At 48.7% G+C, this 70,110-nt stretch overlaps 3 protein-coding genes across 5 annotated transcripts in view; 1 reads left to right on the top strand and 2 right to left on the bottom strand.

Annotated features, from left to right (window-relative positions):
• The window catches only part of RASSF4 (Ras association (RalGDS/AF-6) domain family member 4), a 32,565-nt gene extending 12,481 nt beyond the window's left edge, over nucleotides 1-20,084 (bottom strand). Inside the window, exons 1-3 of one of the 2 annotated variants that reach the window (XM_004680641.2) lie at nucleotides 19,996-20,084; nucleotides 10,055-10,148; nucleotides 8,101-8,176 (exon numbers count right to left, since the gene is read on the bottom strand). In XM_004680641.2, the coding sequence (XP_004680698.1) occupies nucleotides 8,101-8,176; nucleotides 10,055-10,116 (138 nt within the window). In that variant the 5' untranslated portion in view covers nucleotides 10,117-10,148; nucleotides 19,996-20,084. The other variant, XM_012723801.1, reaches the window with a different exon arrangement.
• Nucleotides 1,730-3,123, top strand: LOC105853518 (chromosome unknown open reading frame, human C10orf10). The gene is made up of 2 exons (XM_012723802.1): nucleotides 1,730-1,892; nucleotides 2,440-3,123. Exon 2 carries the CDS (start codon nucleotides 2,467-2,469, stop codon nucleotides 3,091-3,093), a length of 627 nt encoding a protein of 208 aa, XP_012579256.1. The 5' UTR covers nucleotides 1,730-1,892; nucleotides 2,440-2,466; the 3' UTR covers nucleotides 3,094-3,123.
• Nucleotides 20,085-28,802: 8,718 nt separating the features above from the next.
• On the bottom strand, nucleotides 28,803-43,932 carry TMEM72 (transmembrane protein 72). 2 transcript variants are annotated; one of them, XM_012723879.1, is made up of 5 exons: nucleotides 43,683-43,932; nucleotides 36,176-36,370; nucleotides 34,819-34,890; nucleotides 33,161-33,300; nucleotides 28,803-32,267 (listed from the first exon to the last, which is right to left on the bottom strand). In XM_012723879.1, the coding sequence occupies exons 4-5, from the start codon at nucleotides 33,219-33,221 to the stop codon at nucleotides 31,786-31,788; spliced, it is 543 nt and encodes a 180-aa protein (XP_012579333.1). In that variant the 5' UTR covers nucleotides 33,222-33,300; nucleotides 34,819-34,890; nucleotides 36,176-36,370; nucleotides 43,683-43,932; the 3' UTR covers nucleotides 28,803-31,785. The 2 variants fall into 2 exon arrangements, with proteins under 2 accessions (XP_012579333.1, XP_004680697.1); XM_004680640.2 differs by having other exon boundaries at nucleotides 36,176-36,242; nucleotides 43,683-43,835.
• Between the last annotated feature and the right edge of the window lie 26,178 nt (nucleotides 43,933-70,110).

The raw sequence follows: 70,110 nt of genomic DNA, 5'->3' as shown, positions 1-70,110 counted from the left end.
CGGTGCTGGGACCAGCTGGCCTGATATGACTCAGGTCTGCTGTCCCTGAACACCCAGCACGTGTGTCCACAGCCTGACACCTGCCTCCACCGGTCCCATGGGGGTGAGGGAAAGGCCCTGTCAGCCCATGGTCAGGGCAGCGGGATCTCGGCTTTGGGGAACCCTCAGAAGGCAGTGCATGAGGGCGCAGGCAGGATGTGCGTCACAGGTGAGCCATACTGGGCCTTCTAATTCTCTGTCTCAGTCAACACTTTCCTCTTCAGATTAGCCTAGTGGCTAATTTGCTAATTGCTAATGAATTCAAAGACAGTTACAGAAATAGAAAAAGTTTCTACAGAAGTATCCAGGTAGAGGAGCTGTCGACAGGAGTCGCCACCTCTAGCTGAGGTCCTGGCTACCTGGCTCAGATGCCCTTCCTGGCTCTTGGCCTTTGCTCATGAGGAACACCCCATTTCAGATACAGGAAACAGGGGATCACCAGTCCTCCTGCTTGCTAGGGAGTCTGAATTCTGTCCAGCAATTGGGCCTTAGCCCTGGGCTGCTATCTCAGGGCCTGCTTTCTGGACCCCACTGCAGGCAAGAGACAGGCATGTTCCTTGCTAGGAGGACAATTCAGGGCCTGTGGAAGAAGTAGTGGTGCCGGCTCTTCCCGAGAGCTTTCCCACACCACCGCCTTGCCCTCAGTTACCTCTCAACGCTCCCCAGTAACTGCCTCCTTTAGTTCAGGCACAGTAGCTGTCATTCCTTCGGAAAAGAAGTCACACGGTTGCCCCCGCGTTTGAGCCCTGCACTATCCTTCTGTCCGCTCAGAGGAAAATCCAGTATCCCACCAAAGTCCGCAGGCCTCCTCCCCAGTGGGCCAGTCACGCAGCTCCTTGCTGGTGCCCGAGCAGGCCCAGCACACTCCCTTCATGGCACTTTGCACCCACTGCCCCTCACTGGGAACGTGGCTTCCATTTGCCCAGACCCCTGCCCTGTGTCCTCTCAGAGAAGACGAGCCTGACCTCTGCCCCATGGCTGTTGCAGGCGTCTCTGCAGTCGTCGCCACTCCCAGAATTGCAGCACCTCTCCCCGAGTCCTGGGTTGGCTGCCATGCTGGGAGGTGAGATCCACGGACAGGGCCTGTTTCCTGTTCTGCAATCTGTGCCTAGCTGTTACTCATGCTCAAGGGCATCAATGAGATGCCCGAGGAGCAAGCGAACTCACAAGCGCTCGCTTGCAAGTGAGGGAGAGATCGGGATGGGACGTGTCCCTCTTTGCCTCTGCCTGAGACAGACACTTCTCACCTGAGTAGGCCCAGAGAACCCCACGTGGGCCCCCTCCAGGCAGAGCCCTGCATCACCATGTCTGGCCAAGAGCCTTACATGTGCAGGCCTGGGGCTTTGCCCAACTAGCACCAGGCTGCTGGGACTGAAGTTGTAGGGGACTGGTGTAATCAGCAGCAGGAGCACTTCTAGAAGGGGATGGCAGGCCCTGGGGCTGCCTGTGGGAACCCTGTGGCCTGAAGTGGCCAGGAGCAGCCTCCCTCCCCCACCAGCAGTGTAAACATTCCCAGGGCCTCCCACAGGAGAAACACTCCAGGCTGGCAGCTGGGCCAGGCCCCGCCTGCCAAGCTGTTTTCCTCGGAGAGCCTTCCTGAATGCTGCTATTTTTGGCCCTCGTGACAGTAATTGATAGCTGATGGAAAGGTATAAAAGCAGCGGCCAGACCTCGAGTTGCTCTAGTCCGCCCAGGGAGCATCCTGCTCTGGCTGTGGCATCTGCTCACAGTTCTCCTCCGGTGCTGGGCATACAACTCTGCCTGCTGGGCCCCGCCCCTCCGCCCAGAGCTTCCTGGGGGCTTCTCACGACTGTCCTTGGTCACCCAGCACCCCTGAAGCCCCCTACATACAGGTAAGAGAGCAGTAATACTGTGGTTGGAGGTAGGAGCAAAGGTTTTGCTTCCCCTTGAGGCAGTTCTCAGCCTCCGACTTGCATTGTGGGCAGAGCCGGGGTGTGTAGTTTCACGGAGGCAATAATGACTATAAAGCGCTTTGTATTCATCAAGGGACTCGGGGGAGGTGTTAGTACATGTATTTCTCACAACAGTCCTGTATTTATAACCCGGTGTGTTGATGAGCAGTGTGGGTTTGGAGCGGTAAAGACCTCAGAGCCTGGGTTTAAATCTGGGCTTCCTCTGCCTGTGTCCGTTAGGCTGGGCTTTCCGGTTTGCCTAGGTTCCTAACCAGGCACGACAGTCTTAAACACGTGGGCTTTGGCTATTAGCTGGGGGAAGCGCCCAGCGCCTAAGCCCGGGGTCTGCATCTGGTCTTGGATTTAGAGACTTCAAACCACTTTCAGGCTCTTGACTCACATGGGCAGCCTCAGATGAGGGAAGGGGCCTAGGGGGCTGTCAGGAAGGTGTGACACGTCCTCACCCCTGTCCTCTGTCAACCAACAGGCTGCTGTATCCCTGTGCCTGGCAGCGATGAGGTCCCGGCTGCTGCTTTCTGTGGTCCATCTCCCCACCATTCGGGAGACCTCAGAGGAGATGCTGCCTGGAGGGCATGGGCGGGAACCCCCAGGTTCCCCCAGCCTGGATGACTACGTGAGGTCCATCTGTCAGCTGGCGCAGCCCACTTCAGTGCTGGAGGAGGCGTCTACCAGCATCCGACCCCACAGACCACACCGGCCAGCCAGGGCCTGTCAGAAGAGCAGCGTCCCAGGGTCTCTGCAGGACATCAGTACCTGCTTCAGTGGCCAGCAGCCCACACTGCCCGGAGCTGGCACTGCTGACCACTTGGGCTGGCTCTTTGGAGAATCTCCGGAAAAACTGCCAAGTAGCAAGGACCTGTCGAGGAGGGCTGGCCCATCTGCTGACCCCCAGGGTTCATGCAGGCAGACGGACAGCAGCAAGGCCCAGGAGGCTCCCAAAGGCAGGCTCCGTGATGCCAGGGTGCCAGGGCACTCTCTGGCGAGACTGTCTAGGGGCTGGCACCAGGGCTCCCGGGTTTCAAGACAGCCAGTCAGGGCTGCAGCCTCCCCCACCAGCTCGCACCCCAACAGTGTCCTCAGAACTCTCTATTTGCACCTCCCAGTGATCCATGAACTCTGACCCCTCCCCAATAAAGACTTCTGGAATGTGCATGCTGGTCTGTGTCAACTCCCCACCCTCCTCCCCCTAGTGGGCACCGCCCCAGGCGAGGGAAACACTTTTCTGCAGGGTGTTGGCCATTCCGAGTGAGACCCTGCTCTGAGGAGCAGTAAAGCCTATCACATGAGGAGCTGTTACTCATCCAGTCTGCACTTCTTTCTGGCTAGTCACTTGGGGCATTATTTATTTTCTCTGTGCCTTGGTTTGCCTTGGGTAAAATGGGGGTAATGACTGGGACCTGCCTTCTAGGCTGCGCTGATGAGTATACGGGATAAAAATCACACAGATCACAGGGCAAAAATCACAAACACAAACAGTTATTATGGATGTGGTTGCTTCACAGGTGTGGAAACAAGTTGGCGGGGAGTGGGGTGGAAAGAAATGAAGAAGGTCTCAGCCTTCCAGTCGGTTCAGAATGAGGCTCGCCCTCCATGCTAGTTTAGTCCCTTGGCTTTCCCCTCAGAGCCCAGATTCAGGAGGCACAAGAGAAAACGGGGGTGGGGGGACAGGGTTGTACATGTGGGAAGGGGGCTTGGCGCATGCACCTGCTGTGTTTTGGGCACCTGTCACTGAGCATCAGTTTGCAAATCCTGCACCATCAGGAGAGATTTCCCCATGCAGAGGGCTACGCCCAGCTATTCTGGCTCAGTGTGGAGGGAGACAGACGTCTGAACCAGACGGTCCTGTCCCCAACTGGCCGGTCCCCACTTGCCTCCTACCCAGGACCTCTCAGCTGTGGAGCAAAGAGCAGGCCACTGTCTGACCACACACTCCCAGGCAAATCTCTGTGCATTAAATGCTTCCTAAGGTTCCTCACAGCTTGGCAAACCCCAGGTCCTGAAGGCATCTGGCAAGCAAAGCGGTACCGGCGAGGAGCAGGAGAGAGGGTAGGATGGCCGTGGCCTTCCTCTGAGAGACAGTGTGGCCTCTGCGGACTCAGCACAGTCAGGCCTGAGGACGGTCACCCCACTTCTTTGGGCCAGACTGGAGCTGGCTGCTCCCGGTCAGGATGGAGCAGAGAGAGGCAAAGCTCCCTCGCCTGCTGCAGTTTCTTTGATTTCCCTGCTCTGTGCTCTTTCCTTTTCCTTCATTCCCCACCCCCCCACCTTCATTGGTTGTTTTTAAATTGCTTTGGACTTTTAAAATGTTTATCTGTCTTCTCTTATGTGTGTTTTTTGGGAGGCAGAATGTAAACCATATATTAAAAAAAAAAATTCAGACAAGCAATGCATTCATTTCCCTATCTGTAAAGTGGGTGCCACAACCTGTTCTTCACACCATAGAGGGGTTGGGAAACCCGGACAAATGAACTTGAGGTACAGCTATAAGAGCACAGTATACAGATGTCTGCATGGGGTACGGCCTGCTGTGTTTGACCTTGGCAAATGCAATACAGGAGGGGCGGCCTCAAACTGAACATCCTGTCCTAGGAGGTGGTGGGCGGGAGCTGGCTGGCAGGAGGGGCCTGGACTGGCTGGTTTACTAGGCCCAGCCTCACTACTACCCCTTATCAGAAACGCTGGTCAGAGGGAGACAACTAGGAGGGTGTGGCCAATTCCCCCTAAGCTCAGAAAACATATTGCAATTGGGGAGCCAGAAGGTATCAGGCTCTGGTCTTCTCTGTTCATAATTGCCCAATGTGAAGGAAATAAATGGCATCCTCAGAAGGCTCTAAGAAATAAACATAATAAAGGGCTGGAGGCTGGGCTTCTGACAGGCTCCCAAATGCCTACAGGACTGAACAGCCTAGCAGAGGGTCCTCCTGGCAGGGGGCCCCTATAGAGGGGGTCTCATTCTGCTCCCACTCACCGCTGGAGTAGGGAAAGAGCAATGTCCAACCCACAGCAGTGGGCCGGAAGCCCTCTGGGGCTCCCAGGGAAACACATTTGGGCACCAGTATGCACCTCAGAGCCAGTGGCCTGTTAGTCAACATTCATTCCTGCCTTTGGGCCTTAGAAGAAGGGAGGTCCCTTCAAGAAGGAAGGGGATCCTGGCTCTCCCCTGTCCTCGAAGGCCGACAGAGACCCTGGGCTCCAGAAGTTCCTTTCCTATCCCCTGTCCTGCGCTGTGGACCTGGGGATGGGACGGTGAGTGAGTGTCGTGTGCTCTCGGGACCACCAGGGGGCGCTGCCGGCACGCTGGGAGCTGAGCACAGGCGGGGTGGGAGGCAGGCGGTCAGGGCCGCCACACAGGCACGTGGGTGCTGAGGCTCCTACTACCTCTACCTCTCGCCGCCGTTCTCCCACCGTGTTAATACCTGTCCTCTGCCATTTCCAGGTGGCCCATTTTTTTCTCTTGAGAAGTCAACCAGACTGGGTAAGGGCTTTGCTAGCTTCGAAAGACACAGATTGCTCCTAGTAGGTTACACGTTTCATTGCAATACAAGCAATATTATCCCAGAGGCAAGGGTTACAATGAAGGGAGATGGTGCCCTGGCTTCCTGGGTGGGAGAGCCCTCCTCCCAGCCCTTTGAAAGCTGGGGCACGTTTCAGGGGGAAACGTGCCCTGTATTGACACACTCCATCTCTCCAAGTTCTACCAGCCCCAGATGGGACAATGGAGTGTGAACGTTCCCCAAACTCTAGCAGTCAGGACACAGTTGCTCCTGGGGAGGGCCAGTTATAACAGAGCGTAAGTGGTGTCTCTTTCAAGATGACAGCCCTGTCTGTGAGGGGACACTGGTGCTGAGCCCCTCTGCGGTCTGAAGGTCCAGGGTGATAAACAATTCCCTGTATCCCTGAGGTCTGCAAAGTGATATTCAAGGGAGCCCTTCAAAGACCTTGACAGCTTAAGCTGACTGTGGTGCTGCAGCATCATAAGCTCACGTGCCCAGGCCTTGACCCACCCCAGTGTCTATTACTTCTAGCAGTGTGAGGTTGGATAAGAACAAACTGAGAGCCTTGCTTTCATTATCTGAGGAATGGTGGCTTTGATGGCACCAAGCTCTTTTATTATAATAAAGAGATAGAAGCAAAAGCCTGGCACATTGGTGATACCTAGGAATGGTCAGTTGTCCAACCGTCCACCCTCATGTGCCCAAGCTGGGAGGTGCCTCCAGCAAGTGCTTGGAACTGACAGCTTCTGAGCCCAGGAATTCCCATGTCTGCAACCACGAAACTGCAGAGACTGGAAGCCGGGTGTGTGTGGGTCACCAAAGGATGTCATACCCAGGACCAGACATGCTGCTTGACAGCAATGGCCATGGCTCCCAGGCCTGCAGCCTGCCCTGGTAGTTTGTCTGTTCAATCTGCATGAATCACCTGAAAGGTACTTTCTGGCTCTAAGAAGATTAAGTCAAATCCTCACAATTTTAGGGTAGGGAACATGCAACTCTCCCCTATGGGATATTAACTTTCTACTTCTGGAAGCTGTTGAGAACAGCTCTTGCCCATTGTGGGGCCCCCGCTTCTCCATGTGCACACAGAGAGTTCAGGGTGGGGCTCTCTGGGTGGGACCTTCTCCAGATGGCTTTTCCTGCAGAGGAGGGGGAGGGGTTGGGGAATTCCAAGTGCCAAGATGGAGCTTTTAGGTGAGTGGTTCTCAAACTTGGCCATCAGAGCCCCTTGAGGGACTTGTGAAAACATGGATGGAGGGATGAGGGCTTCTAATTCAGCACGTCTGGGGGAGGAGGAAGATAAGAATTTGTACTTCTAACCAGTTCCCAGGTGATGCTGATGCTGCTGGGGAACCTCTAACAGACCAATCTCTGCATGACCCAGAGCTAAAGAGAGCAGCCCAACCAGAAGACCTCTCTGAATCCCCATGCACAAGAGCTGTCTCCTCACTGCTCAAGGATCGAAACGGCGCTGCACACTGCAGCTCAGGACTCATCTAGCATGACCCAGGCCTAGGCCTATTGGCGACCCATCCAACACCTATGTGCAGGTGCCATGCTCTGCCTGCGTGGGGCATTTGGAACCAGGCACTCAAGGAAGAAAAGAGCAGGACTGGAGACGGCAGGGCTGGGACCAGAGACCTGGCAGCTGCATAAGGGGCCAGATGAGGCCAGGCTGGTAAAAGGAGCAGGTGCAGTGCAGAGACGGTATCGAGTTGTCAGGGCTGGCCCAAGGTCCTGTGTGGGATGGGCAGGTCATGGGGAGGTGGAAGGTGAAGTTTGGTCCTCTTGAGGGATTAACCAATAGCCTAGCACCACTTCATCAGGGGTAAGCAGCTTCCCTGCTGAAATGTGTGAAGCTGGGCCTGACCTGGCTCACCAGGAACCTCAGGCCAACTGAGGCTACCCGGCAGGTAGACCCTAGCAGGCAACCGCCAGCTGCTCACCCTCTACTCTGGAGGCTCCAAAAGGAATGTGTGGCATTTGAATAAGTAAGAGAGAATGAGTAAGCAGAGTGGTATCCACCTAAATGAGGTCTCTGTAGTGGACTGTGCTTAGGGTGCCCATCCCCAAGTTTAAGAACAGGACAGGGACTCTGCCAGCCTTCTTTCTGTGTTTGCATCTGCCTGGCCCTGAGCATCCTTCCGGGAGTACTCCCCTATTGCCAGCCTTTCCTCTGATGCACACTCTGATCTACATGCACAGAGACCCTGCTCTCTTTCTTTGATTGCCTGTGAATACTGGTAAGTTGGCGCCCTGTGCTATGGGGCGGGAAGCCTGGGCTGTGCAGCCTCAAGATTTCAAACGCCAATGTCCCAGCAATTCACCTAGATAAAACCCCAGGTGCAAGGGAAAAGCCTGAAAATGGATTTCCACCTGCTCTGAACTTTCCCAGGGATGGTCCAACCCTCGGCACCTCTTAAAGGGACCTCGAAAGAGAGTACCCTGCTCTCCTGCTCAGGGAGTGCGTGACCAGGATGCCCATATAATCTGTTATCTACCTGGGGACACTTGTGAGCGTGAAGGGGGTGATCTTCGTTAACAAGGGCCCTGCAGTAACAGGTATAAGTCAGTATCTTTTGCAGATGAGGATAAAAGGTGACTCTATGAGTTAAGAGAGAAAAGGACCTTACCTCTCGGTGTCTCAACTGGAAGCTTCTGCCTTCATGGTAGCAGTTGTATGTTTTCAGCAGGCTTGAGAGCTCTGATCTAAAGTGACAAAGACACACTCACACTCAAGGGTCATGAACAAGGCCCTTGACATCACTGACTTTCGTTTTCTCACTGGTCAAATGGTCAGAACAGCTCACATCCTACCAGTGTGCACTATCAGTTGCAAGGCTGGCCTCTGCCATCACACATGTACCCTTTGGCCTTATGAGGCTTTTGTTTGCAGCCTCCTGGAAGGCATGGAGTGGGGCTGAGAAGGAAATGAAACTCACAGAAGAGCCACATCAGGACAGCTAGGGTGTTTGCGCACTTTCACTATTACAGATAAGAGTTCCCGGCAGTCTCCCTGTACTGTACCCTGAATCACTTCCTCACAATAAACCCCCTGGGCCTGCATAACTGACATTTTAAAGATTCTTGCCTTATTCCTCATATTACTTTCCAGCAGGGCCTGGGGTGGCTGCTATCGGGACACCGGAAGGGGCACCTGCCTCTTCCCCATCCTTTCTGAACTAAGGGAGAGGGGACAGCCCTGGGAATTCCCTAGGGCCCTGCTGCGCCACGCTGCCCAAAGGCTTTCTTCCTTACGTAATGGGAAAGTCACAGCGTGGGCCTGCGTGGGCATGTGGCCGAAAATGTGGACAGCTCCCTGCAGCCAGCCTGGGCCACACAGGCCAATGAGATGGGCAACCCAAGCCGCGCATGTAACTGTAAGTCGCCAAGTAGTCACATTACAACGGAAGACAAGTAAGTGCAATTAGTTTAACAACACATTGTATTGAACCCGGCACATCTAAATTATTAACAGGTCAACATGTAATCAGTATAAAAATTATTAATGCGATCTTGTTAGGTATTTTATTTTACATAATTTGTTTGCCACCTACATGCTGGCAGCCACAGGTGGCTGGCGCCCCCTGCTGGACAGTGGACACTCTTCAGCAGCACCTTCATCCACATTAGCTCAGCCCCAAGGTGTGGATGAACAAAATCTTTCCTAAGGTTCCTCTCCTGGGTTCCCCAAGTGTGATGGTCAAGGAAGGGGAAGCGATTTACAACTTCCTGGCATTAACAAAGCAAGATTCTGTATTGCACATTCACTGCATGTTAGTATGCAAAAAAAAAAAAAAAAAAAAAAACCCGGACACTATAAAATTAGTAGATCAAATATACATGAAATTAATCACAATATAGTTATGAATTTTCTCCAAACTGAATTCAATATAGTTACACATTTCTTATATAATTTAAATAATGAGCACGGTGTGGGTAGCACTGTGAAACGACAGAATGAAGCCCCTGTTTCCTCAGGGTCTCTGTAGGAGGACCCCAACTGGTTTTCAGCAAAGGGGCTCTATTTCAAGGAGGCTGTTTGTCTTTAATGCAGTGGACAGGAGTTTCTGGACAGGAATTGCCCATAGATAAAAAATATTTGGGTTCCAGACTCAAAAAAAAAATCAGATAAGGTAAAGACTTTGACATGAATTTAGAAAACCATATTAAATAATGCTTTGTGATGAGACAGAATAAACAAAATAAAAATAAGCTGAGTTAAGAATCAATGCCATGAAATACACTTTATGTCAATAAAAGCTTAAATCAGTTTTAAGGATTGTCTTGAATTAACTCTGTAAGAGTATAGTACTCTAGCTTTTGAATATTAAATGTCATTTCGGCAGAGTGACAGTCTTGTTACAAATTCCAAGAAGGTGGTGCTCAAACCTGCACCCCAAAAAGATTCTTGATCCCTGAAGGGAGGGATGTCATAAAAAAGGCACCATCATCATTATCCCTGGCCAGGAATAATGTTCTAATAGATCTAATAGTTAGATCTATAAAGATTCCAGAATCCTCCTGTGCCACTGACTGCAGGGGTGTGGCCACCGGAGAGGGCAGGTTTCTGCACAAACAGCTTACCTCAGAATGGACTTGCTATCACTGATGGGCACATGAGAACTGGGCGGACAATCGTCCTTCATCTTCTAGTCTTATCTGCAGACCTGGAAGCTACCTGTCAGGAAGAGAAGAATGGATGGACAAACAGGTGAGCTGGGAGGAGCAAGGGCCAGGAAGCAGCCAGGAGCCTCGCTGTAGAGGCCTGAAAGCTCGGCTCGCCTCCCACCTCCCCACCCTACCCTCAGCCCCCACCCAGGGCAGTCCCCATGGCTGCAGGATACTCTAGAGGACTTATGGGGCACCATGCCTGTGCACACATGTTCCCCAGTGACCCCTGGTGAGGCACAGCTGACTCAGTAGGTAGCAGCCCGGTCAGCCCCCTCCCCAAACCTTGTCATAATTCCTAGGAATCAGGATCCCTCTCCTACATATTTCAGGATACCCCAAATGATGCTGCTTACACTTTCAGAGACTTCTGAGCCTTCCTTCCCATTCGTCCCATGCCCAAGCTGGCGGCTCCAGGCTGCCCGGGACCTGCACGGCCCGGCCGGCTCTCCTCGCCGTGGCTGATTGGTACCAAGTCCACCACATGCTGAAGACTCCCAGTGACTGAGCATTTTCTATGAATCATTGTATTTACTCCTTACAACATATGAGGGATCACCCTACTTCCATTTTATGATGAGAAAAGCTAAGTATTTTCTTTACTCAAGGTTCCCAGCAAAGTCACGGACTCAACCCCTTTTCTATATTAATCTTGGACAATGACTTAACCCCCTGAACCTTATCCCAGGTTATTCTGCATCCTGCAGGTTCGCTAGTGAAGTCACACACCTGTTTATATTTCTCCCCATTCACAAACCGAGAGGTTTGAAGAACCTTCCTGGTTTCCCTCAAGGAGGGAATCATCCACGCACAGTCTTATTTCTACTGCTTCCCATTGATTCTGACTGAGGACTCTTTCTCATCAAGACCCCTGGTCCTTGGCTAAGAGTCCCAGGTTCATACACACCCTCCAATGCTGACTACCTCTACCTACGACTTCCCAGGTTGCAGCGAGGGATCTGAAGGGGAAGGTGCCCTAGAAGGTGGTCCAGATGGCCTCACAGCATGCCCTTCAGACCACAGAGGTCAGTGCTTTCATAAAACCCAGTACCTGTTCACACAAACCTGACAGTCTCACCTTCCTGGCCATGGTGTGCAAATGTTACTGGGTGGCTCGAGGTGAAGTTTCCTGTTTTACTAGGGTTCTCTGAGCCTGTCACTGCCTGCACGCTCTCCCTTGGGCACTGACCACGTCCAGTTCAGCACACCTTTTCCCTGCTCGTGTGTGCCCACCCACAAACCACGTTAACATATTTTCTGTGTTGGCATCAGCTTTGAGTGTTTGATCCAGGAGGCCAGGGGAATGTGGTTGGCATGGGAAGGGAAGTGATTTGAGGGAGATGGGCTTATAGTCCCTCAGACTCATCCTCTTAAGAACCTTCCTTCTACCTTGGTCTAGAATATGGAAAATTATGGCCTGCCAAGAGGTCAATCCCCCAACGGTGGCTTGCAGGAGGCCCCACTGCCCCCTGGCACAGGCCGAGGCATCATAAAGGCCTGTAACTAGGGCTTTCAGTAGCATTCTTATTACCGGAACAACCGAGACTTGAAAATAGGGGTTCAGTTCCTCAGCACCTCAGCTTTTCAGGGGAAGAGGTGATCAGCCAGGCTCCCTCTCTGAGTGGTTCCTCAAACACTTCAGATGCCGTTGACAGAGCCTCTATCTGGGGTTCTTCCTTAAAACTGGGCCCATGGCACGGCTATGTCGTGTTTTAATAAGTTCATATAGGGAGGGTTGGATTTTCCCCAAAATAATAGGGGGTGATTTTTTTCTCTTGTCTTCTTCTGTAGGTGCTTTTCTCCTACTTCCTGCTCTGAGCTCCAGCCTGAGTTGCTCACTGCTCCTCTAAGTGCCTCTATGCTCTTGGGCTTTTCTGGTGCTGTCATTCCTTCTGGTCCTACAGCTGGTGCTACCTCCTGCAGGAAGTCCTGTCAGAGCAGCCCTCTCTTCCAGTCTCAGGGTCCCTCTCCTGCCCCAGCACCCCTTTCCTGGGGCTTGCTGTGCTGGGCCCTGCAGGGTCTGCTGCTGCCTCAGTGCATGTGATTCAGACAGCAGTGACACTGCTTTTCTGCCTCATCATTTGTCACCAGCACTGATCACAAATCTGGTGTCTTGCAGGGGTCCACAAATGGCTGTTGAATTATGGGAATACAGTAAGTCTCACAGCTCTTCAGAAGCCAACTTTCCTGGAGTTGTGCATGCACAGCTGACCCATGTAAAAGTCCCCAGGGCCAGAGAGACACTGGTCGGTGGAGTCTATGGGGGCCGGGGGACTCAGTCTGCTCTAGAGGGGCAGCTCTGCTGGTATTTCACGAGAAGCAGAAAGCTGTATTTTGATGGGCTGTATGTCACTGCCTAAAGTTGGTGGTGGGGGCATCGACCAGCATAGCCAGCAGGATCACATGATGGCTCACACCTTTCAGCTCCTGGAGCTGTGAGGCCAGGTGACAGTTCTGCAAACGGAAGTGCTGTGTGTCACTCCACATCACTTATTTGGGTCACAGCATGACTCTGAAGCATTCCTGGTCTCTAGCTTGGTGACACACAAAGACACACATCCCAATAGGTACCACTTCTTGAGGGCCAGCCTATGGCCAGGAGTACTTCTGAGGGCCAGAGTCTTGCTAACCACACTGGATATGAGCTGGGACAAAGAAACACACCTCTCTGAGAAGCCTCTGGTGTTTCTGGGATGTTATTGCATTATAACCTGGACTATTCTGATTAATGCAGAAAGTCATTCAACAATAACAAATGTATATGTAGCGAAAAGTGAAATACAGCCAGACAAAACACACTTGCAAGATGCACTTGGTGTGCCTTTTTGATTCACCACTTGACTCTCTCTCTCTAATACTTACATTCCCACAAGCATGTGGGGAAGAGCTCATGTTGGTCTAGGTAGTAGGAATTTTTAAAAGTGGAATTCTTGTTAAGTCAAGCTGCGATAGTTATTCCTGGAGGATGCCTCCTAAAGAGCTCTGGGCTGTGACTTCACATGACTTCAGTTGTGTGCTCTTTCTTCTCTGAGCCTGAATTTTCCCAAGTGAACAATGAGAATATTGACCTCTCGTGGATTAAATGTTCTCAACCAATAGAACACTTTGTTCAAATGGAATGATTATGCAAATCAGATCATTGGGAACTGCTTTGGTTGCTAGGGAGGTAAGTGGTGGGGGTAGGGGTGCACCCTGCACCTCTCCTGAGGTTCCAGATAATGCTATCTGCAAAACACTGGGCTGAGTGACACGTGAGAGCCCCCTTACACTGGTCTGCAGAGCTTGATGCTCAGGAGGTGGCTTACTTAAGGGATAGCTACCTGTGTCTCTGGCTCAGGACATCGACTGGGGAGGTTGTTCTGAGGAAGGAACAGGAGGAAAGTGAGGGAAGGTCCTGGCTGCAGATGGCTCATAGGGTAAAGAATTTAGCTTGGCAGACACAGGAATGGGGCTCACCATCCCCAATGAAGGCAGCAGGTAAGTGAGCGAGGCTGATGGGGCGCTGAAAGGCACACTTCAGCAAAAGGGGCTCCTTCAGGTGCAGATGTAGGTCTTAATCTCATGGGGTGGGGGTCTGTGCATCATGGCAAACCACGTCTCCACTGAGAGTAGCGCATCTTCCTCTGACAGCCATCACCCACGTGGCCCTGAGCAAGCCTGTAGTTCGCACAAGCCCCCTCCCTGAGGCCGAATAGGCAAATCTTCTCCCCAAGGTTCAGTCCAGAGTGCTGGGGTCATGCACAGAACACCAGTTCAAACTTAAACTCTGTGTATTTGTGTCTCTTTTATAGACTTCAGGTTGGGAAAATTTTTATCCACTTTAATATTCCCAGTGTCAGGGAACTGCACAAGCATCTAAGAAGCATCCTACAGAACTACTGATTGAAAGAAAGAGAGAGGGGGGGAGGGGAGAGAGAGAGATAGAGAGAGGGAGAGCAAGAGGGAGAGGGAGAAAGAGAGGGAGAGAGAGAGAGAGAGAGAGAGAGAGAGAGAGAGTGCACACTTAATAAGAAAGCAGATTTCTCTCCATTTGGAGCATGGTCCAGAAACTGCCCTTGAATGCTCACTCTCCTTGCGCCTCAGGCAGGCTTTGGAGAAACTCGAATGCAGTGTTTTTCAATCTTCTATAAAAAGTATAAGCTCACCTTTAAAGAAAGCCCTAAGGGGAAGCCCAGCACAAAGGGATTAAGGCAAGGTTGGTTGACTCAGGCAAAGGGCTGGGGTTGCCTGCTGGCCACCAGGCACAGCTGAGAGCCAGTGACAGATGCGTGGGCAGGCGGAGCCCTGCTGCTCCTGGGAGTCCAGCCGCCTTTGTGCTGGCCTGCGCCCCTCCCCCAGCCCCAGGGCACACAGCCCAGGCCTCCATGTTTGCTTGCAGGCTGAAGGAAACTGTCCCCAACCAGAGGGTTGCCCTGCAGCCATGGCTGCTTGTCCCCAGAGGAGGGGCCCCAGGGTGCCCGCCAGCCTTGGTTACCTGTCCCCAGTGAAAGATAGTGAATTGTTTTTGTTTTTCACCTCAGTGGCTGCTCTGCCAGCCATCAGCGGCCACCACAGCCTGCCTGTGCTATTGTCCTGGTGTTTGGTTTGGGACAAAGGACACCGAAGCCTTTCCAACTGCTAGACTTGACCCCGCTCTCCTCTTTTGTGGGGTTAATTATCACAGATGCAGGCAGCTCTGGGGTTCTGCAAATCAGCATAACAGTCCCACTCTGATTGGCCCATGGCAAAGGATGAAAAGAAGGCGAAGGGAGCATAGCTTCCATGAGGCTAAATCGAGAACATCGTAAAGCCTTTTATCTCAAGGCTGTACAACTGAATTTTTGGTATTACCACGCCTTCTTTCTATACAATAAAAATTAATCGCGGACTGGGGGCCCTCTGAGCGCCAGCTCAATGAAGAATTTTGGCAGTGTAATACCTTCCAGTACTGGAGGAATCCCTTACCACCTCTTAATCTGGCAGACATCGAAGACATAAATGAAGATAACCTGAGGAAACCAATGCTGCAGGGCAAGAATGAAGTGGTTGAGATTGACATGGAGTCCTGACAGAAGGAACTAAGAAAATGTTTTTTTCTGAAGTGGAGAAGACAACTTTAAATTTATGTATTCTTAAGGGAGAGAGTTATTTTCCATACCTAATGTGATATTTGTTCCCAAACCTGAAAAATGAGGAAAAGTTGTTTTAAAGATAAATGCCTGCAGTCACTACTGAACTTCCCAATAGAGATTTATCAAGAATATATAGTGCAGTTATGGAGGAAGTATTGTATGTATGCATTCCTAAAGGAAAATTTTGCTCAGATTCTAACTTTGAAGAGGAATCCTGACAGTTCTAGAGATAGGGAAATACTCAAATATTCCTATCTGCACCAAAAAGTTTATGGTACATGAAGTAAATATTGTTTTATAACAATTGTTAATAAAATGCTTTCAGATACATTTTACTGACTTCTAGTTAAACTAATAGGTAATTTAAATATCTATGCAAACTTAAAATTGTGAGGCATAGTATTTCTAAGTGTAAAGAATTTCAATTTGGGTAGCATGTTTGTGTAACTTCCAATCTCTGGTGTTTGATAAACTCTACTATAATAATCAAAAGTAGTTGAGAACAATGAGAAGTGAATAGGTGCTTTTTCCCCCAGGATAAGAGGAAAGAAACTTATCACATTTCTTTCTTTATTTTGTTAGTTTTGAATTATTTTAAGGGCATGGTTTTAATTGCTCACTATTTTAAACTTTATTTTAAAGGAAAGAGCTGAAGCAATGCCTCTTAATTAGCTTTGTTTTTATTTCTCTTAATGGCTTTGTTACAACTAAATTATTGTGTTGTTACTATTTCATAAAGTATACAGTTGTGTTTGAGTAATGAGTATTGATATTAAATTAACTTTTGTACTGCAAAAAAAAAAAAAATTAATCGCATAAGTTGACAGCTGTCCTTGCTTGCAAAATGGAAAAGGTGTCAGCATCCAAATTAAAATGTTCTGAGGACAGCTGTGTAATCTAAGAGTTTGGTCATCTCTGTTCCAACGCTTCATAAAATTAAGCTTACTTTCTTATTTAGGCGTGATTGCAATAAAACATACAGAAAAAGTGAATGAGAAGCACAAGAAAGGAGGCCAGAGAAGGTGGGTCACAGCGTGGGGCCTCTCAACCATGTCTGCTCCCACTAGAAGGAGGCAGGAGGTCGGAGGGCCAGGGCAGGCTCTGGCAACACCCCCTTGCAGTCCCTGCAGTCCCGGGAGAGCTAAGCTTCTTGCTCTGCAGCCTGGTTACATGTCCACATGCCCGCCGAGGCCAGCAGGGAGGAGCTAAGACAATGAGACTTTACACAGGGAGCTTCCCTGCACCTGTTAGCCAGCAAATGACAGGGGGCTGGCCAGGACAGAAGCTACAGTGCCTATTGCTGGCAGCTGTCTCCGAGAAGGGGTCTGCCTCGACACAGGCTGCCACTGAGCAACACATTTTTATAGAGAAGGCCAGCAGTTGGGATGTGGGTGGCAGAAGCCCGCTCCCACCTGCCCTCCGTACTTTTCCTGCCCACCCCTGCCCCTGCGCCCTACCCTGACTTGGCCACGGCCTTCCCTGCCCCAGCAGGGTTTGGAGCTCTGGGAGGGCATGCGCATTCCGGATAGGGTGCTGAGAGTGGGCGAGGTGGCCAGAGCTCACAGCCGCCAAGACTTCCTCGTTGCCCTCCTCTGGACTGGCCCCTGGACTCAGCTCACTTTCCTGTGTCCTTCCAATGAGGCTGTCCTGGCTTCCGACCAACATGAGCACACTCTACCACATGGGCCTGCCTCCCTGCCACTAAGTGCCCTTCCTCTGAAGAGCCTGGGCCTCTGTACCTGTGCGACTGGTCTTTCTCACAACTTCCTGCCAGCCCAGCCCAGGGCCAATGCCTCACCCGGATCCCCGAGCCAGACTTCTGGCCTTTGACCTAATTTTTAGAGCATTGCAACGTGGGCCAAGAAAGTTGTTTCCAGTCTCCCTGTTCCTCCTTGTGCACACTCCTGGCCCTGCAAGACCTCTCTACTCCGCAAACGGACTCACCTCCTGCCTAAGGCAGAGGGGTCTATGGGAACAGAAATCTCCTCAGCTCTGGTTTTGGGGTCACACTGTTTCTCGGAATGACCGCTTGGGCCCCAGGGATAGCTCGGAGGTGGGCCTTGAGTGGAGGCTGGGCACTCTGCAGCTGCCCGATCTGTACTAACCACGGGGCCAGGCCTGTGTGCCAGTGAAGCTGCTGGGGGCGGTCTTCTGCAAGGCATGGTGAAACTTAGACTCTTCTGGTTATGGAGCCCTTTGGGATCTCTTGAAAGCTTAATGCTTTCTCCTCAGAAAAACGCACACGAGGGTGTGAATACATCTACACAGACACACTGAATTTGCACATGAATTGCAGAGAGCTCAAGAAGGCCCTGTTCATGTGCTCCTGGGTCACCCGATCTCGGGTTAAGACTTCTGCTGAAACTGTCACAGCAACAGAGAAAGCAAAGAGCATAATGGAGAGAATTCTAGTGTGAGTTTTGCTGGGGCATCAACTTGGCATGTGGCTTCTGCAATGATGTGCCACATGCCACAGATATCATTTAGCAGGAGACTATAGCAGCTGGTTTAGAGTACCCTGGGGACTCTTCCTAGCTGTATGACACCTTTGCCCTGACCCCTCACGTTCAGGCAGGGAGAGACCTCCAAATCTTTCCTTAAACAGTGTCTTCTGGGGAGGAAGTCAGACAGTCAGGAAAAGAGATTGAGCAACCTGGAAAGTTCCCCTTTGATGAGAATGAATAAAACCACAGAAACCTTGGGAGGTACAGCCACTTCCTATTTTATTTTAATTTACTTTAAAACAACTTCCAATTATTTTCATCAATAAACTTTGTGATTGGCTAACCACATAGCCTTCCCAAGGCTCCATGATGCTGAAGCTGTGTGACCTCAGGCAAGTCCCTTTTTCTCTCTGAACCTCAGGTTGCTCTTGAATTGAATCACTCACTGTTGTAAAGGTGAATGCGGACACATGTAAGATGGGTCTCACTCAGGATTCACTCCAAATAAAAAGAAGCCCCAATTATAGGTTAGGGGGCTCGGGAGAGACAACGGGGTTCTGAAAACAGAATAACAGTCCTTCCCTCAGTAACTGCTGGGATCAAGGACATAGGCTGATATTACTCTCAAAACCAGGGCCTTGGTCCCCAGAGGGCCAGTCCAGAGTACCTTCTGGTAGGTCCTGCAGCCAAGGTCTCCCCTCTGTGGCTTTGTACTCACGGGATCTGACTTCGACACATGCCAGCAGCAGTTCTGTTCATGTTGTTTGCTGTATGCCTTGGGCTGGCTGGCCTGAGCCAGGGGGAACCTGGGCCTTCAGCAGCTTTCATCCTCCAGGCCATCCACTAGTGTCTCGAGGGGGGAGCCTAGCAACCCCCTCCCAGTTTTCACACCGATACTTTAACCTGTGGCCTCAGTTCACTTTCAATGTCAAGTCTTGACCCACCAGCACTACACAAAAAGAGCACTCCAGTGAGAGAACCGTAACAAGAACTAATGAAAACAAACTTAATCAACAAAGTCCCGAAACACACCCCATTACAATTTCCAGCCAGCAATTTTTTGACAGAAGTTTAATATATTCCATCTTCTCCTTTTCCCCTTCCCCTTTTCTCCTTCCCCTTCTTCCCCTCCCCAAGGCTTCTCCTCCCACTTCCCCTCCCCAGCACCTCCCTGGTGGCAGCAGCTCAACTATTCCACAGGGGAGCGAGAGGCAGACAGGTCTGCGCCTACCTGTCCTATCAATCAGTTACAGTCACAGTTACAGTTGCTGTTTTTAAATAATGGGTTCTAGCAATCAATCTTGATTGTGCTGTGGGCACAAACCATAAAGAAGCCAGCAAGGGCGTCTCTGTTAGTGCCAGAGCCTGGCTTAGGAATCTAGCCTGATTGGGTTCAAATTCCAGAATCCCAGGCTTATTGGCTGTGAACTTATTTAACTGTCTGTGATGTGGGGTGACTAGCACTTTCCTCACAGAGCTGTAGGGAAGCACTGGCACTGAGCCTGGTGTGAGAGGAGTCCCCCACCCCCACTCCCTGCCCCCCCAGGACTGTCAGACTAATGAGAATACAGAGGCATACCGGGAGGTGGGAACTGTAGGGCTGTGAATCAGCAGTCTTAGAAGCAAGGTCTCTTGCAGAGAAAGTTCTGAGGTTGGGTGAAATAAGACCTGGCGCAACAAAATAGGGGTCCAGAGCTTGACCCCATCATTGGCTCATCTGGGTAAAACTGGTCACTACCCTGACTCTTTAAGCCTCAGTTTTCTCATCTGACAATGGGGGAAAATGAAAGTGTCAGAGCTGTGAGTTTTAGGTGGCATTCTGCTCTGGTCCTTAGCACAGGTCTTGGAAAAAGAGAAATCCTTTATAAATGGCAACTGTGAGGCAAGTCCCTCCTCTTATTATTTTCTTGGCGCTGGTTTTCCACGTATGAAACCTGAGAATTATGGCAAAGGGCTTTGAATCTGCCCCCACTGCACAAAGACAAATACTTCTAGGTTATTGGCTAAGGTGGGGGAGAAGGTGGGCAAAGTGTAGTCTGAAGCCGGCTTACCTGTCTCGCGGTTTGGGCCCTTAAAGTGTCCTCCCCTTCGAGGAGGCGCTTGGTGCAGTGCCCAGTCTAGTAATGGACCTGAGGCCCGGGCGCGCCAGACTGGCAGGGGGAGGGGCCCGTGCGCGCTGCAGCGTGGGGCACCTGTGCCCAGCCCCCAGCTCCCAGGGCTAGGGACGGGTTCGGAGCTCCAGAAAGCGGTGGGTCGGTGCTCGGAGGCCGTCCCCGAACTCCCTTGCCCATGTGTCACTCACCGTCCACTCATCGCGCTGTCCGGAAGCCGCTGCCAATGCTGTGCCCTCGCTCACGCCCAGGAGAGACGCGCAGCCTGTAGCCCAGGGCTTCGGGACTCCGCGCTTCGGGTCCGCTCCTCCCCGCCCTTCACCCCTCCCTGGCCAATAGCGTCTCCCCGTCTCTCTCTCTAGCTCCGCCCCGGGCGCGCCCCTCGCACCAGGCGGGCCAATGGCACCTCCTCGTTCGGCCCGCCCTGCTCGGGGCGTGCCGGGAAGGGTGGACTCGGATAGGTGCTGAAGGTGGCCGGAGGGTTGGAATCTAACGGGTGTCTCGGGATCGCGCTGAGAGCGGGCAGAGGTGCTAGGAGGAAGCAGCCCCGGCTCAGGCGGGAGGGTCCAAAGGGCCCACGAAGGCCAGGGGCCCAAGGGTGATGGGGGCCCTTGGGTTCCCAAGAAAGGCTGAGCCCATGCCGCAGTAGCTTGTGCGGGACGGGGAACAGGTTATGTAAAACCCTTATTTTTGCTCAAGGGGCATCTGTGTGCAGGCCTGCTGGTTGCTTACTTGGTTTTAAAGCGCCACCCTGAAAGAAATCAGATTCTACGACAAAGCAAAATAAACTTTTCCAGTTACCGCTGCTTGCTAGGACTCCTGCAATTTCTGTTTTATCTTGCCATACCCAGCCACTTCCTTCTTCCCACATACCAGGTTTGCTACAATCCCAGGCCCTTTGCACGTGCTGTTCCATCAACCTAAAAGGAATTTCTCCTAAATGTCTACAGAAGTTGCTCCACTATGTTCTTTCATTGTTTACTCACAAACCATCTTCTTTTTGAATGTCCTTTCCTGGCCCAAACCTATTCCTTTTCAGCCTGTTGTATATTTTGGAAACACTATTTAACAGTTTTAGTCACAGAAGAGTCATACAGCATAAGTTTATATTTAATTTGTAAGTGGGGAACTTCAAAGAACCGGAGAGTCTGAGAGGACACACGTGGGTCTCATTGGTCAAGGAACGCTACTGGTCATTGGGCTCTGCTTAGCTCTGGCCAGAGCCTTCTTGACAGCAGGACACTGCTCCATGATGACTAAGAAATTACTTTCTTCTTTCTGGTGCATAGAGAAGCAAGTCATGAAAATGATTGGGTAGCACCACATATTGTTAAGATGCAATTTAGATTTCTTTGAGTCTTGAAAAATAAGCCTCTGTTTTAACATAAATGACATTAACAATAAAGAACATTTTCAAGGCCATTCCCTTAAAGCAGTAAATGGGAGTTGGAGTAAAATGCCTGGTTCATTGCCTAAGGTCTTTTATGAATGACTTTAAATGATCTTCCCTCTTTACTTCTCCCAACAGATGATTCAGAACAAATGGCTTTTGAAAGCAACTTTTCAAAGTGTCCACATGATTTCAAATATACATTCTTTAGAAAACAATTGATGATTGCACTTAATTGAGATCTGTAACATACAGTTTAAAATGAGCCACTTTTCTTTTCCGTTAATAGGTTCTATTTTGCTGAACCCACCAGCAGGATGAGGGCATTTACTGAATGCTTCTTGTGCCATTTGTTTTGGGAGAATCCTTGAATACTGAGGTCACTCCATCACATGAGTGTAACATACAGAAGGATTTGATATTGGTTTTCAGATGATTTCTCAAATAATCTACATAGTGTTTACTCTTCTTTTCTCTGTTATATGGTGTTCATTAACTCCATTTGTTACCATAAAAGTAATAGCTGCAAGTTAATATATGGATATTCAACCCATACCAGAGGTAGGCTGGAATGAGAATTTGTTCTCCAAAATGGACATAAATTTCAATGACTTCTGTCATATAAATCCCTTCTCATTAAATACATACACACGTAAACACATACCCACATGTTATTTTTCTATTATGGAGATTCATGGGAAACTTTTGTATCCTACACTGTAGGACTAGTTAGTGTTTAGGCACAGACCTTTCTAGGAGGGAGGGAGCTGGCCTTGAAAGGTGATATAGCTAAAGATTGCTGCAGAAACTTCCTTTTAGGGAAAAGCATCTGCTCATCTATAGAACCGTATTCCACTTGGTCTTAAGAAAAGCGTGTGACTTATATGCGGAATTTGAAAATAAAAACAATATCACACATACACACACACAATCTCCCAAATCCAAAAAACCCTGCACTTGCCAGAGGCAGAGGAGTGAGTGGGGGAGGGGGAGGGGAGAGGTGCAGGTGAAATGTGTAGAAGTAGTCAAAAGATTTAAATTTCCAGTTATGAAATAAGTGAGTCCTGGGGATGTAACATACATATGGTGATGATAGTTAATAATACTGTATCTCATATCTCAAAGTTATTGAAGGTAGATCTTAAAAGTGCTCATAACGAGAAAAACTTTTTGTAACTGTGTATCATGATGGATGTTAAGGAGGTTATTGTGGCAATCATTATGCAATATATACAAATACTGACTCATGATGTTGTATGCCTGAAAGTAATTTGTATTACTTATACCACAATAAAATTTAAATTAAAAAAAGATGCAATTTTCCTGAGGTCTATTCCAAGAACGTAAGTGAGGACAGGTATAGCATGAATGTCTGTAAATAGAGAGCTTAAACTGAAATGTAGAAACCCTGCTTGACTTTCTAGGCGTCAGGCCTGCAAATTTCAGACTCAAAAGTGCAACATCAAGTTTGTTGATGAATCAAGTCTTCTTCTCCACCTTCTTTTCTCAATCTTTGTGACACTGGAAATTATGTGTATAGATTCATGGATCCACTATAGAGATATCTTCTCACTTCCTTAGGTTTCCCCGGCCCTCTCAAGCCTTCCCCATACCTGTGTCACTTACGTGCCACCCATGTGTTACACACCCCTCCCCTCACCTTCTGCTTGGACTGTTCTTCCAGAAGATGCTGCAACATGGGGCTGCTAGAAAGCTCGTCAGACATTGTAGTGGCCATGAGTTGCTGTGTCTCATAAACAAGGTAAAGGCACCTTTGGCAGTGCAAACACCTGTGCACACTGCATTTTCAGCATGACTACGATGTCGTCATATTAGAAAATCACTCGATGTTGAATGCTTAAGAATACAAAATGTTACTTAATGGGGAGCTGGCTGTAGAAGGGCAGTAGAGTTTACAGAAGGGCATATATTTCAAGAGAATATCTGAAATCAGGATTTCCCTCCATGAGGGGTTTGGTGTTGCTTCAGAGTCAGTATTCATATGAATGGCAAGAGACTGACTGAAATTCAAAGCTGAAAACTCAAAAGGATCAGGCCCTTCCCTCAAGCCAGGATGTTAAACTGCCAAAGGAAGTGGAGACCTTCCAGATGGAAAAGAAAGGAACCCTGAGAAAGCACAGAGCATTCGCACAAACAAGGGGTATTTGTCCAATTCCTGTGCTGTGCATTTCAAAGCAGATCATCCCCAGGGCACTCTGGGAAGACTGGCCAGCCAGAGGATGTGGCTGCTGCCTAGTCCTGGAGGGGAGAGCAGCCTCCTCTACCTCTCCTTCCAAGCATGCAGTTCCCAAGGAATGTAAAACATCCTCACTGGGCAAGGGGTGAGCCAGCCAGACTTGACCTGCTCACCCTGTGTTTAAAAAGATGTTTCAGCTGAGTTGACCTCACCTCTGAACCTGCTATCAAAGCCATCTCTGTTTAGTCCCTGGAGTGACGGGATCAGCCCATCCCCAGGTTTCTTTCCCAACCTTTGCAACTTTGAACCAAGAAACTGTGAGTTTAAATTTGCATCCATTTGAGAATCATTTCTGGCTTTTGATATTTCTGAGTTTTGACTCTGAAAACTCAGTATAACACAGAAGAGGTGATCTTACAGCTGCAAGAGAAATAGAATGATCAGTGTATTAAGGTTTTCTGGAGAAATAGAACCAAGAGGAGATGTAGTTCCTGATATAAATCAAGGGTTGTGTGTGTGTGTGTGTTCATTGTGATGTGGGGGCTGTTCACCAAACCAAAATCTTTTGTTTGGGCAGGAGGCTGGAGATGTTGAGTTTATGGAAGAGCTGACGCTGCAGTCCTGAGTCTGAAATCTGCAGACCCACAGCCGGATGCTCAGGTAGTAGCTGTATCGCAGCCTTAAGGCAGAATTGCTTCCTAGGGAAACCTCAGTCTTTTCTCCTGTGTCCTGCAGCTGATTGGATGAGACCTACCACCTCATGGAGTGTAATCTACTTTACTCATTATACCTTAAAAAAATCCCTTCATAGCAACATCTAGACTGCTGTGTTGACCAAACAACTGGGCACCATGGCTTAGTCAGGTGGTCACAGAATTACCCATTTCAACTGGTGAGTGTGGCCAATAGCTCGTACTCCCTCATGTCCCTCTCAGGACAAATCTGTGGCCTGAGACCTCTGATGTAATAGTGCCTTTCTCCAGAGATTTCATGTTTTCATGTACTTATATAATTGGGGGAAATTTTCTAAGAACTTCTGCCTCTCTCCAGCCTAATGAATCTAAATTAGCAGTTGGTCAGGTAATAAATATGTCCTTTGTGTAGACTTTACAGTGTCTTTTGCTACTACCCAAGCCAAAGCAGCCATAGATAATCTATGAGTGGTGTGGCTGTGTTCCAATAAAGCTCTACATACAAACGCAGGCAGAGGGTTCAATCTGGACTGTGGATAAAGGAAGAGTTTGGATGATGTCAGACCTTTGCTCCCTGCCACATCTGATAAAGTGTGTGGAGACGCTACATTCTGGGTTGGCTGTGTCCAGCTTTGAGGAATAAATACTTCAAACAATGGGGATTGTGTTGTCTCCCCTAGTAAAAAGCCCCAACAATGGGCAATTCCAGGAGTGGCTGAGTCAATGTCTCAGAAGCATATTCAGGGAAACAAGAGGTGCTTTCAATCTTTACATGCTATCACCTTCAGTATTGCTGTAGTTCCTCCTGGCATTTACAGATGGTTTGGGTCTTTCCAGCTGACATGAAGTGGAAGTATGCTCTAGTGAAGCTCATTTCAGCAGCAAGGAAACCTTTCCCAGCTGGGACAGGGCCAGCCTCTCTCGCTTCTAATTGCCCAGAACAAGGGTGCGGGCACCCTGAGAAGATGGACTGTGGATGGACTCAGGGGTGCACATGGCTGGCCAAGGAGGAAGGTAAATGAGCCATGGGAAAATCTGACTCTTCCAGCAAGCTAGGAAGTGACAGAGCCCCTGGGGACCCCGGCTCTGCCTGCTGTCACTGTAGAGCCCTAGTAGCTGCGGGGTGTCCTTTCCAAGGGGTCACGTCACCTCACCACCTTGGGAGGGGTGAGCGGCATCTGAAGGGGAAGAAGAGGGGAAACAGGCTGGAGAGGAAAGTTTCCTGTTGACCGCCATGTAGTGGGTGCAGGATCTTGATTACTGGAGGGGACCCTGGCTGGAGAAAAGCAGTGTGACCATGAGCACAGGAGTTATCCAAGGTGAAGAAAAGGGAAATGAAAATGCCCTTGGAGAAATGAAGAGAGGTCACAGGCGTCTGAGGTCCATCAGCCCCACCAGCTGCTGAGGGGTCTTCATCTGTGAGTTTTGGAGGGGGCAAGCGTGGCCCTGGGCAGCTGTGATGGCTACTCTTCTCTGCTCACCTTTATAAACAGCACAGAGCGAAGCACAGCACGCAGAGGCAGGAGCACCCTGGTATCTGGGAACCCACCTGGGCAGTAGCTCTGGTAGTTACACCCTGTTCCCACGTGTCAAGGTGACATTTAGTTAACCGCTTCTCACCTGCACAGGCCACGGGAGACCACCCTGTGGCCGCTGGGGTTTCTGTGCTGGGAGGCAGGCCTTGCCCATCAGCTGCCCAGGGGAAAGCCAAGGTTGATGGCAGTGTTGATGTGGGGGGCACTGTTCTGGCCCTGCGCATACTAGGGTAAGAGTGACCAGTGTTCAAATTAGAAGCCGGGAATGAGATGAACATTTACAACAAAAATGGGGAGCTGGCATTTTACCTCGTCTCACCTGAACTGCTCTCTCATTCTCCCACTCACTGTCCCTTTCCTAATCTCCCTCCACACCCCAGCATCCCACTCTCCATCTGAGAAATATTAGCATTTCAGATGACTTAGCTGAAAGAGACCTTCAAGTTATCTGGTCAGTTATTCTCATTCAAAAATATGACAGGAGAGAGGCCGGAGGAAGGCTAAGGCTGCTGCCTGTCTCAGGCTTTGTCCTGAAGGCAGGTTCTCCTGACCCAGGAGCTGGGGCTGGTTATGATACACTGCTTGAACAGGTGCGTCAGCCTGCCAGTGGCTAACTCTCCACTCTGTCGTTTCCCAGCTGCACAGTGTGATGTCAGCAGGCCCTGCCTCACACAGGGAGCGCAGAGGAGCGGGAACTTACAACCCCACCGCCCAGCACACTCAGCTCTCAGTTGTTTCCCTTGTTACTGTCACTGTCACTGTCACTGTCACTGGCGTGGCTTTTTGTCTCATACCATGTCTACTGCACAGGCATCATTTGGTGAACACATCTGCTGCCTCAGGCTGATGGACTCAGTCCCTCTTCCCTTGTCACAGGATAGACAATTTTCTGATCATATTCTAGTCTTACTTTTGAGGCTCAACTCGTATCTACCTGCCTAGGTGTCTCTCTGAATGCATCTCCCAGAGCACCCTGTTTGCAGTTTCTTTGTTATGCTTATATCTGCCTCAAGTCAGTCACACTTAGGGCCCATCTATAGAATGACACAGGCTGCTGAGCTCACCCCTCCAGTCCAGCACGCTGCAGGGTTTCTGGCCCACCCTTAGGTGCATTGAGTTAAGCTGCACATTACTCAATGGCTTAATCTCCAAATTTGTAAGTTCCAGTGCTGCTGGTTTAAGGGACGGAAACATGTTCCTCTCAGAAAAGTGGAAACTCCGACTCAGGGCCTGCAACCATCCCACTGAATTTCCTGGGAACTTGAAACCGAAGCAAGAGTGGGTCGGCGGCCCCCACTCTGGGCTGTGTGCACCCCAGACAGAAGCAGCTGCTGAAGGACAAATGAATCATCACAGGCAACGCCCCTCACTTCCCTTGTTATCTTCTCTTTGAAGAGAAATTTGATTTGACACTCACAGAGGCTTTCAATATCCATTAGGTGGTAAACATTCCACTGGGCGGTTCTTGCACCTGCCCCAGGGTATTCCCAGGGTAATTCCTATTTCTAATGTTCCCTGCTTTCCTAGATCGCTGTCCTTAGAGACTATGCAAATTTCCCAGAAGCTCATGCTATAAAAAAAGTCACATAGCCTATCTTTAGACTCAGTATTGGATTTTCCTGGGGCCTGCTCTGAAGTCTGGGCTCATTCTTGTTAATGTGCATAGCTGTCCCTGAGGCTCCCTGCTGGCAGGGCCCAGAGAAATGACCTCATTCCCTCAAAGTACATGTGACCCACAGCCCCAAATCTCAGCAGAGCTGAGTGGAGCCATGCTCCTGGCCTGTCGTTTTCACCCCTGTCATAATGTGAAACTTGGAACATAATGTTCCACTTAAACTTTGACATCTCTGATTTCAATTCTTTCCCATGCAAAGGTTTGAACTTAGCAGTGCTTCTAATACCCTAGGAGACTGAGGTGACAAGGAGGCAGGCAGATTCCCTGGGAGTAGCTCCCATCCACTCAATGGGCACAGTCTCTCTTTGTCTCCCAAGAGTGTCACCTGTACATCCCAGGTGGTTAGACAGTGACTGTACCCTGGCAGATCAGATTTCAGGGCTCCAGTTGAGTTCAGGGCTTTGAGGGAACGATGCAGGGACAGATCAGTTTGCAGGAAAAAACCTGGTAAGTTGCACAGGCAGGGGATGGAACTATAGGATTTGCTCCCTTGCAGAGACTGGTGAAATAAGGGATGAACAGAATCCCCCCAAAGTGGTTCAAGTTTGTTCTCGGGACAACACACCATTGCTTATGTTCTGGTTCCACACTAAGCTGGAAGGAGCACGTGGGACTTGATGAGAAATAACGTGCAGCTGCGGGGAGCTGCGAGCCAGCAGAGCTGACCTAGACACAGGCCAACGATCCCAGAGAGGCCGTCTGTGTTCACATCCCATAAAAGGAACACTCAAGGACACTTCTAACTCATCCTGTGAGGCCAGTATTATGCTGATACAAAATAACACAAAGCTATCACAAGGCTAGAAAACTACTGAACAGAATCTCTTAGGAATATAGACACAAAAATCCCCCCAAAATACAGCAACATATAAACAAGCCAGAAACATGTAAAAAGGATTATATGCCATCAACTAATAGGATTTATCCTATGACAGCATGGTTGTTCAAACGGCTAAGGATCAATGAATGCAACAAACCATATCAATATATGAAAGAATGAAAATAAAAAATGAACGATCATCTTAAAAGATCCAGAAAAAGCTCTTGATAAAATGCAATAAGCTTTCATAATAAAAATACTCGACAGACTAAAAATAGAAGGATATTTCTTCAACTTGATAAGTAGTTATACAAAAACCATAGCTAACATATTACTCGTGGTGAAAAACTGAATGGGGTCCTCTCTGGTGGCCCAACAGGTTGGGGAACAGCACTATGAAGCCATTGGACAGCTCACAGCATGAGTTCAATCCCCGGCCAGGGATCTGACCCACTTGGCTCAGCAGACCTCTCCTGATCTGTCCACTGCTCCCCTCAACAGTGTATTTTGGTCAGTTTACCTATTCCGCTCCCCACTCTATCTATAGTGAATCCTCTCACCCCTCACATCTCTGGCCTGTACCCCAGTTCTTATGTACATAGACAAACAAACAAACAAATAAATAAAAAAAGAAAAACTGAATTCCTCTCCCTCTCCCTAAGATCAGGAATAAGAATAAGATGAGGATGTCTGCTCTTGTCACTTATATTCAACATTGGGGATAAATTGTTTGATATCGGTCTTGACAAGGAGTTTTTAGATTTGCTGTAGAAAATAAGGCAACCAAAACAAAAATAAACAAGTTGGGCTACATCCAACTAAAAACTTTCTGAATAGTAGGAGAAAGCATTAATAAAATAAAAAAACAACCTATAGAATGGAAGAAAATATTTGTTAATCGCATATGTGATAAAGGATTAGTATCCAGTTATATAAAGAACTCATATAGCAAGGAAATAATTTGATTATACAATGAGCAGAGAAGCAGAATGAACAGTCTTCCAAAGAAAATGGCCAACAGGTACACGAGAAGGTACTTGACATCATTATCATCAGAAATGTGAAGCAAATCCACAATCAGGTATGAGCTCATATATGTTAGAATGACGATTAGCAAAAGGACAAGAGGTAACAAGTGCTGGCAAAGATGTGAATAAAAGGGGACCCAGTGCACATTGATGGGAATGTAACTTGTTATAGCTACTCACTGTAGAAAACAATATGGAGGTTCCTCAAAAATTAAAAATAGAATTCCATATGACCCAACAATCCACTTCTGGCTATATATCCAGTAAAAATGAAAGTTAGATCACAAGGAGAGGTCTCCCTTGCACAGTCAATGCAGCACTTTTCACAAGTCAAGATATGAAAAACAACTGCCTACCCACCGATGAATGCAGACACAGACACAAGAGCACACAGACACGCGGGTGCTGTCCAGTCAGGAGAAGGAAGGAAATCCTTCCCTCTGCGGTGATACGCTTGGGCTGAGGACTCTGTTCCAAGTGAAATGAGATCAAGAAATGCTACGTTATCTCATTTGGAAGTGAAAAAGTCAAGCTCTTAGACATAAACCAGAGAAGTAGTCTTCAGGGGTTGGGGCTTACCAATCTACTAAGAAGCATTTAATTGAGCATTGTGAATTGATGATTTTTTTTATGGCATGTGAATTTTATCTCAATAAGTAGGTGTAAAAATTAAACACAAACATTCTTTAGGACTGGCTGGGGAGAGAGAGGATGTACCTGCTGAACCCCAGCACAGCACCGTGGCTGGGGTCTGCTCTGGCTTGCTGTCAGCCAGGTGTGGCCTCGTCCAGTTTCCAGGCTCTTGCACTGGAATCAAGAAAGGAGCTCTTGGCCCTGCATCGGCCTTGCTGCAGTCGTGAGGCTCGGTGGTGTGTGCTTTTCGGAGCCTTCCTCCTGGGAGGCCCTTTCAGTAACAGGAATATGTACACTCATCAGCTTGGGTGATTTGTAATCTGAAAAGCCCTTTCCCATCTTCCTGGAGAAGCAACTGGACCAGTCCTGAGAGAAGTGTTGCTCTTCCCACCTCCCAGGGTGGGAACCTGAGACCAGAGGCCAGCCAGCGTGCTAGCGGCACATGGAATGGCACCAGGTTTGTGCTCTTTTTGCTTCCAGAGTTCGTCACTTATCAAACATCTTTTCCAGTTTTTGCAGGGAAAGGGAGGTGGCCCAGAGCAGGGACAGTCCTCGGAGTCCTGTTTCTCAGAGAGGATGGTGGCCATCATCACGTCTTTGCAGGGTGGGCAGTGGGGCAGGATGGGAGCCCGGAATGTCTCGGCGGAGAGTCGGAGGAGATGCATGGCATTCGTCCTTCTCTGAGGAGAACCACTTTCTCGCTATCTACCTGGCACAGGCTCTGGTCTATGTGACGCTCTCATTCTGACTTTCTCCCATAGCAGTGAGAGTGCCGGAGGGTTTGACTTTGCTGAGCGGTCAGATCACAGCCAGCCCGGCCTCGAATGGTGCATGTCCCACGCGCTCTCATGACTCATGACCAGCCCAGGGCACCTCGCTGCCTTGCATCACAGGCACATCTCTTCACCTGGGACTCCCAGGGCCCAGTGCCCACCTCACCTCCAAGACATAGTCCGAGCCAAACTCTAGCGCTTGGTTTTACAGAAGTGCTTATTGCATCGGGGCTGACAGCTCAGACGTTACTCTTCCAGGTGTGTTTCTTGTCACCTGGGCTGTTGACATCCTGGGCTGTCAACCTGCAGGTTCTCAGTAGAGAGCTAGTCTGCCTATCCCCTTCTCCTTTTCCCCCACCTTCCTGCCTCACCTGTCCCTCTCTTCCACGTTGAACAAGCATATTATTTGTCAACTATTTTGCTACCAGACCCCGGAGCATGGCGTGGCTGCTGGTCTGCGCGGGGCGTCTCCTGGCGCTGCCGCCGTGGGCTGCACACAGCGGGCTCTGTGTCCTGCGCTGCGGCCCTGCCGGCGGCTTTCAGGATTGTTTAGTTTATGTCATCTACTTGGAATCTTGATGAATTCCCCATGGTGGGGAGGCAGGGCTCTCTCAGCAACACGTCTGCTGCGGACTTCACGTCTGGCCCTGTTTGCCCTGCAGGGAGCACAGAGTGCCATTGTTCCCGGGGCTGCAGCGCCTGCTGTCCAGCGCCAGCCCCAGAGCGTGGAGAGAATGTGGCCCACTGTGGCACTGGGTGTGGTTGAGGCCACGTAGTTTTGCTTCCCTTCCCGTCCTCTAAGCAATCTCGTTTGGGGTGTGATGGCTGCTTTCAACACTCTCCTTGGAGACGCTTCCCTTGCGGGGCATTCCTGGTCCCTTGGAGCTGGATGGGTGGGCCGTGAGTGCTTGTAGAAAGCTGGGCCCTATGTGCAGAGCAAGATGACTTCTCCTGGGGCTGAGGCAGACCTGCATGAGGTGGGAGTGAAGCTCCCTTTTGGGTGCAGCACAAAGCTTTCCACACTCCACGTCCAGGAGGGAAGAACTTGTTCTGGGCTGAGGCTGTTGAGCTTCTGTGGTTCTCTCCAAGCCTCTGCAGGGCCTGCCATACAGCCTGAGGCCCTAAAGGCCCAGACTCCTTGAAGAGCTCACCTGTGACTGCCCTGGAGGACCCTCAGAATCAGGAAACTCCAGGTAGGCCCACCTGTCTCTGCAGAGCCCCAGGCGGGGGCAAACAGCTCAGAAGAGGCCGGTTCCTGTGAGAGAAGCCAGGAAAAGTGGGGCCTGGGGTGCCGGGAGGATGGGGGTGGTGTCAGAGGCTGTCTCCTCTGGCTCACTGTCCTCGTCACCCAGGCCTTCGGTGAGGGAGGGGATGATTCTGACATCTGACATGTTATCTTCAAAGTGCACCTGCTTCTTCTTGGCCAGCAGGCCAGCTGGCTCCAGAGTCAGCTCTGTCAAGGTGTTTGGGTGCTGGTGGGCTCTGGGCCTCTTGGACCCTTTCAGGATGCTCTTCATGTGGAGAAAGAGGGAGCTGGGCCCCTCCTTGAGAGCCCCCTGGAAGGTGTAGGTTTGCTCCGTGTCCCCAGAGCCAGTGGTGCTCACGACACTGCTGGAGGGGTCTGTGTACTGCTCTGGGGAGGCCAGAGCCTCCGGGACAGCCTTGTTCTTCCGCTTGCTCAGCAGGAAGTAGGCCAGGCCAGTGGTGATGAGCATGGAGCCTGGAAGAGAACTGGTGGTTAGGATGCTGGGTGTATCCTGGAGAGAGCCTTGCTCAGACTCCAGGTCAGAGTCCCCATGTCCAAGGCTGAGACTTGTTGCTCTGTGTCTCCTGCCGGGACCCTGGCACCCCCGAGGAGCAGGGGTGGGTGGCCTGCCTGCCCAGCCCGCAGCCTGTACATCTCATCCTCGAGGAGCAGGAGGCCATGGCTGAATCCTTCTCAGGAGTCCACTGCAGGGCCTCATGGAGGGCCTTGAGAGGCTGTGATGGGCAGTTAAGGGAAACTGCTGGAAGGCTGAAGAAGCTGCACATTTCAGCGATGCGTCCCTGGGTGCTGGGCATCCTGGCTTTTGAGATGGGCCCTGGGCAGGAGCAGTGCTCATAGTTGGGGCTAGGGGACAATGAGTTCTAACAGAGTAAGCCATGGATAAAACCCAGGATGTGGGAGTCTGGAGCTTTGGCTTCTATAAACAGAAACCCAGCTGACCAACTGGGTCTAAGAAGTGGGGTGGGAGAGGATGATGAGACTTCTGGGGTCTTTAGGGTTCTAGGATATGGTGCCTTCCAAACCAGGCTGAGGTGTTTGGATGTGAGTGGGTAAGTGCTGGGGAGGGGGGTGGATTTGAGAAGCTCAGTTCACACACTGGCATTGAAAGGAAGCCCTTTGGCAGGCATAGACTTTGGATGCCTGCATGAAGGATGCTTCTTGGGAGATTCCTGCCAATTGAGGAGCATGGAGGCTGGCCTAGAGTTTCCTCGTCTCCACAGTCTAGGCCAGTGGTATCAGTGGGGTCTCTAGAGCCAGCAGGCTTATGAAAGGGGGCTCCCGCCTCTCCTCCTCAGAGCCCCCCCTATCCTGGGGGTACCTTTTCACAGGCTTCCTGGAGCTCCTACCTGGGATGGTCACGTGCCAGACCAGCACAGGGTGCAGGAAGCAGGCCACGGACAGCAGCATGTAGGCCAGGAACTTCTGGAAGCAGCCCAGCCACTGGGCCTTCTCCCATGCTCTGTAGGCCAGGGACCCCGGCTGACACCTGGGGGAGGGAATCTAGGGTCAGCAGGAAGCACCCCAGGAGAGCCCCAGAACATACACCACTATGGGAGACTGGGATTTCTTCCTGCGTGATCATGTTCTTTTTAGCGGCCTCTGGCTGAGTACCCCAGGGCTGAAATCCTCACTGCACCCCTCCGTAGGATCTACACGTTTTCTGAAAGGCCTCCCAGCCCTATCAAGGACAGAGGAAGTTAAAAACTTTCAGGATATTGCAAAGGTAGTGAGGATAGTAGGAGACTTGGGGCCCACGGGAAAGCCACAGTGGATCAAGAGATGTGCAGTAGAGAACACTGCGTGCGGCATGCTGCGGGTTGTGTACTGCACCAGAAGCTTGGCCACGTGTAGGAGAGGCTGGAGCACAGCTGCACCCTGCTTACCATGCCTGCCTCTGCAAAAGATGGCAGCTCAGAGGGGATTTTCTCTAACTGGCATGCAGGGACTACATAAGGACATATAGGCCTGATACTGTGCAGGTTTATTGAGGGTCACTGCTTTCAGGTTACAAAAGAGAAAGGAAAGTGCTTGATTTTAGGCCTTCTCAGTTATCCTCTGAATTCATGTGGAGTGGGGTCCTGCACACTGCCTCCTGCAGGGTTGCTTCACATGTACTGGCCTAGAGCACAGCTGTCAACTGTCATGGTTCATTGGTGCCCCCTGGTGGTCACTCTTTTGTGTGCAGCCCTTGTTTGGGAATGCAGGGAGTTCAGACCAGGTTAAATGCCGCTTTAGGTCCAGGGCTCCTTCCTCCTTGCCCTGAAGAAGTTGCAAGTATCCCCGGACAGTGTGTTGTGCATAGATGTTGTTGCCTTAGGGATGCTGGCCCAAGGGATGGTGGTCCAGAGAGGCAGCTGGTGGCCTTGCGCACCATCAGGACAGTTGGATTTGAGGCTTGGCCTGGCTTTTGCCAACTACTTAGAGACCCACTGAGATAGGTCCTGAGAGTCAAGGCCCAGGATCAGCCTTTAATCACACTGGTGACAACTTTCAAGAAATGACCACTGCTGGGCAGCAAGTGTGTCTCCAAGGTCACGTGACTTCCCTAGCTCCTACGAGGCCTGCACTTCTGTCTCCCACAGAGAGTGGAAAACTGTGGTCCAGCAGGACTTGGAGCCAGGCCTCAAACCCAGCCTTGCACACTGAAAACCACATCTCCCTCAGGGTCCTCACTCCCCAGGGGATGGCTTGGACTGTGGGTACAGCAACTGGTTGCAGCATGGGTACTGGGGAATTCTGGTAGTGGGGGATGGGAGTGGGGAGATAAGCCTGTAAGGAGTATGTCAGGCCACTCTCCTGCTTGGGAGCAGGGAAAGGAGGAACACTGAACCCATAGTCCAAAGCCCATGTCCAGCCTAGGGCGGCCACGCTGCGGCCAGGGGACCTATCCACGCTGCTATGGGGGGCAGGACATCGCCCTGGCCATGGCCAGGTGGAGGCAGCTGGAAGTGTTGGGCCAGGGAGGCGGGCTGGTAGAGGGCCCCTCTGAAAGCAGCGTACTTACTGGAAGCAGAAGCTCAGCAGCCGCGTCACAAAGTAGGCCCCTTCACACAAAGAGACGGCGGCTCCTGTAAATCTATGGTGGAGACAGGTGAGGGGGGCCCAGAACCCTCCGATCCTCCTTTTGCTTTCCCACTGCAAAGTTTGGGACAGTTTTCACTGCCTTCTCAAAGCGACTTGGCCTCCTGGGCATCCTCAACTGGCCATCTGGTCGGGCATTTCCTGACCTAATCCTGTCACCCAGTCACCACCCACCAGGACCTGCCTCAGTGCCAGGGCCTGTGGTGCATTGGGCTGTGGTGGAGGGAGGGGTCAGGGCCAGGGCCCAGAAACAGATGAGCAGGGAGCTACGGGACAGCAGGGACACTCCCTTGCCCCTGACAACCCTGTGGACACTGGCAGGCACGTCTTCTGCCCACTGTCAGCTGGAGGGACACTCACCGTCTGGCTGTGCACCAGGCATTTAAGTAGTCAGCAGGAGCACTTGGTGTCACTCCTCAAGTAGCCCCTGACTTGCTCTCATTCTCTCTGGCCTCCCCTGTATTGTCTGAGTTTGGGCACTGACCCCCAAACCCCTGCGCCAACCTCCCCGTTTTGGTCTCCCTGATTCCCTGTTTCTCCCCTTGCCCACTCCTGTTCTCCACTCAGTCAGCCATGGGCTGCCCCAAGGGTCCCTCTGACCCCTGAACGTGCTGATATTTCTCCTAGTCTAGAAGCTGCGAAAGTGCCTCTGCTCCATGTGTGGCCAGGGACCCCAGTAAGGCGCTTCTGGGGAATACGTAAAATCATAATGCCGTGTCAGCCCCAGATTTAATATAGCAGAATCTTTGGGAATAGAAGTTTCTTTTCTATTTGAGGGTCTCACTGGCCTGCTGAACTGAAAAATTTTCAGCTGCTTTAGAATTTCTAAAGACTTAATTGAATGCCCATATTCTTCTCACTACACAGAAAGCCTGCAAGTACCACAGACAAAGTGGTACTTTTTTTTTTTTGCACAGGCAAAGTGATGGTGATCAGTATATAAAGTTTCATTAGTATTGTTTTTCTCTGCATGACTAGTACTCAGCCTCTACCTTTTCCTACTCTCGCTCAGTGTCTAATGATTGCCCTTCAGCTTTTACATGGTAGTAACTATCACTTATATAATGACCACTATGGGATAGGCTCGTCCTTTGACTTAATGGTCTGACTAAAGGTGTCCCCAGACCAGATGATTTCTTAAAAGTCCCCTCGGCTCCTTCCACCTCTGGGGTAGATTGGAGTGAGCATGGGAAAGGGGGAATACTCTGGGCTAGTCTCTACCGATAGACTCAGGTTAGCCGTGTGAGGTTAGCAGGGAGGACCTGTGTCCACATACTCACAGTAGGTAGAAAGCCAGGCTTCTGAACCGAGCCTGCAGGAAGGTCTCAGTGCCCACGCCGATCAGCACTGGGGGGAGGAGAGGAGGAAGTGAGCCCAGGTGCTTGGCCACAGCGCTGCCCTGGGCTGGGCTCCTTGGCCTCAGTGAGCCTGTGACCCACAGCCTGGGTGGGCTTTTCTGTCTCAGGGAGCAGCAGCTGGGAAGATGCAAGGAGAAAAGAGCCTTCTGGATTGGTCCCTGGTAAATAGAAGGGTTTTCAGCAGAACCCCAGAGCACAGATCCCCCTGTTTCTCAGGCCAGATTATCACAATACCACCCCCAGTGGCCCCAAAGACAGCCCACTACCCTTTCTTCCACATAGCTGCCCTCCTCACTGTCCTGCAGGCCATACCCAAGTGCCCTGGGCTTCAGTGTGTGCCCGTGGGTCGGTGCCCTTGGGTGCCACCCCGCTGCCTTGCCCAGCTGGTGCTCGCTTGCCGCATGGTGGCTGCACTACACACGCACATGCGCTATTGCTTTGCACCCGGTTCTGCTTAAGTCCCTGGGGTCTGCTCTGGCATGAGACGCTTCTCTGGCTGAGCTCTTCCCTGCTCATTCTTGGCAGTTGGAGTGGAGTTCAAGCACCTGAGCTTGTGTTTTTCTGGGGTGGGCTTTGTTCTGGACCCACCTTTGTAGACTTGCTGGCTCCCACTTGTCTCCAGGGGGAGTGTAGGGGTCCACTCTCACAGCTCCACTTAGCCAGCTGCAGCTCTGACCCCATGCACTCACTGATGACACCCCAAGGTAACACTGAGGTGTCCCCAGACCTTCCTCTAGGACCATGTAAATTTGTTCATCAACTTCTTTCTGGCCTAATTAATTTCAGCCCAAGCACCCCCCTGTTTCTCTCTCTCTGGGCTTGGAGGACACAGTCTGAGATCATGTCTTCGCCTCATCTGCCTCCCAGAAAGTCAGGCCTGGGAAGCACACGTGGCGGCCCTGAGTCTGTGGTTCAGGGGGCTGCTTCATTCCCCTCAGTCTGGGTCTGCAGATTTGCGTGGGCTTGTTATGGCGACATGGCCAGCAGATGGCAGGAGAGGGTCTTAGGAACTCAGGCCTTTCCCTGATTGCCCCACTTTGCCATAGAGAGAACTATTTTGACTCCTTTTGACTGAAACAAAGCTTCAGTCTTCAAAGGCGAATTTGGGGAGTGCTCTAGTGGCAGCTTTCCTGTTAAAAAATAAATTAACAATAAAGCAAACAGATTGTTGTTATTACCTGGGTAACTGTGGGAAGTGCTTACCCCATCTGAACTGGGTTTTCTTATCCATGGGGAGTGTAAGGTAGTGTGCAGACCTGCTGCTTGGATTAGAGAACACAGTGAGTCTGAAATGCAGGGTCTTGTGCCTGGTAGATGCCAGTGCCCCCGGGCCTGCCCAGTGCTCGCAGCCTCCAGCTAGCCGCAGCCAGTGGGGTCACCTCCTAAAATCTATTAACCAAAGATGACCGGGGTGGATTCTACAAGCCCAGGCTGGAGGAGGAGAGCAGGGAGAGGAGTCAGAAGTAGGGATCCTCTTCTTACTAAAAGTGGGGAGAATAAAACTCCTGTGTCACTGGGCTGCCTGTGTATACACCACTGAGTGCTCTACCAGTTAGGCCAGTTCTGTGGAGGGGTGTGGGACTGGTCCCCTCATCTGGCACAGCCAGCAAGCAGCAAGGACCTGGGAGGACAGGGGTCTTGCAGGACCTATGGAGGTTCTCATGGGAGCCTGTGATCCTTGGACTTGGGTGTCAGTGATCATCTGCTTTCTGCTTGATTCTGTTGGTTTAGATTTTATGGTCTATTGTACTATTTCCTAGAGTAGGGGTCTAGAAATAGCAAATTTCTGATGATTTTGTTTGTATGAGAAGGTCCTTATTTTCCCCTCATATAAGGAACTGGGATTCATGTCCTTGCAGACAGCCCATGCTTGAAACAATGCTGACTGGCATGAGTTCCTCTGTCTGTCCTCCGCATCTGTCTGTCCACAGAAACAGAGCTTGTGGCACTTCTGAGCATCCCTCTGGGCCTCTTGAAGCTCCGGCCTCAGAGTTCAAGGATGCTGTGTGGTAGCGGGAGATTGCAAGGCTTGATCAGAAAAGCTTCAGTTAGTCTCCTCAAACAAATCATAACTCCTTTCTGCTTTTTCTAGAAAATGAGGATAATAAAAACATGCTTAACTAGCTATGAGCCTCCAGTTTTAGTAAATTATGGCATTTTGTGCAAATGTAGACGGTGGCTAATGGAATTATTAGAGAGGCAGCCTGGTCCGAGCAGTAGTCTCAAGGGGAAGGCAGGGGTTTATTGTCATCCCTGCCTGCCATTAGTGTGTGTTTTCAGTGTAGCTAACAGACTCTCCAATGCCTGATGCTGCTCATTGATTTTCTGTTTCAGGCCCCTGCTGTAGCATGGTTGAGACTAGCAGTCAATGTCTCATCCACCTACTTGCCCTGATTGACAACAACAGCTTACTGCCATAGGCCACTAAGGCTTTGCTCATGTTTCACAGCATTATAGATGATGGACATGTCCACTTCCAAAAGCAGCTTGATTGAGGTATAATTGACACATGACAATCTACATATATTTACATATATCTGCATATGTGACTTGGTAAGTATCCATCAAAACTGAGATAATAAAATATCTACCAACCCCAAAGTTTCCGCTTGTCCTTATAACCCTACCATCTAATCTCCCTTAGTAATCTCTAAGCAAAAATGGGTCTACATTCTGTCACTGGAGATTAGTTTGAATTTTTAAAAAGAAACTTATATAAATGGAGTTATACAGTGTGCACTTTTAAAACATAATTGCTTTGAGATTTGTCCATTTTGTCCACTGGCACTTTTGGGAGATTGTTGCCCCAAAAGATTGTCTCCTTTTTCATAAGGATCCACAGGAGAAATTTTTTCTAGGTCTTAAATTCCCATCAAGATATTTGCCAAGGTATTTGCTTCTCATGCTCTTATTCATGCAAAGAGAATCTGCTTACTCTTCCAATGGTAGCTTTCTGGGTGCCGGAAAGCAGTGGCCTTACCATCTTCTCTCTCCATGTTGCACAAACCGCGTTTCTTTACTTGGTCTCAGGAACACTCAATGTGCCCATTCACAAAGTGGTGGCACCGTGGGAAGTCAGAAGACTGTCAGCATGCAGCTCAGAAGCGAAGGCCACAGGCAGATGAGGGAGACACGTGCTAGGGTTGAGAGACTCAGAGGAGGCCCCAGGAGGGTACCTTAATATCGGCCATTTGTGTTTGTCTATATTCCTTTCTGATAATAGTCCACATTAGACAGTATGCAGCACTGAAGGTGAGCTACCAGATCAAAAAAAAAAAAAAATAAGAGGCCAACATCTTCCTTCTGATTTGATTACGACTGTGGTACAGAAAGAATCAATTTCTTATAGGCTGATTTTAATGGCCCACGTTCAAATTGTGAAGGAAAATCCTACTCAGTTTAAGACCATTGGCATCATCTATGATCATCTACTTGCTGTTTCCTTTATTTTCATCTTCCTTCTCTTTCCACTCTAAGAGAAGAATCCAATACACATGCTGGACAGCCCCCATGTTTGGATATTCCCCTGAAATTAACTAGCACCCAGTGAGAATCTATATTCTAGGCAGTTTGCTGGTTTAGTTTTGTGTTATTGAATGCACCAATGCTAGAGAGTAGATCCAACTGATACTCACATTTAAAGTGAATGGGTCACACACCAAGGCAGTGGTGGAACAGGGCACACACTCCCTCCTCTCAAACACTGCCCTGCGGAGCTTGGCACTGGAGTCTTAGTTTGTCTCTGCAGTCAGACCATGCACTTAGTTAGGGCAAGATGATACCATCCTAATCTACCTGTCTACCTTGCAGAAAGTGGAATTGAGCAAATATATTCCAAATAAATAAATCTTAACTGGAGGTCTTGATTTCATGTTCTAAATCTAAGGAAGAGCTCACAAACAGAAAGAAAGAAACACTTGAAACAAATCACATTGTCTTTCAGCAGAAGAGGGTGAAACAGGGGCAAAGATGTTCATTTCCTCATAAGAAAAATCTGCTAGGAAAAGAAAACAGCCAATATCCACTTGAAGGGTCTGAAAACAACATGGTATTACGCAGGCAATAAATCCACCTGCAGATGTGTGGGAGGGCATAAAGCTTCCTAAATTGTCAGGAAGTGGTCACGGGACATACATTTGAGGAGGATGGAAATTAGCATGGAGGGCCTAGCATGGTTACTTCAGAAGCATTTATTTTTTTAAAAGCTTTGAATTGGGTGAAGGTCAAATTATGCATTTGCTGTACTCTTTAAAAAATAATGAGAACATCTGGGTTTAAATGCTTCTTTTGTCTTAGTCTATATTAGTAAGTCAAGTCTCGCTTTTGAATGCAGTATGGCAAGGAATAGAGCTGTTTGGAATGCGACTCTGTCCTTTAAGTAGAGAGAGGTTAATGGGTCAAAAACCTGGAACAAAACAAAACCCTTAAGTGATTCCAGGTTGATTCAAAGCAGTTGATTTGTGAGAAAGAGTATGATAGCCCGACAAGGGGGCTTGCTCAAAACCGCTCTGTCTCAACCTCAGCTTGTTTCCTGTTGGCTGCCTGCTGCCGTCCTCTTTGGAGCTGCAGGCTGACAGCCCCCATGGGTCCCCGCGCCACCACCCTGTAAGTGGGCAGACTGCACCCAACACCAGACCTGCTCTCAGCTTGCCCTGCGACACTGCCAAGCGACCCGAACATCCTGAGCCTCAGCCTCCTCATTTATAAAATGGGATTAAGCTCAGCTTTTTGCTATCAAGGGAAAGGGGCGTGAAGCCAGCCAAGTGGAAGACAGTTGGGGGGCACGAGACTCTGCTGGCCTACAGACCCTGAGGCTGATTTAAGGGAGGGGCCGTCTAATGCCAGAAACATTTCTGTCTGGATGCAGAATGCCCATGGCCAGTTTTACTTTAGTTTGGAGGAGGTGTTACAGGGTAGCCCAGAGTGGACTGGGCGCCTGTCTGTGGGGCATCCTTCCCCTTAACAGTGGCACTGTGCTGTCTGTGCTCGACACTACTCATGGTGAGGGGAGTCTGAGTGGGGGGGCAGCAATGCACTGGACCACAGATGCCCTAACATAGGCCCGACAGAGGGTGAGCTCAGCCAGCCAGCACCTGTGCAGGGTTTGTGCAGCCACCGCTACTAGGCCTCCTGTGCCGGTGGAGGCCCCAGGGCCTGGGTGTCCTTAGTGTCTCTGACAGTCCCATGTCATACTCCATCTGCAAAGGAGCAGGGAGTCCAGGGAGGAGGCCGCTTGACCCAAAGCTGCCTGGTCCTGGAGAGGAGGGCCAGGGTGACCCTGAGCCTCACACTTACCCTAGCGCCTAGTGACCCCACACTCCTTCCCAGAGGTGCCCAGGGGCCACCTTAGGTCTCATAAGTTTTCTGCAAACTGGCAGCGTCTGCCTGAAGTTTCTTCCTTCTCTAGCAACCATAATTGAGGCCCAGGACTTTTCAACAGAGATTTCAACAGAAAAGAGGCTTAAGGGACTAAGGAATTTGCAAATCTTACACCTTGGATGTAGGCCAGGAGTTCAGGGATGCTGGAAGAAACTTGAGATTTGCCCAAGAGCACCTAAGCCCCTTCTGCTAGCTCCCCACTTGCTCCTGGCACTCTAGAAAGCCCAAGCAAGATTATTGGAAAGCCTGGCCATTAGAAGGCAACTTGTGGGCTATTTTTAGCCTGGATTCTATCAAGACCAAGTGGGAGGCCTCTCCTCAGCATTAACAGCAGCCCTTTCTGCAGAGATAAGAGTTAAGGGAGCAGTATGTACGTGTATGTGTGTGCTGTGGCTTCAGATCCTTTCACTGGCTCACATAAATCAGATTTTTAAGCTGTCTTTAGCTAATCTAGCAGAAGGAGAGATACATCATAAGAGCTTCCCAACAGGAGGCAGGCCCAGAGGAGGTGGGACTCCAACCAGAGCCCAGACACAGAAGCCCCATGTAGGATTATTTCACCTCCTCTGCATGGACACTGGGGCCTACGTGGTGACTATGGTGGTCACTTTGAGGAGGTGACAAGGTAGATCTGAAGGAGGTGACAACCATCTCTTCTCTTAACGTAGTTACCTAGGGCACTTCTCAACTTTTCCTGGTGTGTCTGCTGGATAGGGGTTCCCTGATTTTGGCCAGAGCCCTGGCCTTTTCCAAAGCTGAGAGACCAGGCTCTAGGCTGGCTGTCCCTCTCTTGCAATGTGACCTTGGGTAAGGTCACTGCCTCTACTTAAGCTCAGCTGTTTCATCTGGTAACAGGAGGCCTGGGGTTTGAGCTTCTCCAGCAGTCCTTCCTGTTATAAGCCAGAGTCTAGTTTCTAGAACAGCCCACTAACCAGCCTACCTGGGAGCCTGGCCTGGCACCTTGGGGATGACACAGGTCCCCCTGAGTTCTGAACTGTGTCCTGGGGACTTTTCCCAAGATGTTTGCATCCTCAGCTCTACCTACCTATGCTCAGTTCACGCATTCTTGCTCCTCTAGAACCTCCAGCCAGCAGCTCCAGAAGTCTCTGCTTCACAGATCAGAAGTGTGGTCCCAAAGTCTCTCATGACCACACCTCAGTGAGTGACAGGGCTGGGGCCAGAGCCAGTGCTACCTGGGCCTGGTAAGTGGACATTTCCCATTGCCAAGACCCGGGTGCAAGATTACTATTGTTGCAGGAAAACTGATGACTTGTGTGTGTTCCTTGTCATTAGGGGATGGGGGTCCCAGAGTTTAGGGCTCACTTCCCCCCGACAGGCCCTAGCCATGGGGAGGGGAGTCACAGGGTTAAGGGCTGGGTCTGTGCTGGGAAAGGGAGTAGACAGGGCTCGGGATTGTGGCTGCGACAGTTCAGCTTTAACTGTCTGTCCGTCCTCCCAGAAAGTCCAACAGTTTTATGACCAGGTTCAAGGAAAGAGAAGAAGCCAGCAGTGGAAATTATTTCTCCCTCCAAACTCATTGCACATTGGGGAAACCCCGGCTCCCATGTCCAGCTTTGCAGCTCAGCTGCCCTGGGGGCTGGCAATTCTCTCCTGTAAATGGGGATGTGGTTGGAGTAATGCAAGGGGAGGATCACTGACCTTGCCCCTACACAGTGATGCTCCCACGTCTCACGTTTGCCAAGTCCAACACCTGCCTTAGCCTCCAGCTCCCACCTCTACCTCCCAGCAGACCTGAGGCAGTGAGGCAGGCTCGCTTGACTCACTTCACAGATGGGATGCAGGTGCCATCCCAGGGGCACCTGCACGATGAGCTGCTAAGCAGAGATTTAGCACCCAGCTGCCTTCTGGTTTCCAGCCCCAGGTTCACCCCCCCCCCCACCTGCTGCTGCTCTGCAGAGCAGTGTGTCTTGGGGTCTCAGGAAGAAAAGTGAAGAACAGATGCGCTCAGATATGTCTCCCCCTCCCAGCCTGGCATCTCCCGCCCGCAGGCAGCCCTGTGTGTGGGCAGTTGTGCAGGGAGGTGTCTTACCTGCAGCAGTGGCGAGGCCTAAGAGCCGGCAGGTGTACTCCAGGCCAGTCCAGAACACCTGCAGCTTCATGGTGTGGGGGGCAAAGGCTGGGTCCCCAAGGGAAGGCAGCAGAGGCTCCAGCCCGAGATGCTCCAAGATGCTGGTGTGCAGCGGCAGGATGCAGCAGCCAGTTCCGGGTCCCTGGCCCCTGGGGCGCTGCCTTCCCAAACCAGTCCTGGCCACCACGGGCTGGCCGAGGTGTGAATAGGCCTCACCTTCCTGGCTCAGCGGCCCGTGCCCTTACCAGGCACTCAGCTTAATCATTACCGAGGAAGAGTACCCCGCTGCTCTGCAGCCTGGCTGGCCCGCAGCTGCCGCCTCCTGAGATCAGGCCGATGAGGGCTGGGCCGGAGGCAGCCGGGAGCTGGCAATTAACCATTTCTGGCTGGGAGGAGGGAGACGAGGAGCCAGCCCAGGTCTGAGTGTACTGGGCAGAGCTGAGAAAGTCACACCTGGGTCACAGGCCTTTGGGGTCCACGAGAGGCAGGGGCCGAGGTGAGTCTGTGTGTGCAGGTCCTTGTGTGTGCGTGTGCTGGAGAGAGGGATGTATCTTTAAATCTCCAGTAGAAACTTTTACAAAGCGTTCCCAGCGTCTATTCAGTGTATAGGTGGATTAGAGAGCCTTTGAGTCCGACGGTGGATTTGGACTGAGACCAGACACACTTAGCTCAGGCCCACGCCATGTGTCCAGGACAGGTGATGTGGGAAATCACTACGAGTCCTTGGGACGGGAGCTGCTACATCAATGATTAACTGGGTGACCTTGGCTAAAGATATTTGTGAGCTTAGTAACTTTTGTAGAAGACAAATGACAGAGTTTGGCTGAATGGGTGGTTTTCAAAGTGTGTTCTGAGAATGGGACCAAGAAACCCAGCCTCTACGAGTCAGACAGAGGTGGACTTCTACTCACTCGTAACTTACTAATTAATGTAGGGGATGGAATGATATCACTTTTTTTTTTCCTGAAAATTTCCCCCTTTGTTTATATGGCATAGACAACACAACCAAACCAATGAGGAGAAACACCCCCACCCCAAAGCAAATCCCAGTAGTAATGAGAAAGTCAGGTATAGTCAGTTTTGCTTTTTCCTTTGGTGAAGATGCATATAAAAAATAGGTATCATTGTTATTAAACATTATTTTCATTTGATTGATTAACCTGAGCAAGATTCCACAGTACCCCACATGGACTCTCATTTTTTTTTCACCCATCCCCCTTTTGAATTAATTAAAGAGCCTCTATGTTCCTGTGATCTTTAAGATCAAGTTTAAAATGTGTGATTTGCCGTATATATCTCTTGGGTTACCTACATTAACTTACGGGCAAATGGCGTTCATCAGCATCAGACCCCCCAATTCCTCCGGGTCCGTGATCCCTCTTGCTCCTTTGCCCAAACACTGACTCCCCCGGCCTGCACACTGCCCTGCACAGATGGCACTGCTGCAGTGGGGGGCAGCCGTGCCGCGGGGGACGGTTCTCTTTGAGTTCTTGGGGCGCTCCTGCCTGCCCTGTTGCTTCCTCCTTGCTAATCGCCGCAGCTTTGCTTTTGCCTCTTACTCTTGCTCCCTCAGAAGACGTGGAGTCCATTCAGGTCTCAGTCAGCCTAGTCTGTTCAACCTGTTTCCTGCTCCATCTTGGCGATTCTGGTTTAGGACTGAGCATGTGACCCGGATCTGGTTAGGCAGCTTGGAAGGAGCGTAAGCTGCTGTGCTTCTGGGAACACGTCCCTCATTTTTTTTTTTTTTTTTTAAAGATTTATTTATTTGTGCATACAGAACTGGGGTACAGGCCAGAGGCTCAGGGGCGGTAAGAGGCTTCACCAGAGACAGAGTGGGGAGCAGAACAGGCAGATCGATGAAGTACACTGCTGAGGGGAGCAGTGGGCGGGTCAGGAGAGGTCTGCCACACCATGTGGTCACCTCCAGGGCAGGCGGGAATCAAACTCATGCAGAAGTGGCTTAAGCTTCTTAGTGCTGTGCTTTAACCCGCTGCGCCACCAGGGAGGGCCACGTCCCTCATTTTTAACAAGATGGGCTGTGTAGCTTCCCTGGGGTGAGGTGGGCAGCTGTCTGGTACTGAGGGAGGTGGAAGCAAAGGGCAGCCAGCCCATGGGGACTGCTAGGTGAGAGGGTGGCACCCTGGGCCCTGGGTGTGATCCAGAGCTGCCAACCTTACCTGTTCCTCATTAAGCCTGTTACTAGGTTTTCTTACAGCTGAAAGCATTTTCCCTGACAGGTGAGTGGTGTCTGAACTGAATGATGGTTCTGGCCTTTTGCTTAAGAAACTGTGCGCTGGGCTCAGTTTGGAGAGAGTGAGAACCACAAAGCTGGAGGGTTGGGGGTGCTCTTCCATTCCGGAAGGTGCCTCAATTCACTGGTCTGCCCCTTCTGAGGGAGGGAAGAAGGGCGCAAGGCTTACTGTGGAAGCAAAATACAGAGGAGCTTCGGAGAGGCCTCCCCTTCCCTTAAAGAAACTGCTAAGACCACTGTGGCTGAATTTATGATCCTCTTACCACCAATAAGTCATTTGTGTTGCTCCAAGGGGAAAGGAGAAATCTGGCTGAGCAGTCCAGTTCCTTAGACTTCTCAGAATTCAGAGAAAAGATTGCTGGGAACCCAGGGCCAGAGACCAAAAATAGAAGTTGGCTGAGAAGGTGGTGAAGCTCCCAGACATCCAGGTCTGACCTTGAGTTGCTAATGGGCCCAGAGGAAAAAAGGGGCATTTCCTGGAGAAATCAGTAGGGCCCCAGGGAGTATGTGAGAGGCAGGGAATGGGCAGGGGCCTAGTGCAGGAAGGACAAGAGATCTGTGATTAGCCGAGGGAGGCAGGAACCTGCATAAAGAGAGTGGAAGACTACTTTGAGCAGCAAAAAGGGAACCTCAGATTATAGCTGTGGAGGGAGCAGAGTGTGGGTCCTGGTGGCCACGATGATGGTGTGAGGCTTATCTTACATGGAGAAGGCACAGTTTCCACTTCCACTGTACCCCAAGGACCCCCACCTATAAAAAAGGTCTATAAGGCACGAGTAGGTGGACATTATGGGAAATGCTTTTAGCTCTAAAGATTGTCTCCTGTTGATAAGATGTGAATTCTCAGCTTCCATGGAGCTCATGTGCAAACTGAGGAGGGGCATTGTGGGAAGTTCTCAAGCATTGATTGGACCATCCCAACTCCAGAGTTTGTGATTCCAGATGCTAAGATTCCTGAAGGAACCCAGACAAGTACTCTATGTAGTGCCAGTACCAGGCGAGCCTTCTGGAAGACAAAGGAAGAGCTGGGGATTCTGACCTCGCCTGCTTCCTCCTCTGCTTGGCTGGCCATGATTCCTGTTTTCTCTGGAAGTGGTGTGGGGAGCACAAGAAGGGGGGTTAAGCACAGATGTACACTTGATAGGAAATGTCTTGGACATTCCCCCTATGTATAAGACAGGCCTGTAGGGCATCTTACTGGGGTAGAATCACTGGATCAAAAGTACCCTTCTTGGTCAGTCTCCTGGAAATACACTCCAATACATTTATAATTATACAAACCGTGTGCTAATAAAACTTTTTGCCTCTGGTGTGTGAAAATTAGTGGTGATGTCAGTGACAAATATCATTGTCGGAGCCTGCTCAGCGTGAGCTGCCTCCCAGGTGCTGTGCTGAGTGTTCTCTACCACCCCACGCTTATCTGCGTTTTGCAGACAAGGAAACAGTCTCATTGGGCTCTGTGCGTTTGCTCAAGCTCACACTAAATGAGGCGCCAGCTGGTCTCAGCCCCCCCGCCCCCACCACGGCTGTGCCCTGGCGTCACAGGTGCCTGCCTTCATAAAGCCGCCCAGTGAGAGCCCATCCTCAAAGTCCTACGCGGGCCCTTCTGGTGGCTTTGGGTGGAAGCCTGGTGGTTTCCTCACTGCTCCTAGGTCTGAGGTGGTGGCAGTGGACTTGGTGAAGCTCTCCCACGTCTTCTGATGACATGGCGGTCCATGGCAAGGGGTGCCCCTGTGGTTGGGCTGAGCCTCCTCCTGGCCTTGGTTAGAGCGTTTGTGTGTTGCTATAAATAGATGCTTGGCAGATACTTCCAGCCATATGGGATGGCCATAAATTGTGCACCATTAATAGTAGCACAAAAATTCCAGATGCCCAGGGTGGCTCTGGGGAGCTCACCAAGTCAAGAAAAGATGAAATGTGGGTATAGGCTAATCTTCATCTGTTGGGGGTGAAGATATCTCTGCAAAATGCCAGGAGGTTTATGGGCATAACTCAAAGCAGGGGATTTCCCCTGGAGACAACTTCCTGTAGGGAGTTTAGGCATTTGACCTCTTAAGATCCCTCTGCTACCTCATGCCTAGTTTTGGTCTCTGCAGAAAAAAACAGAGATCCTCAGATCAGCACCCCCAAGCCCCTTACAGCCCTCCCACTGTACTCAGCCCCTCATCTGTCCTTTCCGGTCAGGGGAGGAACTTGTACTTTCACTTACTAACCTACTCTGTCATTTGGGAAGTTGGACCCTTGACCCCTGATTTTCCCTTCCACCTCTTCTCTCTACTCATCTCCAGTCAAGATCAAAAAGCTTGCATGCAGAACACTGTTTCCCTGCAAACCGAATGTGGTCTCTCCTCCTTTCATCAATTTCAACTGGTTTTTAAACGTCGAAGAGAGAGCGGAGGGGCCACATCTTTGAGGTATTGTTTTGTCTATAATGAGAGGGATCCTCAGAGTCATGAGACTGGGCCATTTTGAGGAGCCACAGACTCCTCCAGAGAGAAGAGCGCCAGGGTCAGGGGTTGCCTCCTCACGCAGCAGCCTGACTCGGGACCGCCTGTCGCCGAGCAAGCCCTACGAGGCGCAACGGGGTCTCCCGGGGGGCACCGCTGAGACAGATTTACCATGTGAGGTCAGATATGTTTTAAACATTCTCTTGATTTGGTGCTTTTGATAACCATAGATTTCTGGAAATTGCTCTCTTATTTCAGTTCTCTCAGGGACGCAGTGAGACTAAACACCTGTCCAGGTTTGTAGCATTTAGAAGATTGACTCCCCAGTGCTCCCAGGAGGTGACTCCAATGTGTGGAGGAAACAATATTTTAGTCAAAGACACCACGTTGCTGAGAACAGGGTTCCCCTCTGCTCTTGTTGCAAGGAAGGGGTTTCCTCATCCATCAGCGTCGCAGTGGGGCTCGGAAGAAAGAACACAGACTCCTTCATGAGGATGGTTGGCTGTGTTCTCCCAGAAAACCTCACCCACCCTGGAGTTTAAGGACGGAGATAAAACTATGGGGGCGGGGAAGGGAGAGCTACCACTTCCAATTCCAAGTCTGTGGTCTTAGAGACAGTGCCTCAGAACATTCTGAGTCTCTGGTTTTAATTTATTCTCAGAAGAAATTGCTCTGTCAAGAAAAAAGAGAAGCCTGTCAGTGAATTTTGTTCAGAAGTCACTCAAAGCCATCTGTAACTTCCGTAAGTGCTAAGTCCACATTTTATTCATTTGATTCTGTTCCCTCCCTCACTATCATGCTGTTGCTAATCCACACATCTGGTACAGTGGTATATAACTATATGTATTTTTGATGTAACTAAATTAAAACAGGTTAATTTTTTAAAAGGGGCATTTAGATACATATGACTATTTAGTGATAAATACTTGGTTCTTCCCACCTCAACAGAGTATGAGAATTTCAAACGTTCACTTCAAGTCACAAGAGCAGAAAAGGGGACTCAAGTGAAGGAGGATGGAGGAGAGACAACTGATTTTATAGAGACTGGGAAGCTTGGAGCTACTTGTTTACAATGGATTTTCCTGTGAGCAGCAAGAACTTAACCTGCAAATCCCTGCAGGGCTCAGCACTCAAGGACATCAAGAACTAAGGAACAGAAGCTGGTCTTGGGGCTTAAAATGAGGGGTATTGGAAATCTGAAAATAGAGCAGTTGAACCCCCATGGAACCTTGCTCTTTGACAGAGAAGGCTCAACACAACGAGAAAAAAAGGACCCAGAAAAAGAGGTGTAGCTAATGTAGGACACACAGAAGATTTAAAAGTAATAAAACTTATCATTATTACCTTGGGACAGATATGAGATGTTATTTATAGAAAACAGGACAGAGAACAACAGAAAATAAGCAGAACACACAAATCTTGAAATTAAAAATGAAGTATATGAAACCAATAGAATAGTTGGAAGGGAAAATCCCAAAAACTGAAAAGGAAAATAGAAGCAAAAGGCTAAGGCTCCTCTACTGACCTAGAGGAGTTCTAGAAATACAGACAGAAGGTGACAGCCCGGGAGATGTAACTCAAGAGAATTACCCATGAGTGAGGAAAATGAGCCTTCAGAATGATTAGATTTCAGCAACATGGAAGGAGAGTGGTGATGGGGAGATCAAAAATGAAAATTTATAGCCAATCAGTTAAAGATCAAAAATGAAAATTTGTAGCCAATCAGTTAAAAATTGCAACGTGACTTCATAGTGCCAAAAAAAAATATGAAGGTGAATGTCAGGAGAGTTTGCCAGAAGACTCGACCATGTTTCATTTTGGGGAGCGGAACTGGGGAAAAGAATTGGGGAAATGGGACAGTTTTGTGTTCTTGTTGTTTTTGCTTATTTGCTGCTGTAAGACTCATTTGCTGACATTTTCCACTTGGTTATTTTATTTTTTGACAAAAATAAACATGTATTTTGGAAAAGGAAATAGAGATAAAATGATGTTAAAATAGCGATATAAAATGTTCGGACTCTTATGCATATACAGAAAAACATTATCTCACCCCATCAGGATACCATATATGCTGCTAAATTATTGATTTTTTAACCTATAAATATACTGGAATTATTCACCTGCCAATAAAAACTACTTCTATATAGAAGGGCTATGGCAATCAACAATCCTAAAAGCTGGAGGACTTGAGTGTCAAGGGGAAGAACGATAAGGCTGAGCTGGTCCAAGGAGACTTCTTAGAAGTGGTTTCCAGGAAGCATGCCAGTCCCAAGAGCGCGGTCTTGGCAATGGAGAGGGCACTGCAGCTGGCCATCTCAACTTTGAAGTGCGTGCCTGTTCCTGGCTCACAGAGGGCCCATGCCCGTCGTGGTTTCGTGGTTTCACCCACGATGGCAACTCCTCGCTGGCTTCTAGTGAGCTGTGTCCTTGGCTGGGAAGGAGGGTGAGTTGCCGTCGCCATTTTGGTGGTGATGCATGGCGAGCTTGCCGCTCTAGCACCATCTCATTTTTCATGGTGGAAAGCTTCCTGCTATTTTGATACTGAGAACTGGTAGTGATGGGCTGGGCTGTCTTGAACATAGCACTGGAGGTTTTGGGGAGATGCTGTGTGGGCAGCGGGGTTGCCTACATGCTCTTCCCCACTCTGACTGCCTCTTTTGTCACTTCTTACCTGCATTTCTGAATGTTAAAAGCCTGGCAAGCAGCTTCAAGAGCACATTTTCTCTGTTTGCTTTTCCCTGTGACGCCTCGCTTCTCTGACCCTTCCTCTTACAGTCTCTGCCTGTGTAATTTCTACCTTCTCCACCTGACCCAAAAGAGTATAGAGTGGGACTCTGGACACTTTGGGAATAGGACACCACCCTAGGGCTCCAAAAGGATGAACACAAGTGGGATGAAGGGCCACAGGGTTCTGGGGCTGCAATAGGATCCCCATTACTATGTATATGGAGAACAAAAGATATGGTTCTTAAGGAATTGTGAGCATCATTGTGATAACTAAATCATGTGAAATACACATCAGTTCCATTTATGGCTCCCAGCCCCTCTCTAATGGTTTCCTGTCACAGCAGTAACAATCCCTCACATGTGGTGGCCTAAAATGATCTCACACTTTTGGGGATCAGAGGCCCCATGCAGGTTTCATTGGGCTAACTTCCACATGGCTCATTTTGTAGCTCGTGGTATTGCCAGGGCTGTGATCCTTTCGGGGGCCCTGTGGAGGACCTGGCTCTTTGATCATTCAGGCTGTTGGCAGTGTTCAGCTCCTTGTGGCTGTAGGACTGTGGTGCCCTTTTCCTTGCTCACTGTCCTCAGTTATGTCCCCTTTCTCCATTTTCAAAGCCTCCAGGTGTGATACAGTCCCTCTTATATTCATTCCTCTCCTTTCCTCCCATCTCCCAGAGAAAAAGTAAGCCCTTGGATTGCACTGAACCCAATTAGCTAACTCAGGGGAATGTCCTTATCTCAAGGTCAGCTCAGTAGCAACTTCATTTCATCTGCAATGATACTTGCCTTTCTCCACACAACATGATGCTCTCAAGTCCCAGGGCACAGGTCATGGCCTGTTGGGGGGCCATTATTCTGCCTGTTGCACCCTCCATCTTTCCTCTGCATGGTCTTCCTTTTGCAGAAGATTAGGGTGGGGAACCTAAGCCAAGAAGTTGGGATGTTTTCTTTTATGTTGCAGAGAAACCTCGTATTAGAAGAAAAGCTGCAGTTATGGGAAAGGTAGAAAGCCCCTGCTTTTAACCAGTGGTCCTCAAAGACTGCTCAGGACCCACAGCAGTATCACCTGGGAACTCCTTAGAGATGCAGATTCTGGGCTCAGCCATCAGGGAAACTTCCTGCTCCGGAACAGCCCTCCTGTCCTTCCTCACCAGGGAGGTGTCAGGCTGGACTTCCTCTACACTTTCTCAGTCACTGAGGATGTCTTAGCTGCCTGTGCCTCCCAGTCACTGTTGGGCCTCCCTAGAGGACCGAGGCCTTGATTTTCTCAGAAATTGGGCTGCTAATGCCTTGCCTAGGTAATATGACCCAGAAAATCGACCAGGAAGAACTGAAAAGCCTCAGCAGGGCCTTCTGGGAAACCAGCTGGACTCACAGTGCAGACAAGGATGTGGGAAGTCAGAGCAGCAGGGGAGACTTTGAGACAGCAGCAGCGCAGGGAGCAGGCCAACCTGAGCTCCCAGGGCAGCTGCAGGGGTGCTCTGTATGCTGATGAGCCAGCCCTGACCCCAGGGCCAGCACTTATGACCCCAGAGGATTGTGTGGGTAGAACACTGTGGGCTCAACAAACACTCAGGCAGTGGGATCTTTCAGCCTTTCTGAGAAATCCAGGCTCACTCTTTTCCTTATGTGTCACCTAAGACTTTGGGTTTTATATTCTACTGCACATATACAAATCACCTTGCAACATTCCTGATGCCCAGGTCACATCTCAGAGCAGGAATTTCTGTCTTTCTTAGATCAGGGGCTGTGTCTGACAGTCAGGAGCTCATGGAGAATAGACCCTCCAAATAGAAATTATTTCCTTATCTCACAGCCGAGCTTGTGCACACTTTAAAAAGCTGTTCTCTGGTGTAGGTCCAGGCAAAAGCAAGTGCTAGAGTTTAGTCCAGTGTCTGAGAACCTGAACTGTCAAGGATGGAGAAAGATGTCTGTGGAATTGAAATATAAAATATCACATACCCAAATTTTCAATCTTTAATCCAGGCATCCTTTTCATTTATGGAAAACAAAGTCCAGATGTCTTTGGAAAGCCCCCAAAATTGATAAAACGTTATTTTAAAATTATCCTGTGGTTTTCTACCATGATAAGTCCAAGAGATTGGTAAGATTTATGGTGGCAAATGTACAGATTGCTGTAGAAGTTTTCTTTGCAATCATTCATCCTTTACCTCTTCTATCTCCAAATACATGGAGTTAAAATGGGAGGAAGTCCCTTTGGTGTGTGTGTGGGGGGAATGACAATGTAACTTCTCTAGAATATTGCTTATGACTCCGTCTAATGTGAATCAGCCTGCTCTAGGCCAGCGTCCTGGGTTCCTTGTCCATCTCTCAGTCCTGCAGAGTCCTTTGCAGCTCATGCAGCTTGTACAGATGTTTTCCTGGCCCTCTGCATCTCTCCCTCTGCCTGTCAGCCAGAGCACCCCCTCACCCTATCTGTCCCGCCCTATTTATCTGAACAAGTCTAGACAGACTTGTTCATAGAACTCTCCATCGGCTTCACAGAGAGACAAGGTGAGACCAGTGTCCACTTGGCCTCAGAACCCTCTTTAAGCAAGTCTCTGCAATTAATTCAAATTTGGAGTTCAGGGTTGGACCCCCACTTTTTTCCTTTTAGCCCCCGTCTCCTCTTCTTCCTCAGAGACAGACTTCCATATAGTTTCTAGGTCTATCACCATGACATAGTTTTAACATTTTTTTAAATTGAGGTAAATAAAATTAAAAATTTTAAGCTTTCAGTTTGGAGAATTTTGAAAATTGTACCTATCTGTTTCATCACCATTCAAAACAAAATATAGAACATTTTCAGTCTCCTAGAGAGCTCTCACACTCCTTCCCAGTCAAACACTGGCAGCTGTGTTCTTACTTTTATTTCTCTTGCTTAGTTTTGACTATTCTAGATTTCATATAAATAGAATCATAAAATAGCACACCGTCCTTTCACTGTTGTTTTCAGGTTTGTTTTTTTTTCTTTTCTCTAGCTGCTCAGAAGAAAAGCTGCTAAGGACATTATGTACAATTCTCTTTCTTGGAGGTAGGTTTTGTTTCTTGTGGTAAATGCCTGAGTGGCATTGCTGAGTCATAGGTAAGTTGGTAGAGACTGATAAACAATTCCTTTTAGCACCAGAGTGCACTCCATCTGCTGTAAAGAGAGCCCCAGTTCTGATTTTAGCAACTAGTGTGTGTGAAATAGAATCTCCTCTTGGGGAGTTTTAACTCGCTTGTTTGGCACCTTTTACACGCTCTTCTGGATGTGCACAACCTACCTGTGAGGAAGATTTAAGGGTGTCTTGTGATGTTGGCAGGTCAGGAGCCTGAAGCTTGTGGAGTGAATGCCTTGCCCAGCGGGCAGGTGACACACAGCAGAACAGCAGTCCAGCCCGGCTCTGCCCATGTGGCATTATAAAAAACAGATATTTGATCTTTGTCCTTGGTTCCTAGCACAGAGCTCCTGAAACCCTTGGAATTTCCTGAGAGGAGAGTCTTTATTGTTCACAGCGAGCACCTCTTGGCCTCACCTGAGTTTATGTCCATGCACTGGATCCTAGCAGGCACCTTCACATTCTGGATGGGAGGGAGCTGATCCCAACACAGCCAAGGATTAGCATTTACAGCCTCCCTCCTCTGACTTGCCAGGAAGCCAGAGTGACATGCCTGCTTTTTCTGTACTCAAAAACGTCACAGATAGGAACTCTGAAATAATCACCCTAGCCTACCTTCCAGGTAGGTGAACAAATGCAGGTATAGGGGTGTGGCATGACTGACCAGGTCAGGGACACTCTGCACATTCACACCTTCTATCTCTTCATCTGTCCATTCATTTGTATCCATGATAACAAAACTACAATTGTAAGTAGAGTTGCTTTCTAGAATTTTGTGAATAGTTCTAGCAAATTATCAAACCTGGGGGGGGGGTGTCATGGGAATACCTCATACAGTCAGAAAGAAGTGCAGGTTGGCTGGGTCCCCATTTGCAGCTAACACCGAAGGGGGGGCACACTTGCGGTCCTTAATCTGTAAAGTCTGCGTTGGCTCTGAGTAGTTCGTGCCAAACTAAGTTGAATTTTTAGACCCCCAGTTGGTGATGGAGGGGAAATCGTGTTGGAATGATGACTGGCTCTGAGCCCCCTCCCGTTCCCCCATTAGCTGTGGGCAAATAAGTCATCTGTGAAACAGCAGGACCTGTCAGTGTTGGGACCGAAGAGCGACAAGTGAGTCTTCCTCTGAGTTGTGTAAAATGCTCTGGTGTCTGTGTTAAAATAGCAGTCTCACAGCGTGAGCACAAGTCCCCGGGGAATTGCCAGACACTATCTATCAAGCTCCTTGGGACAGAATCTTAACAAAGGCTGAATTCCAGAATGTGTCACAGAGCCAAGGAAGGAAAACAAATGACATACATTGCTAACTGTGGGTTGAGGGAGATGACATGGAGAAGTCTTGGAAGAATCCTTTAATGAAAATGGGGTAGTATCCTCAATGAGCAAGTCTAAATGGCAATGGAGAGAGATTTCAGGCATTTTATGAATTTGGTTTTATTTTGCATATTTTAAAATACCAGTAACAGGAAAGGAGGGGGTCAGTGTTAACTTTTGTCTCCTGTTTATTTTGCATATTTTAAAATACCAGTAACAGGAAAGGAGGGGGTCAGTGTTAACTTTTGTCTCCTGTATTATTTATACATAGTAGAATTAATGTTATTTGGACTCTTAGTTAACATTTTTTTTTTTTCAGGAATGACATTTTCCAAGTATGTCTAGGACTTTCTAGTACTAAGTTGTTGAACTTGTTAGGAGGCTATCCAGGGAATAACAGTGAGTTACTGAGGTAATTCTTCTGTTACCCCCCCTCAGATGATGATTTCTGGGGCCTTGAAACTACACAGGTACATGAATACGTGTTCCTGAGAGTCACTCATGCAACACCGGGCTTTCCACTCTGTAGATTTTTGCAAGAAGTGGCCCTAATGATCATGTGTCTTCACCACACGTTAGCAGATGAGAAACTAAACCCTGGAGAAGCAAAGTCCTTGCTTAGTCCAGTTGGTTTCTGGAAAAAGTGCGGGGAGAACCCCAATATTTCCTTGGGCTTTTGCTACTGTGTGAGGAGAAGTTTGTAGAGGAATCCTCACCTCTATGGCAAAAGGGAAGGAAGTCAAAGATGTGTCTTATGAAAATAAAAGCTACACTATACCAAACTCTTACCGGGTATTATCACAGTCAATACTTGATACCACATCTCCAAGGAGAGAGGAAACCAAGCCTGGGAAAGGCAAAATGAGGTCAAAGTTTAAAGGTGAAGCAAGTCAGCTCTGCCATGCTCACCTGACTCCTTCTCTCGCAGCGCAGTGCAACAAACACTCTCCTCCCTCTGCTTTACAGTCTGACTTGGCTTCCTTGTCTGGGTCATGTCTTGATTTGGGATGTCCCAGCTTCAGTATTCCCCAGGCCCATCAGTAGCTCTTTTTTTTAGTTGGTCCCTGAACATCCAAGAGCCACTCCCTTTGTTCTTGTGGGGGATATCCAGGCTGTCCCTGAGTTACACACCTCTATCTCCTCAGGTCTACACTGTAGCTCTGACAAAGTGCCCACCAGAGAACACGGTTTTTCCAAGCAGGTCAGCATTCAATCATCCTTTTACGCGCCTCACAGATGGAGGCAGACTGAGGGAGGCCGAGAACCTGTGTCAATATGTCAACAACACACACAGCTAGAGGGTGGCACCGTGCTCTGCTTCTGCAGAGCGTGTGATTTTTCCCCCTACTATACACCTCACAAGCAGCCTCTCTGAGCATGGATCCTGGATTTGAGGCTCAGGGGGCTGGGGGAGGCAGAGACCTCAGGTTCTTGGGTGAGGGGGCATTTGTGCTGGCAGGGGGTGCCATCTTAAGGAGACTCTGGACTCTATGCCCCCCTCCCCCCTCCCCCCTCTATAGGCATCCTGTCTCTAGCTGGGCAGCTGGCTGGCCTCCCCACCTCCTCCTCCAACTTGGCCTTTCAATGTCACCAGGCTGGGCCTCCCAGGTTCCCAGCACAATTCCAGCTGTTGATGGCTTCAGGGCATGCAGGAATGGGTCCTGTGACCTGGCTGTTTTTTCAACCCAGCACCAGTCACAAGGGGTTGTTTTGTTTTCTGTCACTGCTATTAACTCAAACCTTGCTGGGCAGCATCTAAGTTTGGCTTTCAAACGCCTTTGTTTTCCAGGCCTGCCTGCATTTGTCATACCTTTCAGTATGCCATCTGGAGATCCTATAACCATTTGGGAGACAGAGAACTGTGTTACTAAGAATTCTCTGCTTTTCTCTTAATTAGGAGTCAGTGGATTAGATAAAAAGTGATCCACTAGTTAAACTGAAAATGCCAAGTTCAGAGGAATCTGTGTTTAATTTAAATATTTTTGTAGACATTGGCTCAGTCCTACAAATAGATAAACATTTGACTGTTATCCAGTTACTTTGTTTGATGTGGCCAGAAACAATGGTCTTTCACAAATGATAATTCAGGTCTTTGTGGGTTTGGGTGAATTCTCTGATTTGACTATTGCTTTGATTAATAAGAGAATTTCTGTCTTTTCTTTTGGAAGAATCCTGGAAAATGCCAAGTTCTCAAAATTCCCTTGAATGCAAAAATGAAACCAGACTTGATGACCCACAGCATTGTCAGCCACCCTGATGAGGGACCCCTCCTGTGGTCCCTTCTCCTGTGGTCACCCCTCCAGGAGAGCCCTAGCTCAGGGGGAGTAGAGTTCAGCAGGCCCTCAGGGGTCACCACAGGGGCAGGCAATAGACCCGAAGCCTTTCTACTTGGAAGATGATGGTGAGCTTCAGTGGGGGAGCTAAGACTGGGCTCTTGGACCTGGGAGCTGCCCTGGGGGTGGGGGACACAGAGGAAGCGGAAGGAAACTACATGATGTGGGAGTGGGGAGCGGGGGGGTCACTCCTGATCCAGAAGAGCTACTTGTTCCACACACCCATACTTGGGGGTATCTCCATAGACTGGGATTTTGTGGTCCCTCACATTTTAAACATGAGTGTCTTATCTGAAGTGCTATTCTTCCTTCCCATGTATGTACTCGTGATGGGTCTGATTCGAATTTCTGGGCCCCAGAAATTTTTACAAGTCCCTTATTTCACCCCCATTTCAAAATTTAATCCCTCGCCTTCTCATTCTTAACCTCAAAAGCCTTACTTTATCAGAGTCCACTAGTTTTTTTTTTTAAATTTATTTATTTATGAATACAGAACTGGGGTACAGGCCAGAGATGCGGAGGGTGAGAGGCTTCACCAGAGACAGAGTGGGGAGCAGAATAGGCAGATAGACGAAGTACACTGCTGAGGGGAGCAGTGGGCGGGTCAGGAGAGGTCTGCCGCGCCATGTGGTCACCTCCGGGGCAGACGGGAATCGAACTCATGCGGAAGTGGCCCCAGCTTCTCAGTGCTGCGCTTTAACCCACTGCGCCACCAGGGAGGGCCTGGACTCCACTAGTTTTGATAAGTATTTTACTTGGTCAAATTATATGCAATGTAAATGTTGAATATTTGTCTTTGTTTTTTTTCACTTGCTATATACTACACATAATTTTCTCAGCCTTTTTTCATTTTGCTGTGAGTGGAAATTTTGTCTTCCTTAAAGCTAAGTAGCATTTCTTTGATGTGGATATGCCACATCTTCTTGTTCTAGTCTTCTTTTATTGGTCACTTAGGTCGTTTGCAAATCCTGGATATTATAAATCACACTTCAATAGACATTGTGAAGCACATAATTTTTTGAATTGATGCTTCTAATTTCTTTGGACAGATGCTGAAGAGTGGGATTGCTGGGCCCCACTGTATTTCCATAGTTCATTTTTTAAGGTAAATGCTTTCCACACAAAGTACTTTCTTTAGCTTCCCATACTGTTATTTAGGTAATTATACAAGCATATATAATTAAAGGGGCAAGCTCTATTTTCATTCACAGCTCAATTCATAGGAAATTTCAGTAGAGGAAAGCAAATTTGTAAACAGAATATATCTGAGACACCATTAAAAATGATAACACTATCCTAAGGATAGATGGAGGACAGACTAGAATAATTATCTTCTGAGAGTATCGCATTAGGAAGGTTTCTCTTTATATTACCATGGGGCAAAGAAAAAAAATCACCATTTTACAATAAAAGGAAAGAATCTCTGAGTATATACATAATTATAAGAATATCCCACACATAATATTAATAAACATAACAAGAGGTTGCTTAAACACTACAAAATATATTAATGCAGATAAAAGTATTTGGAAATTAGATCTATTAGGAAATTAGAGAAATACATTCATTTGCAATTAAAACTAAACAGAAAATGAAATGAAGATTCAAGATTTATTAATACCTCTGCTTGACAGCATCATGGGGTCTGTGGCTTATCCTTTAATGTGTGAAGGCTAAACCCCCCCTTGGCAAGGCTTTCAAAGCCCTCTCATCTTCCCACCTCCCCAATCTTCCCTTCTTCCTTGTTCCATAACCACAGTCTTTACAGTCACTGGCCTCTGCTGTCACCCTCTTTCAGGCACGTTAAGAATCCAAAGGGTAACTTATAAACAAACTGACGTCGCTGGAGCTGGGCCCAGAACTGAGATACAGACTGTTACAAGGACGTGCATATGGGAAGGGGGAATAGCACTTTAGGTAAGTCCACAGTTTCATTCACCACCCACGGAGTGGGAGGGAAATGCTGGCCAGAGCCCTGTCACCGAGGCCTAGGTGGGCAGCTGGTGAGAAGGGGCCAGCTCTGCCTTTAAAGCTGGATGAAAACTCTGCCATCAGGGGTGCAGGTCATTCCCCGCCCCCGCTGGCTCCTTGCCCCTTTATGGAGATGGAGCTAATCTGAAGATGGCTTCTGCTTTCATCTAGAATCCTAAGGACCTAGGTGAAGCCCACTGTTCTTTGGGCCACTCTCTTTAATGATGTGGCAGATCACCTTGGGGTGCCAGAAGAGAGAGCTGATGAGACAAAACCATTCTCTGCTGGTGAGAGGGGCTGTGTCTGGTCACCTGACATATAAGTGTGTATATAGGTCTAGGAGGAAGAGAAACACATTTCTGTCGGTAGGGGCTCACCTCACCACACGAAGTGACCACTCTGTGGGCTTGGACGTCAGAGTTCCTCCTTCTTTCAAAGTGCAGGAGAATCCAGTTATTTTGCATGAAACCCTTCAGTTTCACTTATTCTGTTCCTTCTTTGATGTGGAATTCTTATAGGGGCTCTGCTTAAGAATTCTTATACTGACCTCATTCTTTAGTATCCAACCCTGAGGTGGAAACAAAGCCTCTGCCCTGCTGAGCACAGGGAGAGAAAATGTACTATGTGAAAAGTTTTTGCATATGAGAATACATATAGACTTGACAGGGGCAAATGTTGTCCTATTAGCACTGTGCTTACCTAGTAGGGCACCCAGTGTTTCCCCTAAAATGCACCAACTCTTCCTTTAAGTAGATATGTGGAACTCTCTGGGCTTGCTTGAATTGACATTAAGGTCCACTGTAATCAAGCAAAAGAAACACATTTTCAACTCCAAAGCATTTCAGAGTAGCACAAGGCATGTCTCTTGGACGGCTGGTACATGGGAAACACACCGAATATGAAATTCTAAAAAACTCTTTAGGAACGTTTTCTTGCAGTCCTCTTAGTCATGACCTTCTCCCTCACCCCCTTTTATAAGCCACAGTCTTGCTTCTGTTCACTCCTGCTCTGGCCACCTTCATTCACTGCTTTCCTGCCTCCCAAAGTATCCTCTTGGCCCTCTGGCCACACCCACACACCATCTCGCTTCCAAGATGCTTCTAAGCCAGGTGGAGGAGAGCTTGTGGACATTTCATGCACTCTACTTGTCTTCGTGATACAGACTAACAGAGCCATTCAGGTTGGAGCTAAAGCTTGCTTCCCACCATGTGTGCTGTGGGTATTAAACTGTGGCAGAAATAGCACATTCATCACCTTCACAGAGGGCCCCTGGTGGGTTGGGAGAGAACCATGTTTGGCCTCATTTATGTCTCTTGGATGGCTGGTACATAGGAAACACAACTCAGTGGGTCAGAGGGGAGTCTGCCTTTGTGAATCACAAAGACCTCAAAGGGCAGAGAGGGGCCTCAAAGGCGTTTTTCTGGTTCCAGGGTGTGCCCACCGTGGTTAGAGAGCAGCCGCTGACTCTGGGCTGACTCTGGGCTGCGGAGGACCACAGTATACAGCAAATGGGCGTAGTTTGGTTTTGCAGCACCAGCGGGGAAGTAGGCTGAGCTCTGTGGGAACTTTACTTGAGAGTGGGGTTGCCTTAGCGACTCGAGCTGGGTGACCCTCATCTCACATGTACTCCTTGAGCCCACTCAGAAGAACACTGCCTTCTGGTGGCCCTGGCGGGGCCCCATTCAAACTACTGGTTCCTGGGCTTCCAAAGCCGCTTTTCTAGATGGAATGCAAACCATTCTGTGCTGGGGACCCTGCCAAGCCTTGGCAGGATTAAATGTGACATTCAGTTCCAGATTAATCCATGTTGGAACAGTTTTGCTGATCATGTAGAGGCGTTAATTAATTAATTAATTTTCTGACAATCTCCCCCCTCCAACAGTTTTAACGATGGGATTTTAGATTTCTGCACATAAGAGGTATGAGCATAGCTAGTATTGTTTTTATAACAGCTTTCCCAATTTTCTGTGGGTCTGCCGGGCACGGAGCAGCAGTGAGGCATCATGTCTCAGTTAGGGACTCACAGGATGTTTGTCACCAATGTGTGGCCTGGCCTTCCATTCCTGTTGCCAGGCAATTATTTCTTGACAATTCCTTCTTGTATCGGTTTTAAAATTACCTCCCAGCAGTGGCCTTGGTCGAGTATGCCCTTCCCACCAGCCCAGGAGAGCTTATAATAAAAAAGAATCTTATATTTGTTTAAGGTCATTCCAGGATTTTGGATTGGAGTTTAGGGATTAGTAGACCTTGACAGAATTAGAGGTGTATACATGTCCGATCTGCTTTCCCAAATCAGCTCTATGAACTTCCTACCCAGTTTCTTCTAGCTTGGATTTCCTCACTCACAGGGCTCTTCCCATCTTGCAGAGCAAGACATTTCTCTGAAGGAACTGACTGAACGTTTCAATTGAACTGAATCAAGATATCTGGTTGGGAAGGTTATTAGGTCTGAGAGATTCAAACAGGTCATTTTAACAGATGTGAAAACTGAGGCCTGTGGGAGGGAATATAAGGAATCAGAAGACCTGGCTTTGATCATTTCTGCCAACTGTGAGTCCTACGATTTTGACCAATCAAAATGGTGTCCTGACTGCTAGCTGACCGGTGGGGATATTTTGAAATAAATTGAATCAATCAAATTAAGTTAAGTTAAATTAATTTAAATCAATCAAATTAACTTCTGTTAATTAAATTATTAATGCATTAATTAAAGATATATGAGGATATCTTATGGGGGCTCAGGCCTGGGTTGACATTTTTCTGGGTGGGTGGTAAAAGAAAATCTCTTGAAAACTTCAAGACTAAACATATTTCTAATTGTTAATATTCAGAGAATATAGATCAAAAACACATATTTCTGTGATAATTATTCTTTTTATGCAATAATGTTTCTTAAAATATGGTCCCTGGACTACACCCTCAACATCACAGAGAAAATATTAGGAACACAGCCCTGCTGTACTGAATCGGAAGCTCAGGGTAGCGGCCCTGCAATCTGTGTTTTCACAAGCCTTCTGAGGGGTCCCCTCACATGCTGAAGTCTGAGGGCTGTTGCAGAAAACATCTCCCTTGTCTAGGACTGTGGAAGTTGATGGTGTGTGTGTGTCAGTTTGGCTAAGCAGGTGCCTAAGCACGCTGGTCAATCTTATCTAGCTGTTGTGTGAAGAGACTTTTTAGATTTAAATCAACAGATTTGGGGTAAAGCAGATCACCTTTTAGAATATAAATGGGCCTTATCCACTCAGTTGAAGGACTCAAGAGAAAAGCTTGTGGTATCCTGCAGGAGTAGGGAATGCATTGGGCCTCCAGACTGTCCTGGACGGGGAGATTTCAATGATACCTCCTGCCAGAATTTCCAGCCCTTCAGCCTGCACTGCAAGTTTTGAACTGTCCCTAAAATCACAGGGACTGCCCTCCCTTTCCCATGATCCGATTGACTCTGTTTCTGTGGGGAAACTTGACTAATACAAACAACACTAGAGTCCAGTCTCTCTTCACTTAGCCCAGATTCAGCTGCTCAATCTTGCTCAGAGAAGACTCCTAGCAGTTACTTTCATTGGATAGTAGCTAGTAATGGCATGAGGCTTACTAGCTATCCAGGACTTAAATATTAAAATTTTGCGTGCTGAAGGTCCTAGAGGGCTCACATACATAGTTGGCAGGGGGGTAGACAGCTCACATACATAGTTGGCAGGGGGGCCGGAGAAGGGGGTGGTGCAGTGTAGTTATGTATGACTCAGCAGAATACATTTGCTTTTAGGTTCTTTCTTGGAAACATTTTCATTGAAAAAAAATTCTAACCTTCAGTTTAAAAAAACAGCTTAAAGTCTGATGCCTCTGAATTTAAATCCACATTGTCACTTATTATGTGACCTCAGCCAAGTCACTTACCCTATAGAAACCAAGGAAGTCATGATTTTCTTATCAGAGAAACAAGGTTATTAATATTCTTTCTTTTGTTGCTTTAATAAAGTTTCAAGGTGACATATCTAAAATTCCAATTTATGTCAGATTTATAGTAGGCATTCAGTGAATGGAAGCTATTATTTCAGCTTGCAGCTTCTAAAAGTGGAACCACTTAGAGAGAGATAACTGTTATCTCAGAGTCCTAGGGAGGTTAATCCTGTATTTATTGTCACACTTTCAATGAACTGTAATCAATGTATCCACATGATAATTTGGGCCAGGTACCAGACACTGAATGGAAAGAGATACAGCTTAAGAAGATGGAAGACATACTATCAGCCCTTGGTAGCATGAAATCCTCCAAGGTAAAGAAGAAGATATTGAAGGATCCACCAACATTTTATTGTAGAAAAAACTTAGGCAAGTCGTAGATTTTTAAAATATCTGTAGAAATCAACATCGATGATCAAAGAAGGACGTAGGATATACTCTTTGTTTGAGACATTATCAATTGTACATAATTCGAAGAACACATATGACACTTCTCGAACAAAACAATTTTCTACTCTCATCTGAGAAGTTTGTCCTCTGCAGGCAAGCAGATTGCCAAGTGAATTTCAGCATAATTTGAAAGAGTCACGCTTTCTTGTTACTTAAAAAACTATTATATGTTATATTTAATTATATGTTAATAACTTTGAAAAACCAGATGCAATGGATAAAGTTTTCAGAAAATAAAGGCCCAAATTAGTCCATGACGAAATGAGAAAAGTTGTATAAACCAACAATTATCAAGGGAATTACAGTAGTATTCAGAGACTTCCTGTCTTCAAAGCCCCAAGTCCAGATGTGCAGGTCAGTTTTACAAAATTTCAAGGAATTGTTGATTACAAATTTTATAAGTGATTCCACAACACAGAACAAGAGAAAGTTTACAGCTCATTTTACTTACAATTAATTTTTCACTCAAGAGTCAGATAAGAATAATAAATCTAAAATGATATTACTCTGTTTTCACTTACTAATGTAGAGAGAAAAACCTGAATGTTAGCTCAGTGAATGAAACATGTAACAATGAGCCATGATCAGGCCAGTTGTAACTTACAGGGCCACCTCAACCTTGGGAATGTTATTGTAAAACCTCCTGGCCATAAGAGAACCGAAGAAAAAGTTATGCCATACATGGCAATTTATTTCCATACAAAAATATTCCATAAGCTCAACAACTTTTTTTTTTTTTTTAAAGATTTATTTATTTGTGCATACAGAACTGGGGTACAGGCCAGAGGCTCAGGGGCGGCGAGAGGCCTCACCAGAGACAGAGTGGGGAGCAGAACAGGCAGATGGACAAAGTACACTGCTGAGGGGAGCAGCAGGCGGGTCAGTAGAGGTCTGCCACGCCATGTGGTCACCTCCGGGGCAGGCGGGAATCAAACTCATGAGGAAGCGGCTTTAGATTCTCAGTGCTGTGCTTTAACCCGCTGCGCCACCAGGGAGGGCCAGATCAACAACTTTTATGATTAAAAAAAAAAGAAAAAAGAAAGAAAACTAAGAACAGGAAGAATTTCCTCTAACTTGCCTAATCCAGCACCCACTAGTTTCTATAGCTCGTGTTCTGACCTGAATCCATTGTGTTTTCTTTTCACTATGGGTCATTTTCCCTGCCTCTGCTCATGCGCTCATTTTTTAATGCATGCCAGATAGTCTTACATTTTCTTGTTGCGTGCTAGATAGATTTATTTTTCTGTTTGTGATTTTGGCACTATTCTGGGGCACAGTTAAGCTTGGTCATTTCAGGTTATACTCTTAGGCTTTCTTAGAGGGAACTGGAGCTGTATTTACTGCAGGGATAAGTTACTTTTCCTCACTCCTACAGGAGGACTCAAACTAAAGCCTTGCGTCTGTGAGTCTTTCATTCTAGCTGGTAGGAAGAGCCATTGGGGGGGGGGGTCTGTGAGGCTGCTGGGTACCCTTCCTCCAGCCCTGCCTGCCGGTTTCCTCAGGCCCCACCTTTTTCCTCACAGAGGGGCTGATAGTGCACATCCAGGAAGGGGGCTCTTTGTAACTGTCTGGGGCAGTCTCGGCACAAGTCTCTCTTCCTTTAGGTCGTTCTACTATGGTTTCTTTGGACTCAGCTTTTTCTTCTTAGCTCCTGGCTCCTATGAGCTGGGAACACCCCCTCTCTGTGCTGTGGCCAGGACACAGAAAGGTAGACAGTCACAATGGTTCATTTGTTTGTGGACGCTCAGCCATCACTTCCTTTGTGTCTGAGATGCCATGTCTTGAAAGCTGTTATTTTAGCAATCTATCTGTAACCTCTGCTCCCTTCTTTCAGGTGGCAAAATAAATTGTATCTCTGTTACTCCATTTAAACCTCATAACAATCTTAGAGGTAAGAACTATTAAGTAATAATAATAATAGTAGTAGTAGTAGCCCATGGGATTACAACTGAGATTGTTATAGGGCAAAATCTGTTATATGACAGGGGGAGAGGGACACCCCTAAAGCCCCAAAACCTGCCTGCTCTAAGTGGGTTCTGCCATCCGCTGCAACAAGACAAACATATAAAGCTTTAATGAAAAGTGACTTTAATACAGTGAATATACAATATGGAACACAACGAGTATAACTTCTAAATCAAACACCTGAAGTGACCCATCCCCTCGTGGGCAAAAGTCCACCCAAAGGGATTGGCCCAAAGCAAGGCCTGAAAGCCCGCCACTAGACTAAAGCACCTTCTGGCCGGGACCCATGGAAAAGGGTCAGAAATGGCCAGACAAATCTGGGAGGAAAAGAGCAAAATCAAAATCAATATAAACACTGCCATAGTCACCTCCCTACAGGTATCTCACCCACATCTGCCTTCACCAGTCCAGGGTCAGGAAACAAGCCCGGTTTCTTCATCACATGCTTGCTGCTCCATGTGGCTTCCCTAGGTCTCTGTCTTTCCCCTCCATCTGGCTTCCTTCTCTTCTTCTCTCTTCTTCTTTCTCCTTTTTCTCTGCTCAGCTCTACCCTCCTTCTGGGTGGGGCAGGGAACCTGGAACTTCCCTTTTCCTAGGGACCACCCAGTTACAAGATGAAAAAATGCACAAAATGAAGAATGATAGAAAAATAAAAAAGTAGAATATAAAAAAGAAAAGAAACTGAAAAAAATAATGAACATTTCTGCTAGGCTGCTTTAAATAAGTTTCCATGGTCACCCACTAGAAAATGGCATCGTCTGAGGGGAGCCCAGCCTCAGGGTGTGCTCTCATTTCTGGGCTCCCACACAGAGGCTGTAGTGTGGCCGGGGCTTGGTAGGGGGCGGCAGAGGTCCAGTATCGTTGGGATAAAGCGTTTGCTTTTTCTTAGGGCTTCTTCCACCTGGTCATAGCTTTTGTGTTCACTCCTGGTGGCTTCTGAGCTTTGAACTTTGTTCCCCCAGCAATTTGCTTCTTGGCTGATGGGCTGAGACAAAGCCCCACAAACATTTCTTTGAGGTTTCAGAACCTTGGCAATGGGAGCTGAGAGGCCAATGAGAGAAGCTGGGTGGTATGGAAAAGCTTGATGTCTCTTCACTCTCCATAGTACCTTAGGCAAAACTGCAGAGGATTTAAGATGTGTTTGCACGCTTTCATATGCTAAAGACTGGTTCCAGCTTCCATCAGCCTTTCGGATCCAATGGTTCCTTGGTTTCCAACACCATAATCGAGGTGATGACAGGGTGGGGCATTGCCTGCACTTATTTAAAATAGTTTCCATCTTGTGAAATATGTAAAAATGATTAAATGACATAAATTCAATTCTTAGGTAGGCTGTTCTACAGCATGATAGCAGCTAGCTACTCTTGATTAAATTCCTTGGGCTGCACTAAGTCATCCTGGAAGTGCAGAGGTAGACTCTCCTGCCTTCTGGGAATGGTTTCGGTCCCCTTCCCCCCACCTCCTTCTTTTCCAGGCAAAAATACAGATCCTACAAGGACATAGGGAGGCAGAAACCACCAGAATGCAACTTCTAGAAGACCAGCAGGCTGAATACATGTGTGTTCACACCTCCTGATCTGAGCTCCTGGAGGGTTCACTCTGTACCCCGAATATCCCACCCAGATGAGAAACAGTACCAATATGCATTCATTTTTTTAATCACAGAGTTAAATTATTTCATGACTAATTAGAGCTTTCTGTCAGTGTCAGTATGCATTCTTAGTGAAAAGCAAATGGATGTGAGAGGCCTTTCCCTATTCCCATGGCATCATGCCCTCAAGCCTTTTCAACACTTTTTCATTTATTTATTCATTAATACAAAAGATATGTGTAGACCCTGTGCTGTTACAATGGTGGGCAAAATAGAGATAACCACGAGCTTGGAGAGCTCCACATCAAGCAGGAGGGCCAGTGCGGCCCGCTCAGGTAACTCGGAGCCAGAGGACCTCCCTGGCCCTGGGGTAAGAAAGACTTCCTGAGAAATGAGCTGCTAGGCTGCTTGAGGCAAGCACCCTCCATGGTACAGTGGCAGCGGGGAGCCTGGTGAGAGCAGGCTCCATAGAGGGTGTGTGGGGTGAAGTCCTTCAGCAGGTGTCCTGAGGACACCAAGAGCCCTGAGAACTGCCCACCCTTAGATGTCACTTAACTGCAGCACCCAGTGGGTGACTTCAGGAGGAAGGGCCCTAGTGACCGCGGTTGCAAGAAGAGAAGCAAACTATTTCACTACTGCCACACTCCAGATCCCACTGTTGGTTACCTACAGACTGAACATGACTTGGGCCTGGGAGGGCAGTGACTCTATGTCCCCAAGAAGCAGGGGACAGTGTAGCAGGGGGCTTGCAATGCCGACGACATCAGAATGTGCAGAAAAATCACTTTTGGAGGTGGAATTAAGTTTGTGTCCTGCCTCTATTGCTTCCTGGGTTTATGCCTGTTTCCAGGTCTCTGTTTTCTCTCTGTGAAGCTCTGTGTGTGCTCAGTGTGTATCATAAAACACACAATGAGGTAACATAAGTGAAGCTCGTAGCAGAGGACTTAGGATGGTTCTCAGTAATCCCTGGTGATATGGCTATTGGAAGTATATTTCTTTATTGTATTCTGAAAAGAAAGCTGAAAGCCATTGGGGGATTTTGGGAATAGAGCAGAAATGTGCTGTCCTTCTTGAAGAGTTGCAGTAGCTGTGGGCGTGGCCAGGGGCGATTGTCACGGGAGCTGAAGCCCTGGGCTCAGTGGCAGTCCCGCCAGGTTCCAGTTCAGAGTATGTCCTGCTGCGGCCTTCAGTCATCAACTCATCTTGACTTTATAAGATTTTTTTAAAGATGTATTTATTTCTGCCTATAGAACTGGGGTATAGCCAGAGGTGCAGGGGTGGTGAGAGGATTCACCAGAGACAGAATGGGGAGCAGAACGGTCAGATCCACGAAGTTCACTGCTGAGAGGAGCAGTGGGCGGGTCAGGAGAGGTCTGCTGCGCCATGTGGTCACCTCCCGGGGAGGGATTGAGCTCATCCAGAAGTGGCTTTAGCTTCTTAGTGCTGTGCTTTAACCCGCTGCGCCACCAGGGAGGGCCTCATCTTGACTTTCAACATGTCCCGATGGGCAAGTTCATGATGCCCGCCGGTGGGCAGGCCAATGGCTTTGTCCCTGCTTTGGCCCAGGGAGAAGATGCCTTTCTCCAGGGGCTGCTGTTTCTGACTCTCAAGAGTGGGGTTCTAGTGATGTAATTCGCTCGGTCTGCACTGTTTCCAGGCGGTTGCTCTGGCTCCTTCCTTCTCCATCTGGAGGGTGGCATGAAGCCCAGCTGCCTCTGAATGGGGTTTGCACTTCTGGTCTGGAGAATGGTAGTAATGCAATTCCCGGAGGATCTGTCTCCAGGAAACAGAACCCGAGTGAGAGCGGGAATGGACCTGAAGTTGTAGAGTTGGCGCTGAGCCCTGGGAGCAGGATCTAGGGACCCACCAGGGAACTTTCATTGGGAAAACTGACCTGGAGTCAGTTCCATAGAGGTGAAAGGCCCAGGCACAGACTGCATTTGTGCATCATCTTATATATACCTCCTTTTAGACGATGATGCCTATGCATGTTAGCTGGACTACCTAGCACCCTGAGAGGCAGGATTGTGCCATTTCTCTGCAAACAACAGAGATCCAGATGGCGGCTCAGGTGTCCTGTGACACCATATTCTGTCTCAGTCTCCTGGTCTTGACAGCTACCCTTCCACCCCACAATCATCTAGCTCATGTCACTGTTTCCCGAATTGTTATTAAAGCTCTTTAGAGCAGCAGCTTTGAGCCTAAGCCTGCCCACCTGTGTCTATATTGGTGCCTCTTTAATTTTCTTTTCTCCTTTTTCCTAATAAACCTGTCCTTTTAAAACA

This window comes from Condylura cristata, unplaced genomic scaffold (genome assembly GCF_000260355.1).
Source record: "Condylura cristata isolate star-nosed mole 26May11 unplaced genomic scaffold, ConCri1.0 scaffold00011, whole genome shotgun sequence".
NCBI classification, from domain to species: Eukaryota; Metazoa; Chordata; class Mammalia; order Eulipotyphla; family Talpidae; genus Condylura; species Condylura cristata.
This window is presented reverse-complemented; position numbering and strand designations above follow the sequence as displayed.

Coding starts and splice junctions, on each gene's coding strand:
- TMEM72 (XM_004680640.2), bottom strand. CDS start 43,752: ATGAAGCTGCAGGTGTTCTGGACTGGCCTGGAGTACACCTGCCGGCTC. Junction 36,243..43,682: donor AGGCCTCGCCACTGCTGCAG/GTAAGACACCTC, acceptor TCCTCCCCCCAG/TGCTGATCGGCGTGGGCACT. Junction 33,301..34,818: donor CTGCTGAGCTTCTGCTTCCA/GTAAGTACGCTG, acceptor TCCCTCCCCCAG/GTGTCAGCCGGGGTCCCTGG.
- LOC105853518 (XM_012723802.1), top strand. CDS start 2,467: ATGAGGTCCCGGCTGCTGCTTTCTGTGGTCCATCTCCCCACCATTCGG.